This window comes from Salmo trutta, chromosome 29, assembly GCF_901001165.1.
Source record: "Salmo trutta chromosome 29, fSalTru1.1, whole genome shotgun sequence".
Lineage (NCBI taxonomy): Eukaryota > Metazoa > Chordata > Actinopteri > Salmoniformes > Salmonidae > Salmo > Salmo trutta.
In genome coordinates, this window is record NC_042985.1 from 39,193,633 (window position 1) to 39,264,190 (window position 70,558).

Sequence of the window (70,558 nt, forward strand, 5' to 3'; positions counted from 1 at the left end):
GTGGTACCAAAACATTTTATTTTCAGAGGATTCCTTTAGGGGACAATTGAGGAACCCTTTATGGTTCTAGGTAGCACCTTCTTTTCTAATAGTGTACATGTATCTAATTTATTGTGGCTACTGAGTTACACAGTCCTGTTGGCTGTATATAAATGTAGTCTACACAGAACCCAGACTTGCTCTTTTGAAGGCTTGGGCCCTGAAGTTTTTGTCAAACAGATTGTGACAAATTATTTTGTACAAAGTGCTATGAAGTCCAAATAAAGGTGATGTATTGATTTGAGGAAAAACATTGTTTTATCAGAGCATGGTTGAACCAGTGAGAGATCACAGGCGGTGAGGAACACTGTTAGCTGAGACTAATTGCTGCAGACAGCAAAGAGCATGCTTGTTTTTTCTCTAGCTGTTAAATGTTCTCATTCTCTCTCTCTCTCTCTCTCTCTCTCTCTCTCTCTCTCTCTCTCTCCACCTCTCCCCTCCCTCCTACATCTCTCCACCCATTAATTTCTCCTTCTCTCTCCCACCACCCATTCTCTCCTCTCCCTCGCTTTCTCCCTACATCTTTCTTCCTCTGCTCCCCTCCACCCCTCCATCTCTCTACATCCCTCTGTCTTGACCTCTCCCCTCCACCCCTCCATCTCTCTACATCCCTCTGTCTTGACCTCTCCCCTCCAGCCCTTCATCTCTCTTTCTCCATCCCTTCATCTTTCTACATCCCTCCGTCCCATTACCTCTCCCCTCCATCTCTGTCTCTCCATCCCTTCATCTCTGACCCTCAACCCCTTCCTCCCATTCTCTCCCTCCCTCCCTCCTTCATTCTCTCTCCCTTCATTTCTCTCCCTCCATCAATTTCTCGTTCCCCTCCCCTCCATCTCTTCCTCCGCTCCCTTCCCTCCATCTCTTTCCTTCCACCCCACGTCACCCACACTTAATGATTAGTGTATGAACAAGCCATTAGCACCAGAGACAATTAAGTGACTGTTCCAGCCGTCACGCCAGAGACAAACACACACAGGCCACAGCACCTGCAGACATCTTTTAGGACTGGAGTTGCCCACCCCTGTTCTATGGGGAGGAACCCAATTAGAGGAACCCAATTAGGTTCTAGATAGCACCTTTATTTCTAAGAGTGTATACGAGCAACGGCATTTGACTGTTTTACTGAGCAAGAGCTAATGAATTATCAACTGCAGTCAAAAATAGAATAATGTTTTAGAAACCACTTTGACTGCCTCTGACAGAATGACTGTCTGATAAATTGCAGATTGTACACGACACTTTGAGTTTGGGTGATAGTTCTATGTTTACTCTAGAAAGTTCTGTGGCCATTCCCTCTGTAAATAGAATGTGGGCAAAAATCTTGTGACTGACATGGAACAGAGACATAAACACATGAATGACAGTTTAGAGAAGCAGTATGCACATACAGTATTAGATACAGCAAAAACATAAGTTCCAGTCTCTGACATTTAGAGGCATCTAGTGCTAGTGGAGGCTTAGCCTGCAGTCTATTTCTGCATTAGTCAGCTCTATTGTGGCTGTCTGGCCAACATAAGCTCCAGTGACATATTTCAAGACTAATGGCGAAAATATCTCCCCGCAATGTTACACAACAAATAATAAAACACAGTACAACACAGTACACTACAACAACACATCACATCACAGAACAGCACAGCACAACACAGGACTTCACAACACAACAAAGCACAACACAGCACTGCACCACACAACAAAGCACATCATAGCATAGCAAAGCACAGCACAACACAGTACAGCACAACACAGCACAGCAAAACGTAACATAACTCAACACGACACAGATAAAGACAGGGGTTAAGTGAAACCAGGCTCCCCAATGAGAGCATTTCCCCACTAAAACACCTGCTAACATTGCAGATATTAGGACAAGGACAGAACATGGTATCAGCAATAACCTCTCTGATCGGAATACCACACTACCACCTGTTTGGCTGACCTATTTATTCTTATCAGGACCCATATTCATAAAGCATCTCAGTGCTGATCCAGGATCAGGTCCCTGCTGTTTATGTAATCTCACTCATTATGATCTAAAAAGCAAAACTGTTCCTACATCAGCACTCCTACTCTGTGACGCTTTATGATTATGAATATGGGCCGGGGTCAGTTTGCACTGTTCGGTAAAACACAGACATACCGCGTCTTTACTCACTTTAACCGACATAGTTCACTCAGCAACAGTCGTCACTGTTTTCCTGGAAGTCCCGGGAAACATCAAAACATTTCAAACGAACACACACACACATAATCCAACTACAAGATATAATATTGTCACAATGTTGTTATGCATCCCATGTGTCCATCCCTAAGAGGGACCCGTCTATTACGGTTTTCCCCAATTGTTAACACACGTTTGCTGAAACTACATATCAGGTACTCAAAACTCTGAACACAAAACATTAAATTAATCTAATTTAGCGACAACCGAGATCACACTAATGTGACATATTCAAAACACTACTATCAGAACCTATTTCAGTGTAAAGACTAAGATGGTGTTATCCTGTATATTGTTTAGGTGTACTCAAACAAGAAAGGAACACAAATGCAAAACTATTTTGTTTTACATTTCAATATGACTCAATACATGTCAAACAGCATACTGTAAGCACACATTCAGTAAAAATGCAAACATACAGTAAATATATTTTGCATATGCAAAGGTAGAAAAATAGGCTTATTTGTCAGTCAGGCGCAGGAGACACAAGTCCGTGTACACACGTAATTTTAATAATATCCACACGTAGCTCAGAAAACAGGGAAGGCAGGGCAAGGCGAAACAAATGCCCCCAAAAAAACAGCCAGCACGCAGCTTAGGGACGCAGCCCAAAACACGCTGCACCAAAACCCACAGGCAGAGGGAAAAACACCTGAACAAAACACCTGACAACAAATAATCACGCACACAGCACAACCTACACAGAACGACTAAATACCCTCCCACACTAATGAACTAATACTAAACAGGTGCCAACTAAACTAGACCTGACCAACAGAAAATAAAAGAGGATGGGTGGCAGCTAGTAGGCCGGCGACGACGACCGCCGAGCGCCGCCCGGGCGAGGAGGGGCGCCACCTTCCGTCGATGTTGTGACAGTACTACATGTTAGATCATTTGTACAGAATAGATAAAGAAACAAACAAAACACAGTAAAATCAAAAATATTATGTCAAGAAACAAATACTCCATTGCGAAAACGAAATGTCACAAGCGTCGTTGTAGGTAGACCAAAATGCAGCGGGTATATTAATCATCTTCTTATTTATTGAAGAAAAAACCACTTGCCCAAAACAAACGACGAGTAAGGTGCACAGACTATACTAGGAACAACCACCCACAAACACAAGAGAAAATTAACCCACTTAAATATGGCCTCCAATTAGAGGCAACGACAACCAGCTGCTTCTAATTGGAGGTCGTTCCAAAACCCCAACATAGAAATAGAAAAACTAGATAAACACATAGAAATAGAAAATATAGAACATAAACCAAAACCCCCGAAACACACAAAACAAACACCCCCTGCCAGGCCTTGACCAAACTACAATAACAAATAACTCCTTTTACTGGTCAGGACGTGACACGAAATCTGTTATGGCTTGTGTTTTGGTCCAGCTACAGATTTTCATCAACATCACAGGCAGTATTCTCCTGGCCAGAAAGCGGGTGAAATATATTCTGGCAGGATGCATCCACCAATGACAGGACTCTGCTGGAATGTCACCATATTCCTCCTCCATTGCCTGGAGAAGGGCCGTATGTTTATGGGGTTTGCGATCATACACCTTCCACCGCGATGCTGAAAACAACTCTATGGGGTTGAGAAATGGGGAATATGGTGGGAGATAGAGAATTGTAAACCTGGGATGGTCATGGAACCAGTTACGGACTTGATCAGTCCGATGGAAACTCACGTTGTCTCAAATTAGAACATCCATTTGCTGCTCAGGATCACCTCGGCCTCTCTGCTCTGTCTGAAAAAGATTGTCATGTAAGGTGTTAAGGAGATGAGCAGTGTTGTTTGGTCCAAGGGTGGCATGGCGGTGGGGGACCCCATTGTGGCTCATAGCTGCGCATATGGTGACATTTCCCCCAATGTGGCCAGGTACCTCAATGATGACGCCTTGACCAATGATGTTCCTTCCAGCCTTATCTATGAATATGAGTTCCTGGGGGATGGGACTTGCATCCAACTCCATGAATGTCTGAAATGACAGTAAATACTGCAATTGCTGAATAGTAAAGTTCACTGGCAACATCAATGAGTCTCTAATGTTTTTAGAGTGTAATACTATTACATGACTTACTTGCACATAATATTCGTATCGTTTATCCTTCACTCTTTGGGAATTCCTTTCAAATGGGACTCTGTAGATTTGCTTCATCCGGAAATGGTGTTTCTTAAGTATGCGGGCTATGATTGATAAGCTCACTACGATGTTATGGAAGATGGCAGGGTTTTCAGTAATCTGTTGTTGGATTTCCCGCAGTCTTATTGCATTATTTTCAACGACCGTTTGCACAATGGCAGCCTCCTTTTTGTCGATAATTACAGTTTTTCCCCATTGTTTACACACTAAAATTGGGACTTGAAACGCAATCACCGAAACCTGAAACTCATGTACCAAATCCCTAGACCAAGTCCTCAAAATTGCAAGCACAATTCCTGCTTCACACTCAATTTTCAATTCTATATCACACTTTTTTGCAAAACACTTCACACAGTTCTCTACATTAGGCACAACATTCAACATTAAAATCTCTTTAGTCACTTTGGACAGCAACGCCAATCACAATGCCAAGCTCTAAACACTAATTAATCACAGGTGTAAACACTAGTTGCTGAATTGTTCACTTAGAAATCAGAGATTTAGCACTATAAAAGGCCACAGGTGAGCTCTCCTGTTTTGGAGGAAAATGGAAATCAATGGTGAAGCAGGAAGAGGAGGAAGAGGAAGAGGAGGAGGAGGAGATCAGGGACACATTGGTTGACCATGTGCTCAACCATGGATTTACTATGAGGGAGGCTGGGAAGAGTTCAGCCCAACTTGAGCCGCTACACGGTTACATCTATCATCCGTACATTCAGAAACAAGAACCGGTAAGTTACCTACCATCTACACTATGCTCTTTATGTATGTATACTGCAGTCCAACATATCAGTAGGCCTATGTTACTCAGTGATTGTTGGCCAATGTTCCAGTAAAGTCATTTCATATTGAAAGAAAATAGATTATTTTATCTTACTGTAACCAATCATATCATATTTGTGGATCTTCTGCAGAACTGAGAGATGGCCAGGCCATGGTGGAAGACACCGGCTGTTCACACCAGAACAGAAGACCACTATTGTGAACACGGTGGTGGCAGACAATACCATTAGACTTTGAGAAATCCAGAACCACATAATTGCAGACAACACAATATTCAATAACATTCACTAGGTGGGCTTGTCTACATTGGACTGTATTACAACGCAACTGAATCTGGATGAAACGGGTCTACAGGGTGCCATTTGAGCAAAATTCAGAGGGTTAAAGAACGGCGCTATGAATATGTACAAGTACTATACTGTGAATTTACTATCATATCAGCACTGTATAGACACATTACAGTACTGTATTCCAGTGTATTGTGCCTCACCATATTGACTGCTCTAGGTCTATGTCACATATTGTCTGGTTGTCTGTTTCAGAGTCTTGGAGCTGGATGCTGCTGCAATTCAGCTTGTTTATATTTACATTTATGAGGCTGGCTTCAACCTAGCCAAAAGAAGCGGAAGGAACATTATTGGCCACCGTGCCATTGGGAATGTCCCTGGACAGCATGGAGGGAATATCACCATGTGCCATTAGCCAGCAAGGCATCCTCCATCACCATGCCAACCTTGGTCCCTACAACACCGCCCTTCTCATCACATTCCTGGACACACGACATGGCATTGTAATTTCAGCCGAGTAGAGGGGTGGACCAGAGCAGCCCAGGTAGGTTGTCATCTGGGACAACAACTGGTTTGTCTACCACCCACAATTTATTGTTCTATACCTCCCACCATATTCCCCATTCCTAAACTCAATTGAAGAGTTTTTTTTCAGCATGGCGATGGAAGGTGTATGGCCTCCATCCCCTCTCACGCATGCCTCTTCCCCTGGCAATGGAGGATGCATGTGATGAAGTTGATGTGGGGGCTTTCGGCAGCTGGATCCGTCACTCCAGAAGATTCTTTCCCTGCTGTTTAGCCAGGGAGAACATTGCTTGTGATGTAGATGAGGTGGTGTGGCCAGACCAAAATAGGAGGCAAGATGCAGCCTAATGTCTTTTTTTCTTACATTTTGCATGTGTTTTTGTCTTTTTGTGTTTTGAAAGAATGAGCCACTTTCATTTTATTTTTGTACAGAACCCTTTATCTACTGAATGTTTTTCCTGGTTTTCTCCTGTTGAGTATGGAATGTGTTACATACAAAGCACAAGTGTTCAAAAATACTGCATTTTGGAAATAAATGACAATTTTTTTGTTACTGTATTGGATTTGTGTGTCACGGATCTATCCGGAACTTTCATCACGCACACCTGTCCCCTATTCCCACTGATGAGTATTTGTATATACGCATGTGCCGTTTGGTTTCCATGGTCTGGTCGATTATTGTTACTATGTTCGTGTGAGTACCTGTGCTGTGTTTTGGGCTTTCGTGCCCTTGTGGATGGCGCAGTTGATTACGGGTCTCGTCCTGTGTGATAATCATTGTGCGCGTGTATTTATTCAAGGTACTCCTCGCTCTTTTGTTTGGGTTTCAACCCTGTGTTTTGTGTACGTGTTTGTTTGATCTTCGTCCCCATGCCTTTACACTGCACGCCGTAATTTTGGCTGAATAAAAAACCCTATTACGCATTCATGCGCCTGTCTCCCGACTCTCCATGCCAACGTGACAGTGTGTTTGAGTAGGTATACATTACTGTAACAATCTTTTACAATCGGCTACAGTGTAACATTGAACATGCAAAAGGCATAAACCTAATGGGGTATTCATGGTAGTGATTTGTGTTGAGCCCATCAGTGGGTTGGTAGACAGATCTATTCATATGATGGGAGTGTGTGTCATTTTGATGCAAAAAAAAACATTTTGGAAAGAACAGTTTTGAATGCAGTGTTTGCTTTTGCTAGAGTTTTGTGTTTTGGGGAAAATGGCACAAAAATTCATCAAATGTGTGTCGACAATTGTGAAAAACTTTAGACGTGGAGATGGATGAAGACCAAGGAGATCTAAAGTCTTTACTGTGCTTTGTTGTACTACTTTCACGTAGTAAAAGTAGTACATAGGTCCCATGTCTGCAGTACATGCCTATTCTCATTTTGGAACGTCCGGATAATGGATGAAGCGGCTCAGATTGGGCTGCACTTTCTGCCCAGCCTCTCTCAAGGTCAAACCATGGTTGACCACATGGTCCACCACAGACGCCCAAATTTCATCGGCGATTACTCTCCTTGTTCTTGGTCTTCTTCCATCTCCACCTCTACCTCTCTCTGCTAAGTTTCCTTCCATTGTTCTCTAAACACAGGAGTACTCACCTGTGGTCTTTTTATCCATACCAAAAGTCTTATTTCAAGGTGAACATTTACGCAATTACTGTTTGTACATGTGAAGAGTGAAAGTGATCAATTGGTAATTGAGCTTAGCTTCTTGAACAGTGTTGCTATTCATTTGCACACAAGAGATTTCAGTTGTGAAGGTTGTGCCAAAGGTAGAGAATTGTCTGTGTTTTGCCAAATGTTTGTTATAGAACTGCAATCTGAGTATAGAGCAAAACATGTGCCAGTAGTATTGCAGATTTGGTGTATGATTCTGCGAAATGAGTTACAGGTTTGAGTCATTGTGCATCATGGGCCAGTTTTAGTGTGTAAACAATTGGGAAAACCGTAAGGTAATACAACTGTTATATCTAGCCTAGCTGTAGAAGAATGCACATCTGCACAGTTTCACATTGTACATCACTCTGTCGTTTAATGACATGTGCCACTCATCCTGACAACCCATTCATCTGTAAAGCAGCACACTGTCGTAAACCATAACGTACAGTATGACGTACAGCACGTCGTACCATACATAACAACAACGAAATAAAAAAATGGAAAACCCTCTCTGCTCTTAAAGTTTCCCTCTGCGTCTTCTGTTAAACTGTACACAAGACTGCCGAGCTGTCTCTCTCTCCCTCTATCTCTCTCGTCTGACTCTAACTGCCTTCCTCGCCTCTCATTCTCTCATTGACCAACTGTCTTTCTTAACTCTCTTTCTTTCACTCTATTTCTGTCTGTCTCCCTCCTTTCATCCCCTTCAATCTATTTCCCTGAGGCAGGTGGTTACATATCACTTACAAAACCAAAAAATTGACAAAGTGACATTGAGTTACCTAAGTGTGTTGGGAAACTCAAAGCACTCATAGGCCCCTATTCAATCAAACACAATAACCAGACATTTTCAAGACAAGGTAGACCAATAATCTCCTTGCACTGCAAGGAACCGTGTTTGAATTGATATCCAGTCGGGTTTCTCTTTGCTCTCTGACAGAGTAAGTATTGCTTTATTGTTCTGTCTTAACCTAAAAAGGGCCAGCTCAATATAATCTGCTTTTATTGACAGTGAATGGGGAAGACACATCTGTTACATGGTGAAGAGAAAACAGACTCACCGAACCATTCATTTGAATCACAGACAGACCCTCAAAGGGCGTTATGATAACAGCACGTGCTAAGCAGTGCAAATCAGGTATTTATTCAGTGGTACTGCTGGTCCAGTAGTTGGTTATATAGGCTTACTTATATGTACAGTCTACAGGGTTCAGTGGGTGTCTTTGTTTAGCTGGTGGTCTCAGGGGAATAGATTAGTATCCTAACAAGGGGTGTGTGTGTGTGTGTGTGTGTGTGTGTGTGTGTGTGTGTGTGTGTGTGTGTGTGTGTGTGTGTGTGTGTGTGTGTGTGTGTGTGTGTGTGTGTGTGTGTGTGTGTGTGTGTGTGTGTGTGTGTGTGTGTGTGTGTGCGTGTGTGTGCGTGTCCCTACAAGAGGAGAATAGGGGAGATATAAGAGCTACTTAAGCACAACAACAGAGGAGAAGTCATACACTCTTAGAAAACAGGGTTCCAAAAGTTGTTTTGGGCTGTTTCCGTAGGAGAACCCGTTTTGGTTTCAGGTAGAACTCTTTTGGCACATGGAACCAAAAATAGTTTTCCTGTGGGGACAGCAGAAGAACCCTTTTAGGTTCTAGATAGCACCTTTTTGTTAAGAGTGTAGGTAATCCCTGTGTGTTTCACCAATATCACTCAACACTACAAAGCCCTGCTCCAACACGATAACAGCTGCCATGTCACACATCACACCTCCACGTGGACACATCACAGATCACATCTGTGTGTGTGTGCGTGTCTGTGTCTATGTGTGTGTGCGTGCGTGTGCGTGAGCATGCACGTGAGTGTCTGTGTTTTCACACATACTGTATGTGGATGTGGGTACATGTGTCTGTGCTCTCACATGTACATGTCTGCTAGTGTGTACAGTATGTCTGTGTGCACATATTTGTGTGTGTGTTCAGTACAGTAACATATGGCTATGCTGCTGCCTAGGGGATACACTCAGTAGTATGCCGCTGCTGAGTCTTGTCTAGTTAACAGTCTAACACATATGTAGAGGTTCTGTCTGTTTGGGGAAAACTAACAATACCCAGTCTGGTGTCTTAGGTCCGCCTGATTCTGCTTTTCTACTCTCCACAGCACTTCATTGATGAGTTGGAAGTTATCGATCCACTAGAAGATGCACTACTCACCTGGCTAACCAAGTCTAATCATTTACTGCTGAGAAGGTAGACCGTTAGAGAGAACTGTCAGAGACTACAATAACATCTACAAGGAGCGGACTGGAGTTACTCACTTCTGCTTAGATCAAGTATACTTATACAGCACCCAGGTCAGTCTTACAAAAGAGAGTTTATCTCAATGAGACTAACCTGAGTAAAGGAGTGCTGATCTAGGATCAGTTTTGCCATTTAGATTATAATGAATGAAATGGGGGGACCTGATTGTAAATCAGCACTCCTACTCACAGATTCTTCATTAATACGGGTCAAAAGAGACTAAACAAGGGAACACAAACCGCAATCAAGCAGAGAATATAGTCATACGTCTTTCTGCAGTGCATTGGTAAATACACAATGCTAATGGGGAATGCTGCATTGCAAATCTATTCAGACCAGAGGAGTGAAATTACATTTACAACACACAATAATTACTAATCATGTATAACAACATTGGACTGAATTCTCCTCGCCTCTCTCTATTATTTTCCCCTTCTTTGTCTGCGTCTGTCCCTGGGTTGTTTGCAACCTCCCTTCCCCCTTCTGTCTACGTGCATTAGAGTTCAGATAATTCACATGATTGTTTTGAAAAGAGACTGGTGGTTGGTTACCTGTGTCCTATGGGGTATGTTGGAGTCATTACTGTGTGTGTGTGCCACTGGGATTTTTGCCCATTCTTCAAGGCAAAACTGCTCCAGCTCCTTCAAGTTGGATGGTTTCCGCTGGTGTACAGCAATCTTTTAGTCATACCACAGATTCTCAATTGGATTGAGGTCTTGGCTTTGAATAGGCCATTCCAAGACATTTAAATGTTTCCTCTTAAACCACCCGAGTGTTGCTTTAGCAGTATGCTGAGGGCCATTGTCCTGCTGGTAGGTGAACCTCCGTCCCAGTCTCAAATCTCTGGAAGACTGAAACAGGTTTCCCTCAAGAATTTCCCTGTATTTAGCGCCATCCATCATTCCTTCAATTCTGACCAGATTCCCAGTCCCTGCCGATGAAAAACATCCTCACAGCATGATGCTGCCACCACCATGCTTCACTATGGGGATGGTGATCTCGGGGTGTTGAGAGGTGTTGGGTTTGCGTCAGACAAAGTGTTTTCCTTAATTGCCAAAAACCTCAATTTTAGTCTGACCAGAGTACCTTCTTCCATTTGTTTGGGGAGTCTCCCACCTACCTTTTGGCAAACACCAAATGTGTTTGCTTATTTTTTTCTTTAAGCAATGGCTTTTTTCTGGCCACTCTTCCATAAAGTCCAGCTTTGTGGAGTGTATGACTTAAAGTTGTCCTATGGACAGATACTCCAATCTCCGCTGTGGAGCTTTGCAGCTCCTTCAGGGTTATCTTTGGTCACTTTGTTGCATCTCTGATTAATGCCTTCCTTGCCTGGTCTGTGAGTTTTGGTGGGCGGCCCTCTCTTGGCAGGTTTGTTGTGGTGCCATATTCTTTCCATTTTTTTTATAATGGATTTAATGGTGCTCCGTGGGATGTTCAAAGATTCTGATATTTTTTCTAATTATGTGACTTCTGAAGTTAATTGGTTGCACCAGATCTTATTTAGGGGCTTCATATCAAAGGGGGTGAATACATATGCAAGCAGAACTTTTCTTTTTTTTCCCACTTCACCAATTTGGACTATTTTGTGTATGTTCATTACATGAAATCCAAATAAAAATCCATTTAAATTACAGGTTGTAATGCAACAAAATAGGAAAAACACCAAGGGGGATGAATACTTTTGCAAGGCACTGTATGTACCGTAAATGTATGTACTGTAAATGTTTTTTCTATATATAAATTTGCAAAAATTTCTAAAAACCTGTTTTTGGTTTGTCATTATGGGGTATTGTGTGTAGATTGACAATTTAATCACTTTTAGAATAAAGCTGTAGTAACAAAATCTGGAAAAAGTCAAGGTGTCTGAATATTTTCCGAAGGCATTGTATATGGATGTCGTTTTTCAGTGGTTACTTGTATCTGTACAGGGTGAACTCTGAATTACTCTATGCAAAGGGGTTTTATTGCCTTCTCATGAATGTGTGTGGGAGATTATTTCACTTATAATTCACTGTATCAAAATTCCAGTGGGTCAGAAGTTCACATACACTAAGTTGACTGTGCCTTTAAACAGCTTGGAAAATTCCAGAAAATTATGCCATGGCTTTAGAAGCTTCTGATAGGCTAATTGACATAATTTGAGTCAATTTGAGTTGTACCTGTGGATGTATTTCAAGGCCTACCTTCAAACTCAGTGCCTCTTTGCTTGACATCGCGGGGGGAAAAAAAAGAATTCTCATGAATTCTGTCTTATTGGTGTCACCCCTCACACAAGATGCTGTGACACCCTGTGATACTTTTATTTAAACAGGGAGACATATTGACGCCTAGGTCTCATTCACAAACATGCCCTGGGAACAACAGTCACATCAGCACACACACAATTATATACAAAATACACAAAATATACCCAATATACATACACTGTACACATTAGCCATTATAATCAAATAAAACAAACACATTCACCTCTATAAAAATCAGAAATCAATTTCCTAAATTGACCCAGGGACAACTGGAGACTATTCTACACATAAGGTGCCTCATATGAAAAAGCAGATATCCTGAACTCTGTGGTTACCAAGGGAGACATCATCGTTAACCAACCCTGTGACCTTGTATTATAACCTGAAATTCTACAGTTCAACAAAGATGTTAAAGTATGTTGGAAGCTTGTGGAGTAGGGCTTTATAAGTCAAAAGAGAGTAATGAAGTGATCGACGTGTCTTTAAAGAGGTCCAGCCAACTTTTGGTAAAAGAAGTATTAAAACTGTCAGATGGAATTAACAAAGGGCGTTATGATAAACAGAATCAAGGGATTTTAGAGTAGAGTCAGTTGCACTTCGATAGATTGTATCACCATAGTCAAGAACAGGTAGAAAGATTATTCTACAATTCACTTCCTGCTAGCCAAAGAAAAACACGCTTTACTTCTATATAAAGAAACCCACTTTACATTTAAGCTTCTTAACAAGCTCATGTGAATGTTTCTTAAATGATAGATCATTGTCCATCCAAATACCAAGGTATTTGTATGCAGGGACTTGTTTAATTACAGAACCGTTCAAGGAGTGAAGATATTGCCCAACTGAGATACTTCTACGAGACTTTGAAAACATCATGTATTTCGTTTTGCCTGTATTAAGTACAACCTTCAAATCCGTAAGGGCTTCCTGAACAGCTGCAAAATCAGACTGTAGCCTCGACACAGCTAGATCAACAGCCGGAGAAATTGCACACATAACATTGTCATCCGCATATAAGTGAAGGTCAATATTTTGGTGGCCGGGTTACACTGTAAACTTGGTATCGTTTGATTGATCAAAGGGGATCGGTTTTGGGTTGAGAAGGTTACACCTTCAGATGTTATGAATGGAATTTAAGGCCTTTGTTCTCTCTCTTGTCCTGTATCCAGTCCAGGGAGGAAAGTTGTCTGATCAATTCTCATTTCCTAGGCTTCTAGGCCTCTGGCTTAGTAAGCATCGCTTTGTTCATGCTTTGTGTTCTAAGTTAACCTAAGGATCTATATGCTAGGAATAATGCCTTGTAATGCTTGTTAATGCGTTGCCACTTAAGCTTTATACCTTGTATGCGAATCCATTCATTTTACAAGTAATGAAATACACTTGTATTTAGAATTCCATTCTCAGGCATTTCTTCATTGCCCATTACTGTAACTCAACTATAGTGTTCTTGCATATATTGCTATTTACTATCTTATGGACTCAGATGATTCAGTTAATGGGCTAATTGCATAGTCTTATTATGAGTCGTTTGTGAGGTATATATAAAATATACTTCATAGACACATATCAAATATTATTGCCCACTACAACACCTTCCTCACTCCCAAAGGCAAAAGGAAAAACCATCCAGCAAAGCTACTAGAAAACCCTTTGTTAGAGCTTAAACCTGGAATACAAACCTGACCCTTCAAAACAGCTTACGCCAGCCTTACAGCATCCCATAAAATCCTCTCACTTGAACCATGGCTCTTTGTTAAAAACCACTGGGGGGCTGACAAGCTGTCCTTCCAGATTGATCACTAGAAATAGACTGCAATATTGGACGTTTGAAAAGGTCCACAGAACGTCGATATACAGTACCAGTCAAAAGTTTGGACACACCTACTTTATTTTTCTTTTTTTACTATTTTCCATATTGTAGAAAAATTGTGAAGACATCAAAACTATGAAATAACACATATTGAATCATGTAGTAACCAAAAAAGTGTTAAACACATGATAATTATATTTTATATTTGAGATTCTTCAAAGTAACCACCTTTTGCCTTGATGACAGCTTTGCCCACTCTTGGCATTCTCTCAACCAGCTTCATGAGATAGTCACCTGGAATGCATTTTAATTAACAGGTGTGCCTTGTTAAAAAGTTAATTTGTAGAATTTCTTTCCTTCTTAATGCGTTTGAGCCAATCGGTTTTGTTGTGACAAGGTAGGGGTGGTATACAGAAGATAGAACTATTTGGTAAAAGACCAAGTCCATATTATGGCAAGAACCGCTCAAATAAGCAAAGAGAAATGACAATCCATCATTACTTTCAGACATGAAGGTCAGTCAATCTGGAAAATTTCAAGAGCTTTGAAAGTTTCTTCAAGTGCGGGCACAAAAACCATCAAGCGCTATGATGAAATTGGCTCTCATGAGGACAACCAGAGGAAAGGAAGACCCAGAGTTACCTCTGCTGCAGAGGATAAGTTTATTAGTTACCAGCCTCAGAAATGGCAGCCCAAATAAATGCTTCACAAAGTTTAAGTAACAGACACATCTCAACATCAACTGTTCAGAGGAGACTGTGTGAATCAGGCTTTCATGGTCGAATTGCTGTAAAGAAACCACTACTAAAGGACACCAATAATAAGAAGAGACTTGCTTGGGCCAATAGACACAAGCAATGTACATTAGACCGTGGAAATCTGTCCTTTGGTCTGATGAGTCCTAATTTGAGATTTTTGGTTCCAACTGTGTCTTTGTGAGACTCAGAGTAGGTGAACAGATGATCTCTGCATGTGTGGTTCCCACTGTGAAACATGGAGGAGGAGGTGTGATGATGTGGGGGGTGCTTTGCTGGTGACATGGTCTATGATTTATTTAGAATTCAAGGCACACTTAACCAGCATGGCTACCACAGCATTCTGCAGTGATACGCCATCCCATCTGGTTTGCGCTTAGTGGGACTATCAATTGTTTTTCAACAGGACAATGACCCAACACACCTCCAGGCTGTGTAAGGGCTATTTGACCAAGAAGGAGAGTGATGGAGTGCTGCATCAGATGACCTGGCCTCCACAATCACCCAACCTCAACCCAATTGAGATGGTTTGGGATGAGTTGAAAAGCAGAGTGAAGGAAAAGCAGCCAACAAGTGCTCAGCATATGTGAGAAGTTGCCAAGAGTGTGCAGAGCTGTCAAGGCAAAGCGTGGCTGCTTTGAAGAATCTCAAATATAAAATCTATTTTGATTTGTGTCACGCTTGTCGTTGGAAATGGAGGACCAAAACGCAGCAGGGACATGTATACTCATCTTCTTTATTTATGGGAAAAGAAGGGAAAAACCAAACAAACACGTATACAAAAATAACAAAACGATGAACGACAAAATAACAGCCTTGAAGGCAACACAGCAATCCAAGGACAATCTCCCACAAATGCACAGACAAACACACCCAACTAATATAGGACTTCCAATCAAAGGCAACACCAAACAGCTGCCTTCAATTGGAAGTCCACCCCAATTAACCCAACATAGAAACACACTCACTAGACTACACATAGAAATACATAAACATAGACCACAACTCAAAACCCTGAAATAATAAATCAAACGCCCTCCGAACTAACACACCACCCCGAACCACATAAAACAAATACCCTCTGCCACGTCCTGACCAAACTACAATAACAATTAACCCTTATACTGGCCAGGACGTGACAATTTGTTCAATGCTTTTTTGGTTACTACATGATTCCATATGTGTTATTTCATAGTTTTGATGTCTTCACTATTATTCTACAATATAGAAAATAGTAAAAATAAAGAAAAACCATTGAACGAGTAGGTCAAATCAAATCAAATCAAATTTATTTATATAGCCCTTCGTATATCAGCTGAAATCTCAAAGTGCTGTACAGAAACCCAGCCTAAAACCCCAAACAGCAAGCAATGCATGTGAAAGAGGCACGGTGGCTAGGAAAAACTCCCTAGGAAAAACTCCCTAGAAAGGCCAAAAACCTAGGAAGAAACCTAGAGAGGAACCAGGCTATGAGGGGTGGCCAGTCCTCTTCTGGCTGTGCCGGGTGGATATTATAACAGAACATGGTCAAGATGTTAAAATGTTCATAAATGACCAGCATGGTCAAATAATAATAATCATTGTAGTTGTCGAGGGTGCAACAAGCACGTCCGGTGAACAGGTCAGGGTTCCGTAGCCGCAGGCAGAACAGTTGAAACTGGAGCAGCAGCATGGCCAGGTGGACTGGGGAAAGCAAGGAGTCATCATGCCAGGTAGTCCCGAGGCATGGTCCTAGGGCTCAGGTCCTCCGAGAGAAAGAAAGAAAGAGAGAAAGAGAGAATTAGAGAGAGCATATTTAAATTCACACAGGACACCGGATAAGACAAGAGAATACTCCAGATGAAACAGACTGACCCTAGCCCCCCGGCACATAAACTACTGCAGCATAAATACTGGAGGCTGAGACAGGAGGGATCAGAAGACACTGTGGCCCCATCCGATGATACCCCCGGACAGGGCCAAACAGGCAGGATATAACCCCACCCACTTTGCCAAAGCACAGCCCCCACACCACTAGAGGGATGTCTACAACCACCAACTTACCGTCCGAAGACAAGGCCGAGTATAGCCCACAAAATCTCCGCCATGGCACAACCCAAGGGGGGGGCGCCAACCCAGACAGGAAGACCACGTCAGTGACTCAACACACTCAAGTGACGCACCCCTCCCATGGACGGCATGGAAGAACACCAGTAAGTCAGTGACTCAGCCCCTGTAATAGGGTTAGAGGCAGAGAATCCCAGTGGAAAGAGGGGAACCGGCAAGGCAGAGACAGCAAGGGCGGTTCGTTGCTCCAGCCTTTCCGTTCACCTTCACACTCCTGGGCCAGACTACACTTAATCATAGGACCTACTGAAGAGATAAGTCTTCAGTAAAGACTTAAAGGTTGAGACTGAGTCTGCGTCTCTCACATGGGTAGGCAGACTATTCCATAAAAATGGAGCTCTATAGGAGAAAGCCCTACCTCCAGCCGTTTGCTTAGAAATTCTAGGGACAATTAGGAGGCCTGCGTCTTGTGACCGTAGCGTACGTGTAGGTATGTACGGCAGGACCAAATCGGAAAGATAGGTAGGAGCAAGCCCATGTAATGCTTTGTAGGTTAGCAGTAAAACCTTGAAATCAGCCCTTGCCTTAACAGGAAGCCAGTGTAGGGAGGCTAGCACTGGAGTAATATGATCAATTTTTTTGGTTCTAGTCAGGATTCTAGCAGCCGTATTTAGCACTAACTGAAGTTTGTTTAGTGCTTTATCCGGGTAGCCGGAGAGTAGAGCATTGCAGTAGTCCAGCCTAGAAGTAACAAAAGCATGGATTAATTTTTCTGCGTCATTTTTGGACAGAAAGTTTCTGATTTTTGCAATGTTACGTAGATGGAAAAAAGCTGTCCTTGAAACAGTCTTGATATGTTCTTCAAAAGAGAGATCAGGGTCCAGAGTAACACCGAGGTCCTTCACAGTTTTATTTGAGACGACTGTACAACCATCCAGATTAATTGTCAGATTGAACAGAAGATCTCTTTGTTTCTTGGGACCTAGAACAAGCATCTCTGTTAGGTGTGTCCAAACTTTTGACTGGTACTGTATGCAGTCCTCGGCACTCAGAAAAATCAACTAAAAATACTGGGATTGAAGTTGTTATACTCAGTGTCAAAGCACACTGCTTAAACCACTGCGCGTCCACAGTTCCCAATGCTTGAGCAAGCCGCAAGAATACTTGACGGTAATAGCACATCGTTTTATAAATATATATTTTTTAAGAATTACCAAACCATAGCCCTAACCTCAACCACTCAGAATTAATAACTAAACCTCACCCTTTGAGTTGTTTCTGTTTTCACCCTGTAACCACAGAGAATCAACCCTGTAACCATGCGGAATAAATGTGTACAAAAATGAGATGTTCATTCATAATAGTAGAAACCTTGAGATCTTGTTTTCCATCCCCAATCTCTTTATCCAAATCTATAAACTTTCTGACTGAGCTGAAAGCTTGGATGGAATATAACCAATGGACAACTGACTACCTGAGACACTTCCTTCTTTTTGACAAATTATGGTGATGATTTAGACTTTTCGTCCAATGGCGTGCAGGTGAAAGGCAGCGGGGAATCCCCATTGGCCACTGAGCTCATATTCTCTGTTGTGATTGGTGTTGCCTGGGGTGCCATCTCGGTGAGGGGTTGCTAGGCTGTCTGGTAGTGGAGCTGTTAGGTTCTAATTGCTCCTTTTCTCTCTCTCTCTCTCTCTCTCTCTCTCTCTCTCTCTCTCTCTCTCTGTCTCTCTCTGCAATATGTTAATAGCTCCATCTACCTTGTCCTCTAGTAAGCATGCTAAAACCAATTAGTGTAGCCACCCATTTCAGATCTACACAGGCAGTGGTGGAAAAAGTACCCAACTGTCATACTTGAGTAAAAGTAAAGATACCTTAATAGAAAAGTAAAAGTCACCCAGTAAAATTCTACTTGAGTAAAAGTCTAAAAGTATTTGGTTTAAAATATACTTATGTATCAAAAGTAAAAGTGTAAATCATTTCAAATTCCTTATATTAAGCAAACCACTTGGTACCATTTTCTTGTTTTTAATTTATTTACGGAAAGCCATGGGCACACTCAAACTCTCAGACATCATTTACCAACAAAGCCTGTGTGTTTAATTAGTCCGCCAGTTCAGAGGCTGTAGGGATGACCAGGGATGTTCGGTTGATAAGTGCGTGAATTTGACTATTTTCTTGTCCTGCTAAGCATTCAAAATGTAACAGGTACTTTTGGGTGTCAAGGAAAATGTATGGAGTAAAAAGTACAATATTTTCTTAAGGAATGTAGTGAAGTAAAAGTACAAGTAGTCAAAAATGTAAATAGTAAAGTTAAGTATAGATACCCCAAAAAACTACTTAAGTAGTACTTTAAAGTATTTTTACTTAAGTACTTAACACCACTGTACACAGGTACCTAGGGGATACAGTGTATGAGATCAGGGTGAGTGGTCGATTTGGAATTGGGTTATTAGGTGGCAGGCAATTTCTCTCTGTCACCTATGTGCTGTCGCTCTTAGCCATAGCTGCCACTATAGGCGAAGGGCAGGCTATTGAAACTGAACTGATTCCCACTAACATCCAGGGCAAATCCAAGGTTGCCTGCTGGTCTGCAGTGAAGAGAGTCAGTTTTGGCATCCATGAGTTTATAGCATTTAGATAATTAGAGTATGTAGTATGTATGTACCAGGTAATATAAAGAGTTATGGAGGTTGAAACAGGAGCAAGTAGTGTCAATTAGGAAGTGGATATCTATTGGCTTGGGATCTACACTTGTAATTCTAAACATGTATGCAGCCTAAATCATGCATTTGAATCAATTGGATATTTCTGTGAGCCATTCATGTCTATCCCAAGTTAGGATAAGGCGTGGTTTAAACTACCAGCTGTTGATTTAGACACCACTCCCTCCTTTACACTAACACACACACACATGTGCACACATTGCTGCATTACAGCAGTGTCTGCAGAGTCTCTGCGGGCACACACGCACACACACACACACACACACACACACACACACACACACACACACACACACACACACACACACACACACACACACACACACACACACACACACGCGCCAGCTGGACAGTGCCTGCAGATACACTCACAGGATATTTTGCTACATGTTAGAGCTGAGTGAGTTGTAGGCTACAGATTATACAATAACAGTAAGTGCATGTTTAGAAAGATTTTTTAAAAAGGTTGATAAATGATGACTTTGGAATCCAATTTTATTTGTCACATACACGTGTTTAGCAGACGTTATTGCGGGTGTAGCGAAATGCTTATGTTTCTAGCTCCAAAAGTGCAGTAATATCTAACAAATAATATCTAACAATACACACAATCTAAAGTAAAAGAATGGAATTAAGAAATATATATAAATATTTGGATGAGCAATGTCAGAGCTGCATGGACTAAGATATAGTAGAATATGACAGAATACAGTATACACATATGAGATGAGTAATGCAAAATATGTAAACATTATTCAAGTGGCAAATGTTCCAATTATTAAAGTGGGAAGTGATTTCAAGTCTATTTATAGGGCAGCAGCCTCTAATGTACTAGTGATGGCTATTTAACAGTCTGATGGCCTTGAGATAGAAGCTGTTTTTCAGTCTCTCTGTCCCAGCTTTGATGTACCTGTACTGACCTTGCGTTCTGGATGATAACGAGGTGAACAGGCAGTGGCTCGGGTGGTTGTTTTCCTTGATGATATTTTTGGCCTTCCTGTGACATTTGGTGCAGGTGTCCTGGAGGGCAGGTAGTTTGCCCCCGATGATGCGTTGTGCAGACCGCACTACCCTCTGGAGTGCTCTGCGGTTGAGGGCAGTGCAGTTGCCATACCAGGCGGTGATACAGCCCGACTGGGTGGTCTCAATTTTGCATCTGTAAAGGTTTGTGAGGGTTTTAGGTACCAAACCAAATTTCTTCAGTCTCCTGAGGTTGAAGAGGCGCTGTTGCGCCTTCTTCACCACACTGTCTGTGTGGGTGAACCATTTCAGTTTGTCAGTGATGTGTACGTCGAGGAACTTTCCACGTCGAGGAAGCTTTCCACCTTCTCCACTGCAGTCCTGTCGATGTGGATAGGGGGGTGCTCCCTCTGCATTTTCCTAAAGCACAATCAGCTCCTTTGTTTTGTTGACATTGGGTGAGAGGTTATTTTCCTGGCACCACACTACCAGGGCCCTCAACTCCTCCCTGTCGTCATTGTTGGTAATCAGGCCTACTACTGTTGTGTCGTCTGCAAACTTGATGATTGAGTTGAGCACGCATCCTTGTGGGGCCCCTGTGTTGAGGATCAGCGAAGTGGAGGTGTTGTTTTCCTACCGGCCCGTCGGGTAGTCCAGGACACAGTTGCACAGGGCGGGGCTCAGACCCAGGGCCTTGAGCTTAATGATAGGCTTGGAGGATACTATGGTGTTGAATGTTGAGCTATAGTCAATGAACAGCATTCTTACATAGGTATTCCTCTTGTCCAGATGGGATAGGGTAGTGTGCAGTGCCATGGCGATTGCATCGTCTGTGGATCTGTTGGGGCGGTAAGCAAATTGAAGTGGGTCTAGGGTGTCAGGTAAGATAGAGGTGATATGATCCTTGACTAGTCTCTCAAAGCACTTCATGATGACAGCAGTGAGTGCTACGGGGCGATAGTCATTTAGTAGAGTTACCTTTGCTTTTTTGTGTACAGGAACAATGGTGGACATCCTGAAGCATGTGGGGACAACAGACTGGGATAGGGAGAGATTGAATATGTCTGTAAACACTCCAGCCAGCTGGTCTGCACATGCTCTGAGGATGCGGCTAGGGATGCCGTCTAGGCTGGCAGTCTTGCAAGGGTTAACACACTTAGAGAAGGAGAGCCCACAGTCCTTTGTAGTGGGCCTCAAAGAGGGCGAAGAAAGTGTTTAGCTTGTTCTGCAGCAAGACGTCGGTGTTCGCGACGTGGCTGGTTTTCCCTTTGTAGTCCGTGATCGTCTGTAGACCCTGCTACAAAGGTCTCGTGTCTGAGCTGTTTTGCCTGTTTGATTGCATTACGGAGGGAATAACTACACTGTTTGTATTCAGCCATATTCCCAGTCACCTTGCCATGGTTAAACACACGTTCAGTTTTGCGCAAATGCTGCCATCTATCCACGGGTTATGGTTAGGGTAGGTTTTAATAGTCACAGTGGGTACAACATCTCCTATACACTTCCTGATAAACTCAGTCACCGTATCAGTATATTTGTCTATGTTGTTCTCGGTGGCATATATTTGTCTATGTTGTTCTCGGTGGCAACACAAAACATATCCCAGTCCGCATGATCAAAACAATGGATTCTGATTGGTCAGACCAGCGTTGAATAGTCCTTAGCATGGGTACTTCCTGTTTTGAGGTCTGCCTATAGGAAGGGAGGAGCAAAATGGAGTCATGATCAGATTTGCCGAAGGGAGGGCCTTGTAGGCATCCCAGAAGTTGGAGTAGCAGTGGTCAAGTGTTTCAGCAGCGCAAGTAATGCAGTCAATGTGTTGATAAAACTTTATTAACGGTTTCCTCAAATTTGCTTTGTTAAAATCTCCAGCTACAATAAATGCGGCCTCAGGATACGTGGTTCCACTTGAAGTCCAGTGAAGTTCTTTAAGGGCCGTCATGATATCGGCTTGAGGGGGAATATACACAGCTGTGACTATAACCGAAGATAATCATTTATTACATTCCATAATATGTTAACTGTAGCAGGGCTGTTAGGCTAAAGTGTTTGATATAAACTTGCATTCTTCCTACAATGACTTTCACATAGAGATCCTATTAAACGAGTATTCTAATTCCTATTTCTATGGACTCATTTGATTCCTGGTTTGTCATCAATGTTCCTCAGTCTATAAGAGGCTGCCCTCTAGTGGTCAAATAAAGGTACTAACAGCCAATATCACGTTAGTATCTGCAGTTGTTTTTATTTTTTAATGCTGCCCTGTCACCTTTAAAAGACATCTCTTTGTTTGTTTGTCTTACGGTATCTTCCAGTGAAAAGAGGACCCCTTGGGACCCAACCCTGAAAGGGGTCCCACTAATCGAAAACACCAATAGGTTGGAGCAAAGTCCCTCTGAATTCTATAACAAAGTCAAAACAAGACATAGAAGAGATTAGGGTTAATGTTAAGGTCAAATGTGAGGGGCTATAGAGTCCTACAGCAACTGTCACTGTGTATTCTACCATATCTACTATCTTGTCTCTCTTTCCTTCTCTTCCATCTCTATGATTCTCTGCCTCAGACAGTAAATGACATCCATGGCACCCCATTCCTGCAACATTCTCTCCTGCCACCCTCCTCATCTTCTCCATCTCCATATCCATATTTTAATTTATATCTTCATTATATCATCTCTCTCCCTCCTAACTTCGCCGTTCTCTCTGTCAATGTTCTTGCTGTTCTTGCTGCCATTCCTCTGTAATCTCCTCCTCTCTTGCCAACCACCTCCTCCCTCTTCTCCACCTCCCCCTTCCTCTTCTCCATCTCATCCTCTCTGCTCCTAACCACCTCCCTCTTCTCCTCTCCCAACTTCCACTTCCCTCTTCTCCATCTCCACCTCCCTCTTCTACGTCTCCCCTGCCATCTTCTCCAACATGACCTTCCTCCGTTTAGCCGTCTTCTCCCTCTTCTGCACTGTCTTTCTACAAAGTACCAGTGTTTTCTAAATTATGTCTTACAGTTTTTTACCATCGCTAGGACCCATTTCTCAATACTTAGGTAACTTTTTCAAAACTCTTCACAGTTCTCCTAACCAACTTTCAGCTTGGCACAGCAGTTAATGTCACGTTCAAAATGCCCTAAAACTATCAAAACACTTCATACATGTCTCAAATCAACTCGTTCTTCCATAACACTAGCAAAGGTTGTCACCCAACAAGCACACGTTGTCACTCATAAAACAACGACCTAAACAACACTAACAACATGTAGCATGACACAATGTTTTCTTTACAAAACAAGAATGACGCCTCTCTACTGTTTAGAATTCACTGCAGTATATGTTACAGGAATGTATCAGACATGATGCAATATGCTTCAATATGTTTTATGGCATTTTATGGCATTGCGTGATTACAAAATACAACCATTTGTATTTTCACCATCTACCGATACAAATACAGTAGCAATACTAGTCAACCCTGTCTTATGCATTTGGCCACAGGTTCTCATCCACGTCACATCTTATGTAATCTTGTGCAATACACCTAGGAAAGAATATTTTGGCATGCCTGGTCCATCCCTGGCAATCTTCTGCAGATATGTCCAGGCATTCAGCATTCATTGCATCCAGGAGAGACATTTGATCATGTGGATGGTGGTCATAAACCTTCCACCTCCATGAGGAAAATAATTCCTCTATGGGGTTGAGGAATAGAGAGTAAGGAAGGAGGAAAAGTGACATCATCCTGGGATGGGCTGCAAACCACTCTGTGACTGCCACATTGTCCCATACAATTACAAACGTTGGCCGATTTCGCCTCACTGCAACCCTTTCCTCACCTGGCACAACCCTTCCGTAGAGGTCATCCAGGAATGAAATGAGACGCTCGGTGTTGTATGGTCCAATTAGCGGTTTGTGTAACAGCAATCCATCAGAAGATATTGCCAGGGACATCTACTGTGGCTCTTTTCCCAATCACATTCCTTCCTCGCTGCCGTGTTTGGGCCAAGTGGAAACCAGCCTCATCCACAAATATGAATATGTGGGGTGTTTGCCTTGCTTCAATCTCCATGACTCTCTAAAATAAATCCACAAGGCAACATAAGAGTTAAGCTATTACTGTAGTTTACATTACACCTTAAAACATGCCATTGTGTGCCTCTGCCCTGTTTGGTTTTGTTCAAAACCAGTTCTGTATTTTATAGTCATCTTACCTGGACTTATTGGTTCCTGAGTTGCTTGACTCGTTCAGAGTTCCTCTCAAAGGGGACAGTGTACAACTGCTTCATCCTGACTTGATGTTGTTTCAGGACTCTAGAAATATTTGTTATGCTTACATTGTCTGCCAACACTCGTCCCCAATCTCTGTGAGTTTTATGCCATTGTTTCTGATGACCATATCAACAATTGCAGTTTCCTGCACAGCAGTTAAAATCCTACCTCTCCCGCCTGTGGGTGGCAATCGTTGGGTCCTAAGCAGAAGTACAAAAACATTTACAATTACACACAAGTAGGATTTGGAGGCTTTGTTCAATTTACTTCTGTAATGTGCAGTTCAGTCAGATGCCCTTGCAGAATGCACATCTTACCTGTTGTTTTGCCGGAAATTTCTCAGAATAGATGCCACTGTTGAGCGTTGCAGATTTGGCTGCACTCTCAGACCAGCCTCTCTCATTGATAGATCATTATTTATTACATGATCAATTATAGTAGCCCTAATCTCATCTGAGACTACAGCTCTTGATCTTCCTCTCAGTCTTCTTCCACCACGCATACGTACTCCTCTCCCTCTCCCAGCCACTCTTCTTCCTCTGTCGGCCACTTCTCTATCTCTGGCTGGGTCCATGTTTACATTACAGTACAGCATTATTCCTAGATGTCCCATTTTGTATAGATGGTAATGTAATTGAAAGACTAACACCTGGGTAGGTGTTCAGCTACAATGGGAATCAGCTGTGGTTGGTCTAATTGTTTTGATAGTATTTCATTTTTTAGATTTGGAATATATTTCAATACGGTATTACTGTAGAAATGTAGCAAATGTATGTCTTGTTCAATTTTGTGTTATTTTAGGTTTTGAACTTAAGTTTAACAGTTTTGAAAAGAGTATGCAAACATGTGCAAATTGGCCTGTAGGTACATAGAGTTTTGGTGGTGGTTGTGTCTGAGTGAGAAAAGAGTTCATGAAAATTGAAAGATGTAGTCATTGAATGCATTTTGTGCCAAAGCAATGAAAAATGATCCATAGTTTAGCCCACATAGACTGCTGTTGTGCTCACTGTGTGAAGAGTTTTGAAAAAGTGACCTAAGTATTGAGAAATGGGTCCTAGCTATTGTAAAAAAAAAACCTGTAATGCAAGTTGATTGGTATTGATTGATTCTGGTTCAGAGCCATTTCAATGACTGCCCCATAGAAGGAGTGACACGGTTGTCCTTTCTTGAGTTTCAAATGTGCTCATTCCAGAACTTAAACCATTGAAGTCCTACTGCATTTAATATAATTCCATTCCATATTAATATTTAACTTGCGATGACGGTCCATTCTATTTTGAGTGTGTGATCATTTTTGTTTGTGTGTGTGTGTGCATGTGCGTGCGTGTGCGTGTGTGTGTGTGTGTGTGTGTGTGTGTGTGTGTGTGTGTGTGTGTGTGTGTGTGTGTGTGTGTGTGTGTGTGTGTGTGTTTGTGTGAGTGAGAGAGTCTATGTGTGCATGTGTGCGTGTGTGTGCGTGTGTGTTTGTGTGTGTGTGTTTGTGTGAGTGAGAGAGTCTGTGTGTGCATGTGTGCGTGTGTGTGCGTGTGTGTTTGTGTGTCTTTGCCTCTATTTGTCTGTTGTGAGTGCTGGAGTTGTTTAGGATCAGTTGGCTGGGGACACCTGGAGAGTTGCTAATCACCATCAGGGTTTCTGGAGGATGGTATTGTGCACGACGACGAAGCCTGGAATGTGTGTGTGTTAGTCAGAACGAAAACATTCCCCTTTGTTACTACCTTCAATGAAGGAGGAGCAAGGCTAGATCACAGAGTGAGTTCATTGTGTGTGTGTGTGTGTGTGAGAGAGAGAGAGAGAGAGAGAGAGAGAGAGAGAATCTAAACCAGTCTAGCTCCAGTTTCAGTCTGACAGTGTGCCTGGGAGGGCTGCATTCCAAAGCACCATTTCACTGCGCTCTCTGCGATCTGGGCTACAACTACTCCTGACATATTTCAACGTACAGCTTTTGGACTTGTTGTACGCTCGGATTTCCTTTCCACTCGGACTTATCGAAGTGAAGAGTCGGGCAACCAACTAAAAGGAAGCCGAAACCAACAGGTAAAATAAGAGTAAACCTCAAACTCTGTTGTAATAGCAGGTTTGTCTTCCTTCTGTCTGATGTAAATCAGAATGTAGTGGCTTTTACTGCTGGCTTATACTGCATGGAGACAGGTAAGACATTCACAAGAGCAATTTTGACTTCTCGACAAGGGTTGGAGTCAACTCTATTAAACCCAGTCCTTGGAATACATTTGAATACTTTCTTGAAAATAATATAAATAATGAGAACCTTTCGTAAATTACAGTTGTGCTAGTTTCCTTATTTGACTGATTTGAAATTGACCACAAATCCTGCTTTCAATTGGTGACTGCCGTACCAAAACATTGTCAATCTCAAGAGTTGGGGCTATGTTGGAGAAGGTTTTTAATTCACAGAAAGTGGCATTTCGAAACATAGAACCTACACACGTTAGCTGCTGTATCACATGGGTGCAATGAAATGAATAAGCTAAAGTTGACTGTACAATATGCTTCCTGATGTTAAGGTAGAGGCAAGTTTTCTTATTTTTATGATGGCAAATCACTGTTCTTGTGTTTGTGTTAAAGGGGTTGTGTGATTCTGCCTCGGGGTGTTGTCAGTCTATGGTTAAAACTCAGTGCCCACTTATACAGTACTCTTCTTTGTCTGATAAGATAAGCTGTGATGCATAGAAATAATATTGGTCTATATTGGTCTATGTTAAAACTTTGAATATTCATCTGTTTGCAGACGATACTGTTATGAATGCCATTGCCCCACCTGTAGACCAGGTGTTGTCAGAGCTGCAATCTGACTTTGTTGCCTTACAAAATGCCCTGGTTGGTTTAAAACTTGTACTTATTGTGGGCAAGACTAAACATATGTTGTTTTCTAATTCTCGCAAAAATGTTTCAGATGGACTACATATGTATTAATTGACTGGTTCTCCCATCGATCGGGTTCCCGCCTATAAATATCTGGGCTTTTGGATTGACAAGGATTTAACGTTTAAAAAACATACTGATTTAAAGTGGGCGTATTATTATTTTTTTAAATAGATCTTGCCTCTACCTTAACATCAGGAAGCATATTGTACAGTCAACTTTCCTGACAGTTCTTGACTATGGTGACATAATTTACCAGAATGCAGCAGCGATTTCTCTTAAACCTTTGGATGCCGTCTACCATACCACCCCTTGCTTTATCACAGGTGACGGTTTTAATAATCATCACTGCATCCTGTATCAAAAGGTTGGCTGGTCCTCATTAAAGAACCGTAGATCACTTCACTATTCACTTTTTGTTTACAGAGCTTTACTACACAAGTGTCCAACTTTGTTGTTGAAGTATAAAAAACATGAGTTAGCAAATTTGTTGACGGGGTTAGTTTAACTCTTGAGATTACTCTGAGGATTTCTTTTACATTGTATTGGTTGTTGTATTGTTGTGACCATGGCACCCTTGTGAATAAGACCATGGTCTCAATGGGGTTTCCCTGAATGAATAAAGAATAATAATAAAACATAACCTACTACAACTACCTCTGCAATATCACTCAATTAGCAGGAGAGAACTAGTCTTCTGCCATATTTCATTTTAGAGTCACATCTATTTCATTTGGTGTGCAGGTATACAACTTTGATTATGTTTACATTTTTTGGGCATCTGACAACGTTCGCACTCTCAAATTTAAACTTGACATCTTTACATGACATATAGTCAAACAAACATTAATATGTCTTGTAACAATCACCCTGAACTTTATCTTGGGTAATAGTCAAACCAAACCACCTCTGTTTAAACTAGAGAGCACTGCATATACTCTCCTCTCTGAGATGTGTTTGTAAACAGACAGTGTGGTGTAGAGGTATGTGTAGGAGGGGAGGTGCCCTAAGGAATGTCAGTCTATCATTATTACATTCCATTCCTCCACTTAGCTAACCTACCAGCAGGTCTGCAGTTCCGCCTCGGAAATGGATAACTCAATATAAGGGGTTATTTCTACTAAAGCTGGTTGTGGTAGATTGGGCTGGAATAACCTGAAACTCTGCATACCTGCATCTCTCATGTTCTCTCTCTCTCTCTCTCTCTCTCTCTCTCTCTCTCTCTCTCTCTCGCTCTCTCTCTCACGTGCTCTCGATCTCTCTCTCACGTGCTCTCTCTCTCAGGTGCTCTCTCTCTCAGGTGCTCTCTCTCTCAGGTGCTCTCTCTCTCGTTCTCTCTCTCACGTGCTCACTCTCTCTCTCTCTCCCTCACGTGCTCACTCTCTTTCTCTCTCTCTCCCTCATGTTCTATCTCTCTCTCTCTCTCATGTTCTCTCTCTCATGTTCTCTCTCTCTCTCTCTCTCTCTCTTTCTCAAGAGGGACTCTGAGGAGAGAGCTATCCTCCCTGGTCAAACAATGTGTGTGTAGAATATAGAAAAAACAAAACAATGTATGTGTGCATGTGTGTGTGTTTCTGCAGCAGTGTAACCTTGCGCCTGTGAGAGAGAGGCAAATCCTACCTACATCCTGCATTTACCCTGTACTCTGTCACTATCACTGTCTGTTAGAGATCTGGGCTTACAAGTACTGGCTCTCCTCTGCTGACTGTATTTTGTCGTAATGTTAAATTATAACCTAACTTAAACAACCTCATAGGCAGAGCATGTACAACAATTTTGAATATGTTTAAATGTCCCAGAGACATTTTGGTTACAAGCACATTTAAAAATGACTACTTGGTTCTAAATAAATGGTTCTAAATAGTACCAGATAGGGTTTCCTTGGCTTGTAACCATAGCGGAACCGTTTTTGGTGCTATATAGAACCCTTTTTTGAAAGGCATCTGTATTGTGCTATAAAAAAAACATTTCCCAAGGTGCTACAAAAAAAAACATTTTCTAAGGTGCTATAAAGAACCATTCAAAAAGGTTCTATATAGCACCAAAAAAGGGTTCCGCTATGGTTCCAAACCTTTCTGGAGCTACAGTTGAAGTCGGAAGTTTATATACACTTAGTTTGGAGTCATTAAAACTCGTTTTTCAACCTCTCCACAAAATGTATTTTTAAGAAACTATAGTTTTGGCAAGTCGGTTAGGACATCTACTTTGTGCATGACACAAGTCATTTTTCCAACAATTGTTTACAGACAGATATTTCACTTATAATTTACTGTATCACAATTCCAGTAGGTCAGAAGTTTACATACACTAAGTTGACTGTGCCTTTAAACAGCTTGGAAAATTCCAGAAAATGAAAACATGGCTTTAGAAGCTTCTAATACGCTAATTGACATCATTTCAGTCAATTGGAGGTGTACCTGTGGATGTATTCCAAGGCCTACCTTCAAACTCAGTGCCTCTTTGCTTGACATCATGGGAAAATCAAAAGAAATCAGCCAAGACCTCAGAAAAAAATGGTAGACCTCCACAAGTCTGGTTCATCCTTGGGAGCAATTTCCAAACATCTGAAGGTACCACGTTCATCTGTACAAACATTAGTATGCAAGTATAAACACCATGGGACCACGCAGCCGTCATACCGCTCAGGAAGGAAACGTGTTCTGTCTCCTACAAATGAACGTACGTTGGTGCGAAAAGTGCAAATCAATCCCAGAACAACAGCAAAGGACCTTGTGAAGATGCTGGAGGAAACAGGTACAAAAGTATCTATATCCACAGTAAAACAAGTCCTATATCGACATAACCTGAAAGGCCACTCAGCAAGGAAGAAGCCACTGCTCCAAAACCGCCATAAAAAAGCCAGACTACGGTTTGCAACTGCACAAGGGGGACAAAGATCATACTTTTTGGAGAAATGTCCTCTGGTCTGATGAAACAAAAATAGAACTGTTTGGCCATAATGACCATTATTATGCTTGGAGGAACAAAGGCGAGGCTTGCAAGCCTAAGAACACCATCCCAACCGTGAAGCACGGGTGTGGCAGCATCATGTTGTAGGGGTGCATTGCTGCAGGAGGGACTGGTGCACTGCACAAAATAGATGGCATCATAAGGCAGGAAAATTATGGGGATACATTGAAGCAACATCTCAAGACATCAGTCAGGAAGTTCAAGTTTGGTCGCAAATTGGTCTTCCAAAAGGACAATGACCCCAAGCATACTTCCAAAGTTGTGGAAAAATGGCTTAAGGACAACAAAGTCAAGGTGTTGGAGTGGCCATCACAAAGCCTTGACCTCAATCCCATAGAAAATTTGTGGGCAGAACTGAAAATGCGTGTCCGAGCAAGGAGGCCTACAAACCTGATTCAGTTACACCAGCTCTGTCAGGAGGAATGGGCCAACATTCACCCAACTTATTGTGGGAAGCTTGTGGTAGACTACCCGAAACGTTTGACCCAAGTTAAACAATTTAAAGGAAATGCAACCAAATACTAATTGAGTGTATGTAAACTTCTGACCCACTAGGAATGTGATGAAAGAAATAAAAGCTGAAATAAATCATTCTCTCTACTATTATTCTGACTTTTCACATTCTTAAAATAAAGTTGTGATCCTAACTGACCTAAAACAGGTCATTTTTACTTGGATTAAATGTCAGGAATTGTGAAAAACTGAGTTTAAATGTATTTGGCTAAGGTGTATGTAAACTTCCGACTTCAACTGTATATTGAACCCATGTTCATGATTCTATATGGAAGCTTTATGGAGAATGGTTCTATAAAGAACCTTCCTCAATCTTAAATGTTCTTTGTTGATCCGTTTAAAAGCCTAGTATTTTATTCTTGTGCCTGATTTATTCAACTGTTCTCAAGGCCATACGTGAATCTTTCACAAGACACCATCACTGGCCATATTCCTGGATTTCCCATACTCGGTCCTGGGGACCATATGTTTTGGTTTTTGCCCTAGCACTACACAGCTGATTAAAATAGTGAACTCTCATCAAGCTCTGAATCAGCTGTGGAAACCGGGCAAAAACCAAAATGTACATTCCTCGGGGTTCCCAGGACAGAGTTTGCAAAACTCTGCCATAGTCATATATAATCTGTAAAGGCATAACAGAACACATTAGATCAACTGGAATGACATTCTCACTCACGGATGCACAAAAATAACTGTGCGCAAACCACGCCCCAAAATATTCTAATGAGCAGCTCCCCTACATTTTTTGCACTAAAAGAGCAAAGAACCCTTTTGTGAACTGTTAAGAACCATTGGAGAGCTCAAAGGGTTCTTTGGGTCATTATGGTTCCACATAGAACCATCACTCTTCCCCCCCCAAAAAACATTGAGGATCCCTAATGTTTTTGTGTGTACCCTGAAATGAAAACTCTTGGTCATTTTAGTTTTTCCCACAATTATAATTGTATTATGCTGTACTACTCTGTGCCAATGTGTATAAAACCAGCACTTTAGGCCACAGACATGTTAGGAATGTCTTTAATAGGGAAGGGAGATGTCCAAAACCCGTTTCCCCTGTTTCGGTTTCTTTCTTTCTCTCTCCTCAAAAATGTAAATCTTCAACAAATGTCTCCCCCTCAGTGCTTCGGAGAGAGATAGAATGTCAAGCAAAAGAGTTCAAGGGAATGAAAAGCAGGGCATGTTGTGGAGGGAAGGGGAGTATGAGGGCTGTATTTCATTCAAGACAGTTGTTCCCTCCCTCAACAGTTCTAGTTCACTCCCTTACACATATCTTAAATGACTGTGCAGGTGAAGGCTAAGCAATAGCATCATATTGTTTTCACTACTATTGAAAGCATCTTTGGGTCCGATAAAAGTACTATATAAATCCAACGTATTTATATAATTTGTAGTACTAATCCAGTCATGGTTAGATTTGTGAAAGGGGTTTCGGAAATGAAAGTTTCTGAAATGAAATACACCCAGAGTGTTATTTACATTGAATTTTTTGTTGTTTAGCAGACACTCTTATCCAGAGAGACTTAGAGTTAGTGCGTTCATCTTAAGATAGCTAGGTGGGACAACCACATATCTCAGTCATTGTAAGTACATTTTTCCTCAATAAAGCAGCTATCAGCAAAGTCAGAGCTAGCAAAGTGGTGGGGGTGAGGGGTCAGGAAGGGGTGCTGTGGGACTATTTAAGATACTCTTTGAAGAGGTAGGGTTTCAGGTGTTTTCAGAAGATGGGCAGGGACTCTAGGGGAAGGGTTCCACCATTCCACCATTGGGTGCCAGGACAGAGAAGAGCTTTGACTGGACAGAGCGGGAGCTGCCCTCCCGTAGGGGTGGGAGGGCCAAGAGACCAGAGGTGGCAGAACGGAGTACTCGGGTTAGGATGTAGGGTTTGAGCATAGCCTGAAGGTAGGGAGGGACAGTTCCTCTTGCTGTTCCGTAGGCAAGTACCATGATCTTGTAGTGGATGCGAGCTTCGAAAGGAAGCCAGTGGAGTGTGGGGAGGAGCGGGGCAACATGAGAGAACTTGGGAAGGTTGAACACCAATCAGGCTGCAGCGTTCTGGATAAATTGCAGGGGTTTGATGGCACAAGCGGGGAGCCCAGCCAACAGCAAGTTGCAGAAGTCCAGATGGGATATGACAAGTGCCTGGATAAGGACCTGTGCCGCTTCCTGTGTGAGGTAGGGTCGTACTCTACGGTAGTTGTAGAGCATGAACCTGCAGGAGCGAGTCACTGATTTGATGTTTGCAGAGAACAACAGGGTGTTGTCCAGGGTCACGCCAAGGTTCTTTGCACTCTGGGAAGGTGGACACCTTGGAGTTGTCAACTGTGATGGAGAGGTCTTGGCCTTTTGAGGAGCAACATTCTTAGGCTGCCTTGGTGTCTGTGTCCTCCTCTCCCTCTTCTTCCTATCTCATCCTCCTCTTCCACAGAGGTATTATGTTCTGTCTCTAGGTTTACAGCATAGGAAGCCATATTTTCCTATCAAATTCTTAGGTGCAGAGCCGCATTGAATTGTTTTTTGCTCATACCAGGATATTGACACCAATGTAACACAATACACCTCCTCCTCCCCTCACCTCCCCTTACTCTCTGGTCGGTTCTGCCTTCTCTGGTCAGGCATCAACACAGATGACAGGTACAGGACTGTAGGTGTAGGATTTCAGAGTTAGGCGGTCACATTTTTCCCACAAAAGAAGAGTGTGAGTTTTCCTGTTGAAGTCTTCAGCTCCAGTTATGGGAATATGGACCAAACTAATTTCCTCCATTGAAATACCTGATATTTGCACCTAGGAGTTATAGGTTGATTTGGTCCTGTGAAATAGTTTCTTATTTGAACTCAGTATATTGACATTTCCCCTCCTCTCTCACAGGTGGATGCTGTGGTGGCCATGTTCCTCTGAGTTTGATTGACAGGCCAAGATGGAGCTGAAGGTGTGGGTGGAGGGCGTGGTCAGAGTGGTGTGCGGCCTATCATTGGAGACTTCCTGTCAGGATGTGGTCATCGCCCTCGCACAGGCTATTGGTCAGTCTTTGTCTGATGTAATTTATTTTGTTGTTCATTCGTTTCAAAGCTTTTAGAGCACAGTTTATCAGTTTATTCCTTCCAATCTCACTCCTGTCTTGGTGTGTCTTTTCCACAGGTCAGACAGGTCGCTATGTTCTCATCCAGAAGCTACGAGGCACAGAGAGGCTGCTTGTGGCAGATGACTGTCCCTTAGAGTCTCTGTCTTATCTAGGTCAGCTGGCCATCGAGGTCCAGTTCATCTTGCGTCGCACAGGCCCCTCCAGCACTGAAGGACCTAACAGACCCACCCAGGATTGGGTCCACCCTTTTCCCAGGCACCCTACACCCGTGCCCTCCAGATGCCGAGAGCCGAAGAAGGCCCTCACTTTCAACCTTGGTCCTTCTACAATCCCCAGAAGGACTAAAGCTAACAAGGCCTGGTCACCTAGTCCAAGAGCCTCACCAGAGCCCAGGGCCTCGCCTGTTCCATCCCTGGTCTCCCCCACCGCCTCCCCTCCCCCACTCTCCCCGTCCGACCCGTCCAAGGAGGAGGTCTTCAGGCAGGTGCTGCAGCAGCAGGAGATGCTACAGGACCTGGAGTCCCATCTGATGGCTTTGGAAAGGGAGGCAGAGGTGTGGGAGATGGGGAGGCCTGTAACTCCTGTCCCAGGCCTGAATCCAGGTCTAGTAGAGGAGATGGATGTCCTGGAGACAAGGCTGAGACAGAACGAGGCAGAGCTGCATGGGGATTACTGGGAGAAGCAGATGCAGCGAGAGAAGGACAAGGAGCAGGGTACGTAGTCCATTAAATTCCAGTCACTTCAATACACCTATCAATCCCCTCAGAGGCAATTTCGAAAACATATCCTAGGATATCAGTATATGTTACACATCTCCTACGCACACGTAATTTATGCAGCAATAATGTATGTAACCTAGGAATATGTAGGCCTACACTCATATACAGTAGGACCATCCAGGCACTAACACAGATTTGTATTGGCGGTACAGATATCCAGGGACATCTGCACCAACTCTACGCCTCTATAGATGAATACAGCTTCCGGCTCAAGGACCTCCAGACCCATTCATCCAGGCTGGGGCAGGACTTTCGTGTTGAGGCCCACAGACGGAGCTCTCGTCCGGGCACCCCGCAACCAGAGGAGGCCCTGGGACCGCTGAGGGAGGAGCTACACAATCGGTTTCAGAAGGGGGCAGAGCTGGACATGTCATTGACAGAGACGAAGAAAGCATTGCAGACTGCAGAATTGCGATTACAGGTACAGTTTAATACATAACCACTGACGGAGTTTTTCATGAGATCTGACGACTTTCTAGTTCCTATTATGGATGCCGTATGTTACGGCATCCATTTTGCTTCATGAAGATACCAATGGGAATTGAACCATTTCCCTTGTCTCGCCAATAAATCCCTCTTATATGGAAACTCTAACCTGTCCAATTGTGTTAGATTACTAGCCTACACTCTTAGAAAAAGGGTTCCAAACCCTCTGGAGAAAGGGTTCTATATGGAAACCAATAGGGTTCTATCTGGAACCAAAAGGATTCTACCTGGAACCAAAAAGGGTTCTTCAAAGGTTTCCCCTATTGCCGAAGAACCCTTTTAGGTTCTAGATAGCACCTTTTTCTGTGTATGTAGTGTATGTAGCAATCAGACTATAATCCCTTCATTGTGTTCAATGACACAGAATAACTGACAAAGCCACTCACCGCTAAACGTCTCACAAGAGCTAAACCCAGCGAAAGCAACCTAGGATATTCAGTATAAAAGAGCTTTGTTCAAAGATGGTTGCGTCACATTCCATATAACTTGTTTGGGGATTGTTCTGTATATCTGACACTGTAAACCCAGAGGCAGTACATTGTATAACTCGGCAGTCTGGGGGTTAACTGTATCCTGTAATAGCAGGTGAGCAATTAAGAGGAGCTATTGAGCTTGAGAGGACACCTGTAGAATACACCTGTGTTGTCTACCCAGAGACGAAAACTTGCCTTTGGCTTCCTGTGTTAATAATAGAACGACTGCCTTTCCCTACGCTTCATTATGGGCCGGTTACCCAGACGGATTAAGCCTAGCCCTGAACTAAAACGTTATTTCAATGCACATTTTCCATTGAGCATGCCTTTTAGTGCAGGACTAGGCTTAATTTGTGTCTGGGAAACCAGCCCTATGACTTTTTTGGATGCTCATCCTCCCCCGAATCTTTTATTCCGCCCCCATATGGCTACAAACCTCATTACTAGAGTAGTATCAGATGAGATCCTACTACATTATCAGAATTTTCAGAAGTGTTATTTTGACCTCATAGTGTGGAAATATCATAAAACCACAGGAAAATAATGTTTTTAACTGTACTGCCCGATTAACAATCAAGTTTACATGAAATTGTCTATGTTTGACACTGAAATAACATGACATCTTGTCTCTGCCCTCCAGGAGAGGTGTGAGGCGCTGGAGGAGCTGAACAAGGAGCTGAGGCAGTGTAACCTGCAGCAATTCATCCTGCAGACGGGTGTTCCCCCTAGCCCCTCTTACTCAGACCACCCCCTCCCCGACCAGACACACCCCCGCCTCCAGCCCATCGCCACGCCTTACCTCTGCATAGCAGGACTACTGGAGGATGACCAGACTGACACTGTGACTGTATGCTAGAAGGTATGCTAATATGCTAAAATGTTTCATTGGTGTCATGCCAAACTGTTCGACACATTTATTCCTATCTAACCTATTCCTAAATGGCTTTAGCCAGAAGATGCCCCGGGACTCTGAGGGAGGAGCTACACAGCTGGCTGCAGCACAAAGTGGAGCCGGACTTGTCACTTGCTGACTCAGTAAAAAGCTCATGGGAGCATCTGGATGACTCTCCAATTGCACTGTGTGTGTGTGTGTGTGTGTGTGTGTGTGTGTGTGTGTGTGTGTGTGTGTGTGTGTGTGTGTGTGTGTGTGTGTGTGTGTGTGTGTGTGTGTGTGTGTGTGTGTGTGTGTGTGCGTGCGTGCGTGTGTGTGTGCCCCTTGCATTAGAGAACAAACATGTTGGTTGATAATTTACTATTAGTCAATTCTAATTATCTCATGTATGGAATGTACATTCCAAAATTGTGTGTGTGTGTGTGTGTGTGTGTGTGTGTGTGTGTGTGTGTGTCTGTCTGTCTGTTTATGTGTTTGGATGTGTTTAACTATTCTTGTGAGGACCAGAAGTCCCAACAATAATAGTAAACAAACAACATGTTGACCAACTGGGGACATTTTGTTAGTCCTCACGAGGTCAAATGTTATTTCTAGGGGGTTTAGGGTTAGAATTATGTTGAGGGTTAGGTTTAGATTCTAGGGTTAGTTTTAGGGTTAGGAGCTGGTTAAGGTTAGGTTTTTGGGTTAAGATTGGGGTTAGGGTTAAGGCTAGGGTAAAGGTAAGAGTACGGGTTAGGTTAGTGTTATGTTTAGGGTTAGGAGTTATGGAAAATAGGATTTTGAATGGGACTGAATTGTATCCCCACAAGGTTAGCTGTACAAGACGGTGTGTGTGTGTGTGCTTGTGCGTATGTGTGTGTGTGTGTGTGTGTGTGTGTGTGATCTATAGCCAGTGGATTGGTTGACTTTTAATACGCTATATGCAACATTCTAGTATTAATGTATCTATTAACTTTAAAATATTTTATGAAATATTAATGTTCTAAAGATGTACTCCCTATGCAATAAAGATTACTTAATGTATCTCAGTTTCATTTTTTTGTACATTTTATTTAACCAGACATTAATTGATTGACAGTGCAATATTTCATGAAGGCCTAAACTGTTAGAAAACAGTGTGCTCCAATGGGGACAGCAGTAGAACCCTTTAGTAACCCTTTTTTCTAAGAGTGTAAAACCATCCCTGACCAGCACAGGGCATTAGGGATGTGACTATCCTAAAAAGTCCACAGCTGTTTACTGATCATGTTTTACATTTATATAGTAAAGTCATGTGGGCAACTTGTTCCTTTCAACAGCAAAGCGCTATGGTGAAGTTAGCTTGGTGTTCAATATTGACTTTGGCGTATAATAATGTTCATAACTAACGGACACTCGGGGGGGGGAAAAAATAACTAAATTGTTATGCTTGAGTAAAAGTAAAGATACCTTAATAGAAAAAAGTCAAAGTCACCTAGTAAAATATTACTTGAGTAAAAGTCTAAACGTATCTGGTTTTAAATGTACTTAAGTACTGTGGTGGAAAAAGTACAACATTGTTATACTTGAGTAAAAATAAAAAGTTAAAGTAAATGCTATACATCAAATTCCTTATATTAAACAAACCAGACGGTACAATTTTCTTGTTTTCTTTTATTTACCGACAGACATTGGCACACTCCATTCCTCAGACATCATTTCCAAACGCAGTATTTGTTCATAGTGAGTCTGTGACGCACCCAAAATGTATGTTTTCTCCTGTTTAACACAAACTATGATCTGTTTACGTGGTTCTATGCCTGGGACTTGTAACAGATTTTTGGGGGCTCGTCCAGGATCGGCGCCACCTGTTGGTTGGGAGCTGATCTAGTGATCTATGACAACCGGGACCAAAGAGAAGCTGAGCCTGTGTTCCAGGACATCAGAGCGAGAGCGGTGGCTATGAATCAGAAATCTGGGACTGCGTACCTGCGTGAGGGATAGAGGTTGCCATGTCGACAACAGGAGTAGAGCCTGGTGTGGGACATCAGGAAGTTCCTGCTTGTTCTCTCAGCTGAGGAACTCTTTAAGGTCAAGTTCAAGACAAAGATCCATCAAAGATGTGTAATGAGGAGGGCTGTTTTGATTTTAGCAATGCTTTTATGTATAGTAAGTCTTTGCTTGAGTCTGAGGATATGGGGATGGTTAAATTGTTCATTTTGAAAGATTCCATTGATCCTCTTATCCAGGCCCATAGTGTAACTGTTACACCACCTGCTAGCACTGAGGTTGATGTCGAGTCACACAACACACTCTCCATCCACTGATGCAGTGAATGTAACCACAGCTAATGCAGCCCCTGACATACTACAAACAGAGTACCAGAAGTTACTCTTAGGCCATGAGGAGCTAGGTAAGAAAATCCTCCAATGTAAACTCATTCCTACACTACAGCCTGTTGAGACCCGGCACACAGCACCACATAGTTATCCACCACACAGTAGCTGTCATTCTGAATCTGTACCACACCAGACACATGAGAAAGCGGTTTCCCTAAGAGAGCTCTCCTGACACCGCAGAGAATAAAAAATACAGGGGGATCAGATAAGCGACCATGTGTCAGACATAAGCTACAACAATGTTTGCAGATGGAAGAAGGTACCAAAGATAACTTCAGTGATCCAAAGATAATCAGAAGTGTACTGAGGATAAGAAAGCCAGCGAACTTCAAGGACATGCTCATAAATAAGGATGACATCACAGTAGCTGAGCTCAAGGGGTTTCTCTAGTCTCATCTGGGGGAAAAATATTGCACATACATGTAACTGTTCCAAGAGCTACTGTGCACCAAACAGAATGAGCATGAGATGCCACAACAGTTCCTTTACCAAGTTAAAGGGCTAAAACTGAGAATTTGTTCGTGTCTAAACAAGCCAATGCTGACAAAGTACAGCTCAGAGACAGTCCAAGGTGTATTCCAACACACAGTGTAGCAAGGACGAGGGCACAGGCATGGTGATGTCCGCAGGGAGCTGAAACCTCTCCTCTCAGACAACCAAGTAAGTGATGAAGAAATACTGAGGCATGTAATGAAAATGACTAATGATGAAAGCGAGAGAAAATGTGGGCTAGGATCAACACCCGGCCATGAACCTACAAATGTTTTCACTGTGCAGCTTGAGGAAGAGCCTGGTAAAGGTCCTAATGCTAAGGAAAAGGTCCCATAAATGCAAAAATACCACCACACAACAACTGCACAGGATGAAGCACTAACAAACATAATAGATTCCTTGAAACAGCCAGTTCAGACAGAGCACACATCCCAGTGTTCCGCAAATAGGCCTCCTAGGACTACAGTAGAATGCGAAAGTATTCACCCCCCTTGGCATTTTTCCTATTTTGATGCCTTACAACCTTGAATTAAAATGAATTTTGGGGGGTTTGTATCATTTGATTTACACAACATGCCACTTTCCACTTTGAGTATGAAAAATATTTTTTATTGTGAAACAAACAAGATATAAGACAAAAAAAACTAAACTTGAGCATGCATAACTATTCACACAACCTGAAAGGCCGCTCAGCAAGGAAGAAGCCACCGCTCCAAAACCGCCATAAAAAAGCCAGACTACGGTATGCAACTGCACATGGGGACAAAGATTGTACTTTTTGGAGAAATGTCCTCTGGTCTAATGAAACAAAAATAGAACTGTTTAGCCATACTGACTATCGTTATGTTTGGAGGAAAAAAGGGGAGACTTGCAAGCCGAAGAACACCATCCCAACCGTGAAGTATGGGGGTGGCAGCATCATGTTGTGGGGGTGCTTTGCTGCACGAGGGACTGATGCACGTCACAAAATAGATGGCATCATGAGGAGGAAAATTAAGTGGATATATTGAAGCAACATCTTAAGACAGCAGTCAGGAAGTAAAAGCTTGGTTGCAAATGGGTCTTCCAAATGGACAATGACCCCAAGCATACTTCCAAAGTCGTGGCAAAATGGCTTAAGGACAACAAGTCAAGGTATTGGAGTGGCCATCACAAAGCCCTGACCTCAATCCTATAGACAATTTGTGGGCAGAACTGAAAAAGTGTGTGCGAGCAAGGAGGCCTACAATCCTGACTCAGTTACACCAGCTCTGTCAGGAGGAATGGGCCAAAATTCACCCAACTTATTGTGGGAAGCTTGTGGAAGGCTACCCGAAACGTTTGACCCAAGTTAAACAATTTAAATGCAATGCTACCAAATACTAATTGAGTGTATGTAAACGTCTGACCCACTGGGAATGTGATGAAAGAAATAAAAGGTTAAATAAATCATTCTCTCTACTATTACTTTGACATTTCCCATTCTTAAAATGAAGTGGGGATCCTAACTGAGCTAAGACAGGGAATGTTTACTAGGATTGAATGTCAGGAATTGTGAAACTGAGTTTAAATGTATTTGGCTAAGGTGTATGTAAACTTCCAACTTCAACTGTATATAACATACTAATCAGGGGGAATGGGAACCAGGTGTATGTAATGAGACAAGACAGTCCGGGGTTGGTGGTAAGGAATCCAGCTCAGTGACGCCTAGAAAGCCAGTGATGTAGACCTCCAGAGCTGGTGAATGGAATGAGCAGCAGTACCGGGGGATCCGTGACAAGGACATATAAGAAAGCTTAAGAAATATATTTTTTTAGCTTTAGACTAGTCCCGGGACACTTGTAAAGCAAAACGGAGAACACAATCATGTTCGTGAAAGTCTCCCCTTTCTACAGTGGGGTCACATTACTGTCGTTTTAACTCAAACTGTTCAGATGCTACAGACAAATGATGGCACACCAGCGTTACCGAATTCAGATGAGTCCCGTGGGGTTTGTGTAGGTCGTAAAGCAAAACGGAGAACACCATCGTGTTCGTGAGAGTCTCCTCTTTCTATAGAGTGTTCATAATAGTTTGTAACCATTTTTAACCGTTAGAATGCTACAAACACATGCTTTTTCATGAGAAGGCCAATTTTCAGGATGTCTCCAGGTCTGACAAACAGAGCTGTAGCTCTGTCACTTTCCACCGCAGATGCGGAAGGGTGACTTAGGCAGATTGAGACGCAGCCCATGCAAAAAAAAAACACATCTCTAGCTTAAACTGACAGATTTTGACGGGGATTTATGTTACTTAAATTGACGCACCGGAGTGTCAATAGATTAGGGGGTTTAAGGACCGGTTTCCCTGACACAGATTAAGCCTCTTCAATTGCCAGTGTAGAAATCCCCTACAATAACCCATGTGTAGCCTACAACATATTCAATTTTATTCACACTTAATAAACAATCAACAAACGTGAATTTGTTTGGTGACAGCAATACTACAGGCAAGACAAATTGTAGGCTATAACATGGGACACAACATTACAGTAACATCTAGATAAATACATTTGCTATATTGCTGACATGTAGGCCTATGTAATTAGATTGTAAGGATGTAAGGATAAATATGTTTTTAAGTTCTAAATAGTCATCCACCCAAAACAGTAAACATGCATTGATAATAACCAACGATAGACGGCTATATTTATGAGCATGTAGTGCCTTTCACTTCCAGAAAAACAGGTCTCACACAATGCTGTGGTTCCGACTTCAAGTTGCAGTTGCTGGTGAGGAGCAACTGGAGAAATTTACAGTCGACTGCAGTCGAAAGTTCATGACCTGTGATCATTTGGCTGTTGTAAAGGTCATGCAGTCGACATGTAGTTGCAAGTTGGACAATTGTATACCCATAATGCACCACACTTTGAAAGGCGGTGACCAACGTTGGTCAACGTCTTGACTGAAACTGATCCACTCGAACGCGCCCAATGTGTTCCATTGAGACCATTTCAACCAGTACCGGAGTGTGTTCGACAGGTCATTACAAACATTTCCGGAGTCTTAATGTTAACAGGAAAAAATGACAGGCACAAGCAAGAGTATGAAAGGGTCACAGGAGTAACATGAAAGCAATCAAGTGACAAGTGGATTTTGCACCACTCAAACGCAGAAAATAGATGGCTGAAAAAGACAGATCTTCAGGTGGGCTGGGCATGCGCGTTGCTACTGAAACTAATAGAGATAAAAAGTAATGACGTCTTTTTCTAGGCACTAACTCCGTCATGGTTCGTCGGACAAAGCCTATAGGGAAATTAATTCCGTTTTAGTATGGTTTTTGGATAAATGCCGAAAATAAGATATGTGGTAAACACAGGCTTAGGAGATCTTATACATTTTGTTCTATGAGATAATCTTCATCAGCTAACGTCTCTTTTTGTGTATTTCGAAGTGTTCACATAAAGCACATAAAGGCTTCATAATTTATAAAGGTAATGTTAACTAACTGATATTATCCCATAGAACAAAACGTATAAGATCTCCTAAACCTGTGTTCACTTCAGACCTTATTTTTGGCGTTTACCCCAAAATCCTATTCTTTCCCCATTCATTTTTCCCATAATGGCTGAATAAATCAGACGTTTTTAGGACTACAAGCTGGCGAGCTCTAAACTGAGGGGACCTTTACAGTAAACGAAAGTAAAGTATGACACAGGATATCGAAACCAAAGCTTTCTAGGTTATTGAATGTTCATTAGATATATTGTCTATACTTTATTTTAAATGCATAGTGGCACTTTTTTTCCTTGCCATTGATTGTCACAGAACCGCACTTGATTATTTATGGGTGCAAAACATCTGTACAATCTTACTATTTAGATGATCAGAATACTTGTATGTGTTTTGAAAATGTTTACACAGTTAAAACGTGTATCTTGTAAGCCCTTATATTCTTTTTTTAATACCTATTCTGTTTTGTACATCAGAGTCTATACTTTTCTTTTATTAAAAGGAGCAGTAATCTTGTATGAATGGGATGAGAAGTGAATTGTTTGAACCCGCCTATTAGAGACAACCAGGAAGTAAGAAGAGTGGTGAAGAGTGTGTGTAGAGCTCCTGGCATACCGGTTGTGGAAGTGGGTGAGACAACACACCACAAATACTGTCTGGCAACATGTCTCGACCTAATGGCAAGTACCATGAAGCTCTTCATAATAAACTAGCATTAGATAATAGATAATAATTATATCACTGCCTATGTAACTCATTGATGAGTGAGAGTATTGCGGATTTTAAATGGAAATGTGAAAGACAGACTACTCTCTTTGCTTTCGTCTCGTTACTTTCTCTTTTGCCATTGTGAATTTCAGTTTATTGTATAACTGACAACTGTTATCAAATGAAGGATTGCGTAATACAAAGGTAAATAGATTAAATAATACATATGAGAGTCACATTCAGGAATATAAGGCTGACTTTAACCCAGTCATAAATGATTGTAAAGGAAACAATCGTAGTTACTGGTAATGACAACAGTGAACTGGAGTGAACTGATGAGTCATACACTGAGTGTACAAAACATTAGGAACACCTGCTCTTTCCACGATATTAACTGACCAGGTGAATCCATGTGAAACCTTCAATCAGTGTAGGTGAAACCTTCAGTCAGTGTAGATGAAGCGGAGGAGACAGGTTAAAGAAAGGTTTTTTAAACCTTAAGGCAATTGAAACATGGATTGTGCATGTATGCCATTCAGAGGGTGATTTGGCAAAACAAATGATTTAAGTGCCTTTTAACTTTTATGGTAGAAGGTGCCAGACCCACCGGTTTGAGTGTGTCAGTAACTACAATGCTGCTGGGTTTTCATGCTCAACAGTTTCCTGTGTGTATAAAGAATTGTCCACCACCCAAAGGACGTCCATCCAACTTGAAACAACTGTGGAAGCATTGGAGTCAACATGGGCCAGCATCCCTGTGGAACGTTTTCAACACCTTGTAGAGTCCATGCCCCAACGAATTGAGGCTGTTCTGAGGGCAAAATGGGGTGCAACTCAATATTAGGAAGGTGTTCCTAATGTTTTGTAAATCAATGAGTCATACATTTACGCCTTATTTGTTTGTGTGGAAACCTCACACGTTAATTCAGTCTTGTAACTACTGTTGATAGGAGACTTCATAGATGTTGATGCTGTTGTGGATAGATTACAGATTAGAAAAGTGTATTAAGTGCCACTCCTCGGTATAACAACATTTCATTGTTTGTCCTGAATATATACTGCTTTAGCAGTGTGAAAGAGATGCTTTCTTGGCAAGGTCTCCCTAACATGTATGTCATTTTAGGTACTGGGCAGAGTAAGAAAGATTGGGACCTGTCTGGTAGAAAACTGAAGTCCGTCCCTCAGATTCTCCTGGAGCAGGCTTCCGAGGTCAGAAGGTTGGACCTCCAGAGGAACAAACTGAGACAGCTCAATTGGCTCTCGAACCTGGTAAACCTGAGAGAGCTCAACATCTCCAAGAACGAGCTGGTGGACTTTCCCCTAGAGATCAGATCTTTGAAACTTCTGGAGCGGCTCTACATGAACCAGAACAACATCAAGGTCATCCCTGAAGATGTCTTCCCTCATCTGGGGAAGCTACAGTTCCTCAAGCTCAGCACCAACCGTCTGGCCAAACTCCCGGTGGACCTGAGTCAATGCCACAGCCTCAGCTACCTCAACCTGTCCAATAACTGCCTGAAGAACCTCCGGGCACTGGTGGGGCTACCTAAACTCAAGGAGCTGTTCGTAGAACGGAATAGCCTGACTGAACTTCCTGCCCAGCTGTTCCAGAAGGGGAACTCGGAGCTGACCCTGTTCAAGGCCACAGGGAACCCGCTGAGTACCCCCCCAGAGGAGGTGTGTGACGGAGGAGTGAGGGACATTCAGAGCTACTTCGCCATGATGGAGGAGGAAGGCCCTGACACGCACACCACAGCCTGGACAGTCAAGACCATGTTCCTGGGTTCCTCCATGGCTGGAAAGTCCACGCTGTGTCGTAGCCTGAAGCGGGGGATGGCTGTGAGTGTAGATGAGGAGGACAGAACGGAGGGGATAGAGATCAGTGAGATGGATATGGAGGGGATCCGGTTCCTATTCTGGGACTTCGCAGGGCAGGAAGAATACTACCTGACGCATCACGTCTTCATCACCCCCAGAGCCCTCGTTATCCTCGCTGTTGATTTGGCCAGGTAAACATGTCAGTTGATGGAGATCACTGTGCACAACGTGTTCATTTGTGGGAAACTGACATTTGTCATTTAACAGAGTCTTTTAGTCTTCTAATATTTTCATCAACAGATAGTTTCGAAGATCATTTGATAATGTTTTATTGATAGTACAGTATATTGATGAATATAGTTTGTTGGTTTTACTGACTTGGGCATGACCTTGCCTTACATGTCAAAATGTGTCTTTGTAATGTCTCAGCTACAACATGGAAGACCCCCAGTCTTACAAAGAGAAGGTGTGTTTCTGGATCAATAACATCCAGCTTCGCGTCCCTGCCTCTGTGGTCTTACTGGTGGGAACTCATTGTGACCAGTGTCAAGACCAAGATGAGGTGATGGAGAAGAAGAGACACATCGAGGAGAATGTTCGAGTCATGCTCAAAGAAAGGAAGGAGGTTTTACAACTACAGCAGAAGAACCTGAAGGGCAATACAGACCCCTCTCTGTTTTCTCAACAGATGTGCGAACTTGACCGGCTTATGGAGTATCATTTACAGGTATTGTGTCCTAATTTGAGTTTTGTAAAGAGTGTTTGCTCTTTGAAATGGCCTAACATTTGATCTGCAAGTATATTAATTGGTTTCTACTGTGTTTGCAGGTCCTGGAACTTGTACCTATTGACTGCACTATGCATGAGGACATTGTCAAGCTCAAGGAGCAAATTGTGAGGCATATCTTAACAAAGGATACATTCCCATGTGCTGAAAGGACCCTGCCCAAAAGCTACAAAGACGTTGAGTTAGCCATTTATGACCTAGTGGAACACAACCAAATACCTCAACACGGTAAGTTATTTCAAGTATAAAAAAAAATCCACAGCTTTTGAATTGTAATTTTATAATTAACTTTCTCAAATTACTGAATTGAAATGAAATCAACTTCAACCCTGTTAATTGCATTTTTAATAATTATATTATCAATACTGACATATGTCCATGTTAGGACAGTCAAACTGTGCTTGTCCTAATATCGACACAATGAGGTATGTACCGAATTATAACTCGGTCACATTACTCTAATCAGACGTCTCTTTTCCTCAACACCAGGAATAGTTTGTTTTGATGACCTTCTGAGTGGCCTCAGTCTGCACCTTGAGTTGGGCGAGGAGAACATCCACTCCATCCTACGCTACCTTCATCGTATCGGCATCATCGTGTGGTACGAGGAGATCCCTGCTCTGAAGGATAGGGTGTTCGTTCAGCCATCTTTTCTCATCTCACTCTTCAAGGTGAGACCTGAGGGCGACGGAAGTAAAACCTCTGAATTAGTGATCAATGATACCTGGTCCAGGAGAGCTACAGGGGTATGGAGGCTTTTTGCCCAGTATTTGAAAAATGTATACTCTCAATTAGTTGAATCAGGTACCTTTGTGCTGGGCTAGAGCAAGACCTGGTATTTCCTGTCCCTGTAGCTCTCCAGGAACAGGTTAAGTGTGCTTTGAGTACAGCAGTATGCGCAAGTATTCACCCCCCTTGGCATTTGTCTGATTTTGTTGTATTACAACCTGAAATTAAAATAGATTTTTGGGGGGTTTGTATCATTTGATTTACACAACATGCCTACCACTTTGAAGAGGAAAGATATTTTTTATTGTGAAACAAACAAGAAATAAGCATGCATAACTATTCACCCCCCCAAAGTCAATACTTTGTAGAACCACTTTTTGCAGCAATTACAACTGCAAGTCTCTTGGGGTGTCTCTATAAGCTTGGCACATCTAGCCACTGGGATTTTTGCCCATTCTCCAAGACAAAACTGCTCCAGCTCCTTCAAGTTGGATGGGTTCCGCTGGTGTACAGAAATCTTTGTCATACCACAGATTCTCAATTGGATTGAGGTCTGGGCTTTGAATAGGCCATTCCAAGACATTTAAATGTTTCCCCTTAAACCACTCGAGTGTTGCTTTAGCAGTATGCTTAGGTTCATTGTCCTGCTGTAAGGTGAACCTCCATCCCAGTCTCAAATCTCTGGAAGACTGAAACAAGTTTCCCTCAAGAATTTCCCTGTATTTAGAGCCATCCATCATTCCAGACATAGCGTTTTCCTTGATGGCCAAAAAGCTACATTTTAGTCTCATCTGACCAGAGTACCTCTTCCATATGTTTGGAAGTCTCATGCTTATTATTTTTTAGCCACTCTTTCGTAAAGCCCAGCTCTGTGGAGTGTACGGCTTAAAGTGGTCCTATGGACTAATAAGTCAAATCTCCGCTGTGGAGCTTTGCAGCTCCTTTAGGGTTGTCTTTGGTCTCTTTGTTGCCTCTCTGATTAATACCCTCCTTGCCTGGTCCATGAGTTTTGGTGGGCGGCCCTCTTTTGGCAGGTTTGTTGTGGTGCCATGTTCTTTCCATTTTTTAATAATGGATTTAATGGTGCTCCATTTAAATGACAGGTTGTAATGCAACAAAATAGGAAAAATGCCAAGAGGGGTGAATACTTTTGCAAGGCACTGTAGGTGGCACAATTAAGTAGCAAAGAGAACATGCTGTAATCTATTTGAATTACGGTGTTGTATTTAAAGTCTTCTCCAGTACGGTGTCCATATCAGGACAACATCATATGTCCATGAAAGTTGCGTCAGAGTCACTCTGACTGCTGTCCTAATATGGACACCGTACTCCTATTACCAACGTCTCTCCTTTCCCCTAACCCAGACCATCGTGAGACACGACCTGGTCAAGCAGATGGAGGCCATCCCCAGAGACGAGCTGCGGCAAGAGGGCAACCTGTTGGTCCACCGGAGCATGTGGGTGGATGACTTCAAGGAGAAGGGTACCCTGCACAACGCGGCCACACGGATCCTGGTACGCAGAGAACTGAGGCGGCTGCGGCTGGACGAGGAAGATCTGGTGGAGGAGGTGGTGGGGAGTAAGACTAAGGAGGGGACGCTACTTAGCCTCCTGCAGCACTTTGAGGTCTGTCTCCCAGCTAAGGTGGGTAGTCCCCTGAACCCGGCGGCCCCGGAGTTCAAACCCGGGGAGAAGCAGTGGAAGTCATCCAACTTGGCCAGGGGTGATCTGGACGGAGCATGTCTCTTCCCCAGCTACCTGCAGGACAATCAAATGGTGGTGAAGATGTGGGGAGAAGACAAGCTGGACGATATAAATGTCTGTGTTTACTTTCTACCTGAGATCCCTCATGGCTTTTTCCACAGGTAGCATTGGAATCTAGTCTACCATTTCATTGTCCTGATGTTTCACTTTAATTGTCACAAATGATCCTAAATAAATATTTATGTGCAGTTTATATGGTTTTATAGATAAAATATGTGGTTATTTACGACATTTATTTGTATTTCAGGCTGGTCATCAAGACGTGCTCCCTGTACCCGACTCACTGGATAGGGAAGGACCACTGCCTGCTCAGCTCTGGAGACAAACTGGTGCTGATGAGAGAGAACAATAAAGATGGAGACAATGAAGATGGAGATCAACACATACAGATTCGCTGCAAGAGACCTGAGACCAGCGGTACAGTATGCTATTCCTCTATTTCATCTGGAGAGGCAAATTAATGAGAATATGGGGTAAATTCAATCAGTCTGCATAGTAAGAAAAGTGCTCGTAAGGACCAGCTGATCACTTTTAGTTTAAATAATGTCCCATACTTGGTGTTCAGAAATAGTTCCCAAACCGTCTTATGCAACACTTTGAAGACGTCTTCAAACATTCAAAACATGAAACAGAATTTTTTTTTATTTGAAGGGCGACTGCGCTTCCTGATTTGGCCTTGTTTTTAATCCATGCATATTAAGAAATGGCTGAAGGCAAATAAGACTTGTCTTAGGGCGTGGTTTGATGTGAGTGTGCTTTGGGTGTGTTTGCCATTCAATCACAATAAACAAGTGCAGTAGTGAGTACAGCGAGGTAAGCTAAGCTAGCTTTGTTATGGAGCGAACAAAGTTTTGAAGTTGAGGACTTCTCCCCTCCCGACTGACTCGCCATCTCAAGATAGTCAGCTAATTCAGTTCTATGTGTAGGCTAAAGCCTGCGCTGACCTTGTGTTTACCCAAGCTGGTCTGGGCTCCAGAGTGACACAGCGGTCTGAGGCACTGCATTTCAGTGCAAGAGGTCCAGTCCAGTCCCTGGTTCAAATCCAGGCTGTATCACATCTGGACGTGATTGGGAGTCCCATAGAGCAGAGCATAATTGGCCCAGCGTCGTCCGGGTTTGGCCGGGGTAGGCTGTCATTGTAAATAATAATTTGTTCTGACTTGCCAAGTTAAATAAAGGTAAAATAAAAAAAGCTGAGGGCAGCTACCTAGCATTGCTTGGTGATAGCTGCAGCTGGCTATCCGATCTAGCTGATATTTCTCTGTCAAATCGGTTATGGCAAGTGCCAGTGTCTGGTATGTGTTTCATGAGACACCTGCTCTACAACGCCTTGCTACGAAAGAAGCTTGCAACTTAATTTCAACGTTTCATCACATCATGTAAATACATGTTACAATGGAAACGATATCAACCACTGCAAGTTGAATGCCCGCGGTCTTCAGTCAGATCAGCTGTCCTACAACACAATATTCTATAACTGCCTCATCTCTTATGTCCACTGTTAGATATTTCCCGTGAGACAAATCCCAGAACTAATATCCCTACAGGTGTTGTCTACATGTGGACATTGCACAAACATCACCCAGCTTGAGTGTACATGCAGTACATCAACAACAACAACAAATCGATGGATGTGTTTGTGTTAAAGACCAAATATTTTCTATGTAAAAATCATATGGATGTTCTTATAAATACAGTTTGCCTACACTTTACCTAACAAATCAAAATCCGTTGTGTTTAGAGTACAACTTCATCAGTGTAACCAGAACTAGAATGGCATTTCTATGGTCTATTCCCAAAATGTAATGATTTGGCAGTCTAACACACTAACATGCACAACTCTCTGGGTGAGGTTCTGTCTTCAAGTCTCCAGGGAGTGATGAAGACCCTTCCATTTATGTCATGTATTACAGGTTATGGACATGTGCAGTCGGCAGGGTTGGGCAGTAACGGATTACATGTAATCCGTTACATGTAAAGGATTAAAAATAATAATAACGGTAACTGTAATCTGTTACGTTACTAGCAAAAATATTGTAATCAGATTACAGATACTTTTGAAAAACTAGGTGATTACTTCGAGGATTACTTTTAAATTCAGAAAGGATGTTTGCGAAACAAAATCTTTGACACTTCTCTGTTTTCTCAATGACATTCAAATCAGCATTGAAAAAAGGAGCAAGTTTAAGTTTGTTCCACCTGAGCGAGTCTGACCACAAGTCAGAGACCATTATGATGACGCCAAATGTGTTTGATGGGTCGCGGGAAAAGAGCAGGAATAGGCTTTTGTAGGCTACAGTCCAAGCTATGTCTTCCAATGGTGCGACTGCTGTCGGCATACAAAGATTATCCAACTTGAATAAATGCTTGGAGGTAAGGATGACATCAGTGGCGTAGTCTATGGCGATACGGATATCACTTATTATTGATATCTACCTAGCGCTTTGATGTGAATCACACTGCTGCTCTCTCATTTAGGTATTTGCGCCTTACGGACTGTGGTTGTTGTGGATGGCTGTTCACAAATCTAAATGTATATTTGAACCCAATAATGGTTGAATTCAAGAGGTTTAAGCTGCCTATCAATCTTTGTTTTTGAAACCAGTGGACAGCCAGTGAAAAATACGCTCTTGCAACAGCTGAATACTATTGTGTCGATCCCAGCCTATGGAATAAAAGTGGGGCTTTTATTGCTCAATCTAATTCATGCTGATAAAATAAATTAATTCATAGGCCTAATGGACACATGCTCAAACGAGCACATTTTTGATAGACTGAAAGGGGCAATCTGTCGTTGCTACATCCATTTTTGGGACTTATAAATTAATTATGTATATAATAATTTGATTCCTTAACTTATGAGCTAAGTTCAACTGTCACACTCCATGAGAACCCAAAATATAAGCTTGTTTTTCTCCAATGTTTGTAAACATTGTAAATGTGAACAAACACTGTATAGCCCCAACATGGTTAAAATATAAATGTTGATATCATTTCATCCACAGTCTATTAATCTGTGAGTGGTTACATTTCTCCAGGCCCATCACTCAGCTTTTTACCAAAACAGAGGCGGGGCACCATTTTGTTATTGTTTCATCTGTGGACTTGCCCTTTAAACAGCTGCATATTATCAAGATATAAAAGTGTCACCAACAAAAAGGTAAACCAAACAATAGGCCTATAGCAAATGCGGCATATGGCATTCATTTTTCACATGTACTTGTAAATGCCACTTTTCAGTAGTGCTCAAAGCATGCCATTCCATGAGCGCAGCATTTATTTTTCAACTCGAATCAATGAGCCCAATCAGTCCTCCATGACAACAAAATCATAAACAACAGAGTAGGGCTGGCTAATACGTCTGTAGTTGTTGGGTTAGGCTCAGGTAAAACAATGGCTAATCTATACTTCCATATTTCAAAGTCCTATTCTTGAAGATCAAGGGGTATAAGATTTATTGAAATGACTGGAATTCGGATTTATCTTTACATTAAAAACCTAATTCTAACTTATAACTTTATCGTATTATTATATGTAGTAGAAGGCGATGGGTTAGACGAAGCCTACATAACCAACCCATAAAGTAAAATGTAACGTCCATATTTGGCCAGCTATGTAAACTTTAACATTGATTTATCCTGCAATACAGTAGATGTCGTTCAATTGGTAACACACATTTTTGTCTTCTTCTAATGCCTCTTAATATGAAAGTAATCTAAAAGTAACTGAATGTAATCCGATTTGGGTAATCCAAAAGTTACGTTGCTGATTACAATTTTGGACAGGTAACTAGTAAGTAACGGATTACATTTAGAAAGTAACCTACCCAACCCTGCTAGTCAGGTGGCAGGAGGGGAGGAGTGCATGACACTCCATTCTGGATATGTCAGAGTTTGCCTCATGGGTCCAACAGGCAGAGTTAAATAACTACAAGCAGATGTGAGATTTACATTTACATTTAAGTCATTTAGCAGACGCTCTTATCCAGAGCGACTTACAAATTGGTGCATTCACCTTATGATATCCAGTGGAACAACCACTTTACAATAGTGCATCTAAATCTGAGATGCGGAAGGATAGCACTCTTCGGATACTGAGTAGCCTACAGAGTAATATGAGAAGAATGCAATTGCTGAACTTATGTAGATATTCTAAAGAAAGTGTTTGATAATGTTAAAGTGTAACAGTACCATGTACAGTGGGGGAAAAAAGTATTTGATCCCCTGCTGATTTTGTACGTTTGCCCACTTACAAAGAAATGATCAGTCTATAATTTTAATGGTAGGTTTATATGAACAGTGAGAGACAGAATAACAACACAAAAATCTAGAAAAACGCATGTCAAAAATGTTATAAATTGATTTGCATTTTAATGAGGGAAATAAGTATTTGACCCCCTCTGCAAAACATGACTTAGTACTTGGTGGCAAAACCCTTGTTGGCAATCACAGAGGTCAGACGTTTCTTGTAGTTGGCCACCAGGTTTGCACACATCTCAGGAGGGATTTTGTCCCACTCCTCTTTGCAGATCTTCTCCAAGTCATTAAGGTTTCAAGGCTGACGTTTGGCAACTTGAACCTTCAGCTCCCTCCACAGATTTTCTTTGTGATTAAGGTCTGGAGACTGGCTAGGCCACTCCAGGACCTTAATGTTCTTCTTCTTGAGCCACTCCTTTGTTGCCTTGGCCATGTGTTTTGGGTCATTGTCATGCTGGAATACCCATCCACGACCCATTTTCAATGCCCTGGCTGAGGGAAGGAGGTTCTCACCCAAGATTTGACAGTACATGGCCCTGTCAAATGATGCGGTGAAGTTGTCCTGTCCCCTTAGCAGAAAAACACCCCCAAAGCATAATGTTTCCACCTCCATGTTTGACGGTGGAGATGGTGTTCTTGGAGTCATAGGCAGCATTCCTCCTCCTCCAAACATGCCAAAGAGCTCCATTTTGGTCTCATCTGACCACAACAATTTCATCAGTTGTCCTCTGACTCATTCAGATGTTCATTGGTAAACTTCAGACGGGCATGTATATGTGTTCTTGAGCAGGGGGACCTTGCGGGCGCTGCAGGATTTCAGTCCTTCACGGCGTAGTGTGTTACCAATTGTTTTTTTGGTGACTATGGTCCCAGCTGCCTTGAGATCATTGACAAGATCCTCCCGTGTAGTTCTGGGCTGATTCCTCACCGTTCTCATGATCATTGCAACTCCACGAGGTGAGATCTTGCATGGAGCCCCAGGCCGAGGGATATTGACAGTTCTTTTGTGTTTCTTCCATTTGCGAATAATCGCACCAAATGTTGTCACCTTCTCACCAAGCTGCTTGGCGATGGTCTTGTAGCCCATTCCAGCCTTGTGTAGGTCTACAATCTTGTCCCTGACATCCTTGGAGAGCTCTTTGGTCTTGGCCATGGTGGAGAGTATGGAATCTGATTGATTGATTGCTTCTGTGGACAGGTGTCTTTTATACAGGTAACAAGCTGCGGTTAGGAGCACTCCCTTTAAGAGTGTGCTCCTGATCTCAGCTCATTATCTGTATAAAAGACACCTGGAAGCCAGAAATCTTTCTGATTGAGAGGGGGTCAAATACTTATTTCCCTCATTAAAATGCAAATCAATTTATAACATTTTTAACATGCGTTTTTCTGGATTTTTTTGGTGTTATTCTGTCTCTCACTGTTCAAATAAACCTAAGATTAAAGTTATAGACTGATCATTTCTTTGTCAGTGGGCAAACATACAAAATCAGCAGGGGATCAAATACTTTTTCCCCCCACTGTAGCATATACCATCGTTCACATAATACTGTGGAAGCAGTGCTCTGCTAATATAACAATGTGTAAATATTACACTTGTCTTCCATCTTTTATTGTCATTCACAGCCGATACAGATACTGTACCTATCAACATTTTGTTTGGTGGAGCTGGAGCTACCTTGCCAAACATGTCAGCTGTCATACACTGCATGACCAAAAGTATGTGGACACTAATGCCATAAGAGCATTAGTGAGGTCGGGCACTGATGTTGAGCAATTAAGCCTGGCTCGCAGTCGGCGTTCCAATTCATCTCAAAGGTGTTCGATGGGGTTCACGTCAGGGGTCTGTGCAGGCCAATCAAGTTCTTCCACACCGATCTCGACAAACCATTTCTGTATGGACCTGAACCCCATCGGGGGTATTGTTATGCTGAAACATGAAAGGGCCTTCCCCAAACTGTTGCCACGAAGTTGGAAGCACAGAATCGTCTAAAATACCATTGTATGCTGTAGCGTTAAGATTTCCCTTCACTGGAACTAAGGGGCCTAGTCCGAACCATGAAAAACAGACCCAGACTATTATTCCTCCTCCACCAAACTTTACAGTTGGCACTATGCATTGAGGCAGGTAGCGTTCTCCTGGTATCTGCCAAACCCAGATTAATCTGTCAGACTGCCAGATGGTGAAACGTGATTCATCGCTCCAGAGAACGCGCTTACACTGCTCCAGAGTCCAATGGCGGCAGGCTTTACACCACTCCAGCTGACGCTTGGCGTTGCGCATGGGGATCTTAGGCTTGTGTGTGGCTCCTCGGCCATGTATACCCATTTCATGAAGCTCCCGATGAACAGTTCTTGTGCTGACGTTGCTTCTAGAGGCAGTTTGGAACTCGGTAGTGAGTGTTGCAACCAAGGACAGATGATTTTTACGCGCTACGCCCTTCAGCACTCAGCAGTCCCGTTCTGTGAGTTTGTGTGGCCTACCACTTCGCAACTTCGTTGTTGCTCTTAGACGTTTCCACTTCATAATAACAGCACTTACAGTTGACCGGGGCAGCTCTTGCAGGACAGATATTTGACGAACTGACTTGTTGGAAAGGTGGCATCCTATGACAGTGCCACATTGAAAGTCAATGAACTCTTCAGTAAGGCCATTCAGTAAGGCCAATGTTTGTCTATGGAGATTGCATGGCTGTGTGCTCGATTTTATACACCTGTGTGACTGAAATAGTGTGACTGAAATAGCCAATCCCACTAATTTGAAGGGGTGTCCACATACTCTTGTGTGTATATATAGTGTGTCTTCCTGTATGGTGTTAACAGTGCCAGTAGATCAGCTCCAGGCCCCTCTCGTCACAGATACTGGTCATGAAGGAGCCTGACTTACAGATCTGACCCAGCTCCTAATACAGAGAAAGAGAGGGAGAGAGTGAAAGACTGTCACCATATGATCATGGAAGCCAACAGTAAACACACGGTTGAACACAGCCAATCAGAGATTATGATTCACAGCTAATTCACAAGGGACATGTCCCAGCATGGCACTAACTGGTTGACATTACTAACCCAGGCCCAGGAGTAGTCCATTGGATAAGGGGAACCTTACAACATACAAGACACAAACACACACACAGTACTAATTACATTATCAATCAATTTCCTCCATTATTCTGAAACAGGACTGGTGTCTGATCATTGCCTCCTTATCTGTTGTGCTTTTATCATTATTTTGTCCCTAGAAAATACACATGTAGAAAACACGCCCTCAAATGATAGCTAGTTTGATTATTTAGCAGGGATCTTACAGTAGCTAGTCAGTTTTAATAGTTGAATGGTGAAGTCAATGTGCTTGGTGTACATGTCCTGGAAAAGTTGACAGATCTTGTAACTATTAACTTTGATAGAAAGCTTAGCTAAATAAATAGAATCTTGAAACCGTGGAGAGCGAAACACCTATCCATTTACAGGTAGATTACCCTGATTCATTATTTAGTGATTTCGCAGTTTACATATTTATTCATGGCTCTACCAACTCCAGGAGAATCCTTTTTCAAATCATGCAAGAAAAAATATTTTACTTTATTTGGAATGGCAAACCAGATAAAGTTAAACAAGATTATTTATATAACAAACATGAGTTTGGAGGGTTAAAACTATTCAATATTAAGGCAATTAAACCTCTCACTTTAAGCCTCCATTGTACTGAAATTGTACCTAAATCCAAACTGGTCTTCCAACAAGCTACTAAGAGATGCCCATCCTATGTTTAAGAGTGGGCTCTGCCTTTTTGCAGATTAAAACCCTCACATTTTGGATTGACAATGGATCCTCCTTTTTAAATGAAGTCATTGGCTACAATTTAAATGTCATCCTCCAGAAAAAATCGATCTAATATTAAAGGCAATTAATATGGCTAATCTCCAATGTACTGATAGAGAAAAAAACAAGTGTTTCTTAGGAAAATTGTACAAGAGTATAATATTTATGAAGTACGGTAAAATTGTCATACAAGCAACTAAGAACAGTGTATGGAGTTGTATGTGCAATACAAAATTATAACCAACTCATAAGTATAAAGTTCTGCCATAAAATTGTAGGAGACAATGACTAAGAAGAAATTAATCAATTAGTCTGTCTGCCACTCATTAAAATCAAATAATGGCTTAAAATTATTAGTATGAATTGAAAAATGGATTAGTCTCACTTAGTCAAAAGGTTTGACAGATTGACGTATAAAATTCAAGTCAGTTGGGAACATGTCTTTGATGTCTCAATACCTTGGCATTGGGATTATAAACTGATATATAAAACAACAATTGACACATCAATCCATTAGTTTCAATTTAAATGATTATGGTATATAAAATACTTGCCATAAACAGAATCAATACAGCATCTTTTTCTGGTACTGTCCATCGGTGGCTCGCTTTTGGAGTCAGGTCCAGGAATGGTTGTTATGTCATAATATCAAAGTTCAGATGGACCTGCAATCTGTATTGCCAGGAGATCTGAAAAAACACAACCAATCAATGGGAAATATCATTATACTCTTGGGTAAAGTATTTATTTTTAGGGCAACATTGGTAGAAGTGTTACAAATAGGGAGGTTCAGGACCCTCATAAGACATCACAGTAAAATGGAGGGATGTATTGCAAAAATAAAAATGGCATTATACTGGGAAAGATGGGTTAATCTGTGGACATCAGCAGGTTGGAGTTAAGCTCAGAATGAATGGTGGATTGGCCGCTGTGGGTGAAAATCCAACACTTGTAGAAAGAGGAAATTAGGTATTAGGAATGCCTTCCTAATATTGAGTTGCACCCCATTTTGCCCTCAGAACAGCCTCAATTCGTCGGGGCATGGACTCTACAAGGTGTCGAAAGCGTTCCACAGGGACGCTGGCCCATGTTGACTCCAATGCTTCCCACAGTTGTGCCAAATTGGATGGGTGTCCTTTGGGTGGTGGACAATTCCTGATACACACGGGAAACTGTTGAGTGTGAAAAACCCAGCAGCATTGCAGTTCTTGACAAACTCAAACCAATATGCCTGGCATCTATTACCATACCCCGTTCAAAGACACTTAAATCTTTTGTCTTGCCCATTCACCCTATGAACGACACACACACACACACACACACACACACACACACACAAATACATGTCTCAATTGTCTCAAGGTTTAAAAATAATTTTTTAGCCTGTCTCCTCTCCTTCATCTACACTGATTGAAGTGGATTTAACAAGTGACATCAATAAGGGATCATAGCTTTCACCTTGTCAGTCTATGTCATGGAAAGAGCAGGTGTTCCTAATGATGTGTACACTCAATGTACAGTACGTATAATTTAAATACATGTACCGTATTTGTGAGCGGGAATAGCTGTAAGTAGCAGTAGAAGTATTGTTGTCCATTCGTTTACTCCAATCAGAGGAGGGATGGTAGGGTTAGAGAAAGTAAATAATGAAGAAAACATTTAATAAAATAAGGGGGATTAGAAATAATACAAACAGTTACATTGATAGAACCCCTGGAATACTACAGTTGATCTACGAGTTTAATTATTATTGTAAGTAAGCTGGCAACATGTATCACACATGTCGTTAGGTTTGCTTGATTATGAGCTAACGTTACCTAGCAGGAATCAAACCTGTCTTCATGTGTACCGCAAATCTGCCTCGCATTACACATTAGGGAGAGGCTATGTATTTAGCTAGTTACATCAAAGTATCATAGCGGCATAGCCAATAAAATAATGACATCTAGCTAGCTATAAACAAAACGTAGCAATTTACCAACAAGATTCCAGTCTCAGGTTTGATGGTAAACAGCCCAAGTAGAAGCTAGTTGGATGTAATCCATATTCTGAACTGCTCAAAATTGTTGAACAACTTTATAGAAACCCATTTTTACTAGAATAGCTTTTTCCCAAGTTCGTTTCACGTGACCCGGTGCCCCAGGTGCACAGAGTTTTCTCTATTTTTACCATTCCATTGGTCCTCCTAAGTAGAGGTCTTCACCCGCCTGGGGCACCGAGCCATAGAAAACGAACTCGCCCAGTCTTCTCACAGAAAACATTGCACCACAATGTGTTAATAGGCAAAATAGGACATGAATTGTTCACATAATTGTAATACAAACAAAACCCTCAAGTACAGTAAGTCATGTCGCAGTCACTAACCAAATTCCATTTTGGATGAGACTTCATAACCAAAATGATCCTATTTACACTTTGTAGTCAATTTGGAAACTAGAATAAATGTTTGACTCATATCGATGCCATAGACCGTTTTCAAAAAGAGAAATTGGTTTTCAAGGGCAGATGACATTTGAGCTCAAACTATATAGTAATGCTATGAAAACAAAATATTTAGTCCTAATGAGGAAAAACATTTAAAAGTAGTCACTAATGTGTTGTAAACAATTTCATCTCATTGACATCAGCATATTTATCTTTTTCCTGAAGAGTTCCGTCGTTCTTGGGATCTCTTCCTATCGGTGATGACAAAGCTAGTGTTGCTGTCTAGACAGTGGCCTGGCCTATCCCAACATGTCCACACCCCCTGTAAGGAGAAAGGTTGCACAGCCTACTTCGTCTGGAGAGACTGGCAGGACCTCTCAAACTCAGACATATATGACCTGTAAGCCAAATGTATCTAACGTAATTGTTATTTGTCTATTTGTCTATGCACAACTGTATTGTTATTATATTATTGCACTTATTTCAAATGATAATTATGTTGTTTCTCTATCAATACACTATTAAAATACTATTACAACTGAAGTGTGTGTGTGTGTGTGTGTGTGTGTGTGTGTGTGTGTGTGTGTGTTGAACAGTGTGCAGGAGGAAAAACAACTCTGCCGAAATGGACACACGCGACGGACCGAAATGCTTTTCCCAAAAGGTACCGTATGTTTTTAATCTTAAAGTAAGAGGGATTACCTACCGAATACAATTAATACTTCCCATTCAAATTCTGTGTTTTTTAGATCCTGTTGTCAACAAATCAAAAGGACAATGACCAGAACCTAGAAAGCAGAACTTCATTAGAGGGAGATGGTTTCTCTTTCAGTGATGTCTCCAAGTTGACTATCTTACAATCAAAACATTTTCCTTATATGCAACATCAAAATATTCACTCCTTACAGTTTGGGTTTAGGCTTGAGGTCTCATTTATATTCATATTCATGTTTCTCTCTCAATATTATGAAAGTATATATTTTTATATCCTACCACAGGGCAGCGCTCTTGATCCATTCTGATAAAAAGAATACTGATGTACAGCTACACAAAACTTCATTGCAGTCCAGATATCCACTTTTTGATGCCTTATCCTGATACCAAATAAATAATTTTAAGCCTCTGACATGACATAATCCATTTTTATTTGTAATATATTTTATTTATTTATTCAATACTTAATTCCAGATGTAGAATGTAATGGGTTACTTGATATCCAATTCATAAATTCAGAGTGCTGAACGTTTTCTATGAGGATTGTACAATTCAACAGTTTGTCTTCCATTAATTTCAGAACTGAATTGAAATGGAGTTAACCCAAGCCCTGATGTTTTTACACTGAAGGAATTCTCTGTATGTTCTATCCTGGGGGAGTGGTGCGCCTAACTGAATTACTGTGACTTCAGAAGGTATTCACGCCCCTTGACCTTTTCCACATTTTGTGGTATTACAACCTGAATTTAAAATGGATTACATTAAGATTTTGTGTCACTGGTTTACACACAATATCCCATAATGTCAAAGTGGAATTATGTTTTTGAAATGTTTACAAATGTATTAAAAATTAAAAGCCAAAATGTCTTAAGTCAATAAGTATTCAACCCCTTTTGTTATGGCAAGACTAAATTAGTTCAGGAGTAAAAATGTGCTTCACATGTTACATAAGTTGCATGGACTCTGTGTGCATTAATAGTTTTTAACACGATTTTTGAATGACTACCTCATCTCTGTACCCCACACATACAATTATCTGTAAGGTCCCTCAGTCGAGCAGTGATTTTCAAACACTGAGACCGGGGATGTTTTCCAATGCTTCGCAAATAAGGGCAAATAAGGGCATTTATTCAAAAACATGCATCCTGTTTGCAATAAGTAAAGCTATGTACAGGCAAATCCTAGAGGAAATCCTGATTCAGTCTAAAAGACACTGGGAGATAAATTCACCTTTTAGCAGTGGAGGAAAAAGTACCTGATTGTCATACTTGAGTAAAAGTAAAGATTACTCAAGTGAAAGTCACCCAGTAAGATACTACATGAGTAAAAGTATTTGGTTTTAAATCATATACTTAAGTATTAAAAGTAAATGTAAAAGTATAAATAATTTCACAATCATTATATTACGCATAGCCAGGGGCACACTCCAACATCATTTACAAACAAAGCATTTCTGTTTAGTGAATCTGCTAGATAAGAGGCAGTCGGGATGACCAGGGATGTTCTCTTGATAAGTGTGTGAATTTGACAATTTTCCTGTCCTGCTTAAGCTTTGGAAATGTAACGAGTACTTTTGGGTGTCATGGAAAATGTATGGAGTAAAAAGTTGTAAAAAATCTTTAGGAATGTAGTGAAGTAAAAGTTGTCAAAAATCTAAATAGTAAAGAAAAGTACAGATAACCAAAAAACGACAGTACAGATAACCATAATACTTTAAAATATTTTTACTTAAGTACTTTGCACCATTGTCTTTTAGCAGGACAATAACCTAAAAGACAAGGCCAAATATACAGTTGAAGTCGGAAGTTTACATACACCTTAGCCAAATACATTTAAACTCAGTTTTTCACAATTCCTGACATTTTAATCCTAGTCAAAATTCCCTGTCTTAGGTCAGTTACGATCACCACTTTATTTTAAGAATGTGTTATGTCAGAATGATAGTGGAGAGAATGATTTATTTCAGCTTTTATTTCTTTCATCTTATTCCCAGTGGGTCAGAAGTTTACATACAGTCAATTAGTATTTGGTAGCATTGCCATTAAATTGTTTAACTTAGGTCAAACGTTTCGGGTAGCCTTCCACAAGCTTCCCACAATAAGTTCAATGAATTTTGGCTCATTCCTCCTGACAGAGCTGGTGTAACTGAGTCAGTTTGTAGGCCTCCTTGCTCGCACATGCTTTTTCAGTTCTGCCCACAAATTTTCTATAGGATTGAGGTCAGGGCTTTGTGATGGCCACTTCAATACCTTGACTTTGTTGTCCTTAAGCCATTTTGCCACGACTTTGGAAGTATGCTTGGGGTCATTGTCCATTTGGAAGACCCATTTGTGACCAAGCTTTAACTTCCTGACTGATGTCTTGAGATGTTGCTTCAATATATCCACATCATTTTCCTTCCTCGTGATGCCATCTATTTTGTGAAGTGTACAAGACCCTCCTGCAGCAAAGCACCCCCACAACATGATGCTGCCACCCCCGTGTTTCACGGCTTGCAAGCCTCCCCCTTTTTCCTCCAAACATAATGATGGTCATTATGGCCAAATAGTTATATTTTTGTTTCATCAGACCAGAGGACATTTCTCCAAAAGGTATGATCTTTGTCCCCATGTGCAGTTGCAAACCGTAGTCTGGCTTTTTATGGTGGTTTTGGAGCAGTGGCTTCTTCCTTGCTGAGCGGCCTTTCAGGTTATGACAATATAGGACTCGTTTTACTGTGGATATAGATACCTTTGTACCTGTTTCCTCCAGCATCTTCACAAGGTCCTTTGCTGTTGTTCTGGGAATGATTTGCACTTTTCGCACCAAAGTACGTTCATCTCTAGGAGACAGAACACGTATTATTCCTGAGCGGTATGACGGCTGCGTGGTCCCATGGTGTTTATACTTGCATACTATTGTTTGTACAGATGAACGTGGTACCTTCAGGCATTTGGAAATTGCTCCCAAGGATGAATCTGACTTGTGAAGGTCTACAATTTTTTTTTATAGGTCTTGGCTGATTTCTTTTGATATTCCTATGATATCAAGCAAAGAGGCACTGAGTTTGAATGTAGGTCTTGAAATACATCCACAGGTACACCTCCAATTGACTCAAATTATGTTGATTAGCTTGTTATGGCTCTAGAAGCTTCTGATATCATTTTCTGGAATTTTCCAAGCTGTTTAAAGGCACAGTCAACTTAGTGTATGTAAACTTCTGACCTACTGGAATTGTGATACAGTGAATTATAAGTGAAATAATCTATGTAAACAATTGTTGGAAAAATTACTTGTGTCATGCACAAAGTAGATGTCCTAACTGACTTGCCAAAACTATAGTTCGTTAACAATACATTTGTGGAGTGGTTGAAAAGCGAGTTTTAATGACTCCAATATCAGTGTATGTAAACTTCCGACTTCAACTGTTTGTCTCGGCTCGGTGCATGCATGCTCAGGCTGCCCTCGCTCTAATCAGTTTGTGTGCGGGAATAGGGGACGGCTGGCGCTGTTTCCCTAATAGTCCGTGGCACAGGTTCTCTTGACAATCATGTAGCATTTTTTTAGGGGGCTTGGAGATTCATATAATTACTTCCTCTCCCGGGGGCGCCGTACCTTGTCTGAGTTGTGGGACGTGGAGATGGATTGGGTTGTTGGTTGGGTTAAATGTCTCACGGCTCCTGTGCACTCTGTCACTAGTTACTGGAGGCTACTTGAAGAGAGAGGGTGACTAGGTTCTGTGGGCATCCCTTCGCCACCGATGTCTGCCTTGGTTAAGCAAAGCTTGCCTCTCTTCCCAGACTTATCGATACAGACGTATCGATGATTTGGTCCTACATAGACTTTCGAGACCAGGCTAGCTAACAAGCGCTGCATAGCGTGCTAGCCAGGTTAGCTAACTTGGTTCACGGAGATCGTTCGCCTGTTGTCGGGGTCCCGGTCCCGTTCTGTTGTTCCAGGTACACGGGCAGGTTTGGCACCCTCGGCCCCTGAGAGGTCCAATCTGATGGCTAGAGGTTTATTGCGGAACGTCATTGCTGCTATTCAGTTCGCAATAATTTTGGATGGTCTGTGTGAGGCCCCCTTTGGAACCACTGGAGGCTGTGGATCTGAAGATCCTCTCCTACATGACAACCCTGCTTGTGGCTTTGGCTTTGGCTAAAAGCTTTGGGTACTCCATCCGTTATCCATACACCCTTCTTGTACCCAGTTCGCCCCTGGCGACTCTTAAGGTGACGTTGCTTTTTGTCCGTGTTGCTAATCCAGCTATCTAGGTAGTGGTTCTCTCACTGGATTGTGGAGGCTATCTCCCTGATGTATGGCAGCAGGGTGCAAGGGATACCCAGCGTTGTACACGCCCACTCCACCATTTACATTTTAGTCATTTAGCAGAAGCTCCTATCCAAAGCGACTTACAGGAGCAATTAGGGTTAAGTGCCTTGCTCAAGAGCACATTGACAGATCTTTCACCTAGTCAGCGAGGAGATTTGAACCAGAAACCTTTCGGTTATTGGTCCAACACTCTTAACCGCTAGGCTACCTGCCGCCAGAGGTCTGGCACCGTCTTGGGTTGACTGTAGGGGATTTTTGTGCTGCGGTGAGTTGGGCATTACCACACACTTTTGTGAGGTTTTATCGCTTGGATGTCACTGCTCCCAGTGTAGCCCACAGTGTGCTACAGCTGGGAAAAGTGAAGGTCACTAGGCACCGCGCTATGTGCGCAATACCCAGACTGCTGCATCTTGCGGGGTCATGTCTAGGTGGTCTACCATGGGCCGTTTCATTTAGTATTCTTTGGGGTTGGCTTGGGGCGGGATTCCATTTCTCCATAGTATATTGTACCAAAGTTGACTGACTGAAAGGGAACGTAAATGTTATGACTATAACTACTGTTCCCTGAAGGAAGGAAACAAGGGACAACACCTTTTCGGCCCCGCACTGCCCGATCCTTGGCTCAGTGAAGTGCGGTATTATATTGAAGGAATTAATCACGAGAATTAGACTTCCCCATAGTATATTTGACCTCCTTCAGGGAACAGTAGTTATAGTCATAACATTACGTTTTCCTAATGGCTATGCTGATTGAGAATATTGCTTGTCCCTTGTGACTGTGTGTGTGTGTGTGTGAGCCAGCACTTCATCTTGCATTCCTAGTTTTAATTGTTTATTTACGTGGCTGTTAGCTGCCCAGTCAAACTCATTTCATCAGCAGTTTAAAAAGGAGGTTGGCTAGAGAATAACAATGCTGGGTGGGGATCCTAAAGCTTACTAAAAGCTCTATGGAGACGCAAGATTCGGAGCGTAGCGCAGTGTTGCAATGTCGTTTTTCGTCACTAAGAGGGTGGCTCCTTATAATACACTCTGGCATTCAACATACTTTTTTACTACCTGAAAAGACATGCCGTATCATTCCTTCCACAGCCGTGGGGGCAATGTTGTCGCTTGGTTCCTTGATATGATCTATATAATTTGCTTTGATAACTAAATATAATCTCAGGAATGTTCAAACAGTAAACAAAGAACCCACTGAAAAAGCTATTTGGTTTAGAAGTAAAAACTAGTGATTACAACCTATTGTGAAATGGTAGAACCTGCCAACTAGCTAGCCATGTGCTTTTTCCTCCATGACTAAAACATGATGATGTTCTATTTTTAGCTGATATGGGAATGAATACACAAGCAGCAATCCAACTGGGATAGTGTTTTAGGTTACACCGGCAACTGTAAAAATATTAGGTAGGGCATATTTTTTATTATTAATCTAATTATGTCACATGGATATGTGGGAAGCTAAAAAGGCTAGCTAGCGTGCTATGTTTTTAGCCAGGCTAAAACCAGATAGCCAGGCTGCCAGCTAGATACTGCCATAGACTTTAAAACCAGTATATATTGATAGCGCTGATGTCATCCACGTATTGATATGAAAAACTCCCGATGCCACATGAAGCCAGAATTTTAAGCGTGCCATATAGCTGAATAAGGGTGAATGGCACAAAAACATTGCCAAGGATCATGGTGAATGTAGCTGTAACTAGCAAAGGATCATGGTCGATGTAGTCCTTTTCATCCTGCCTGAGAGCCTCCTCGTAGCCTGCCGGTCCGTTATTGGGCTGTGTCAGCATGTGGTCCTGTGTGACGAAAAATGTAGTAGTCAGAATGGATCACTACTGAATTAAATAGATGTGTAACAAACCGTGGGGATGGAACTTGATCATAATAAACGAAAGCTAGAGCCCAAAACAGCCGCCTAAACATTTTTTGTTTGGCCGTTCTGGCGATCGTAATTTACAGTTCATATAAGGAAATCAGTCAATTGAAAAAAATGTATTATCAAATGAATGGGAACAGATATGCATCTTTTGGTCACAGATACCTTTTTTTTTTTAAACGTAGGGGCGTGGATCAGAAAACCAGTCAGTATCTGGTGGGACCACCATTTTCCTGATGAAGCGCGACACATCTCCTTCGCATAGAGTTGATCAGGCTATTGAATGTGACCTGAGGAATGTTGTCCCACTCCTCTTCAATGGCTGTGCGAAGTTGCTGGATATTGTCACGCACTGAAATACGCTTTCGGTTGTGAGGCCGGTTGGACGTACTGCCAAATTCTCTGAAACGACTTTGGAGGTGGCTTATGGTAGAGAAATTAACATTAAATTCTCTTGCAATAGCTCTGGTGGACATTCCTGCAGTCAGCATGCCAATCGCATGCTCCTTCAAAACTTGAGACATCTGTGGCATTGTGTTGTGTGACACAACTGCACATTTTATAGTGGCCTTTTATTGTCCCCAGCACAAGATGCACCTGTGTAATGATCATGCTATTTAATCAGGTTCTTGATATGCCACACCTGTCAGATGGATGGATTATCTTGGCAAAGGAGAAATGCTCACTAACAGGGATATAAACAAATTTGTGCTCAACATTTGAGAGAAATACATTTTTGTGCGTATGGAACAACTCGGGGATCTTTTATTTCAGGTCATGAAACATGAGACCAACACTTTACATGTTGTGTTTATATTTCTGTTCAGTTATCTAGGGCAGATCAGGGCTTTTGGCACTGTTAGGTTGCTACGCAGTAGCCGACCAGCAGAGCTCATGACTTCAAGCCCCAGACCAGACACTGGGGGCTGGTTACTACTAGCAAGTGAAAGCGACTCTTCTATGTTTTTACCAAATGTGGGAAAAGAAAAAAAAAACGTGGCTGTCGCCCCCTTGCGAATGGAAGTAGTACTGGCGAGGATATCATGTTACCAAAAGGTGTATCCTGCTCCAAAATTCCCACTCCACCCAGACGCGTAGATCAATGAAGTGAAGATTGTTGTAACCCATAGGCTACTCTAATTGTTATATCTTTACTGGAACAGCATTTTCATATAAAAATGACATTCTATCCACATGTATCAAAGTTGCAACTTACGTTATTTACAGTAACTGGTGTTTTAACTCCTCTTCTCACACCTTTGGATAGAACTTTGAATAATAGTAGAATGTTGATTTGTGAAACAGTGCTCTGTATATTATGAGTGCAAGGGAGGATCTTAGTGGTTGATCCGAGCAATGTTTGCACTCAGATTCCCCCTCCTGGTTGTCATGGTGAGAAAGACTCCCCTGCACCCTCGCTGTAGTCAGGAGTCTCCCTTTTTCTCTTTTCTATCTTTCTACCTCTTCCTCTCTCCTTCCCCACTCTTAATAGTGCTCAATATCTCTTCCCAACTGTGATGTAACTAAACCACCTCATATAAAATGTGACATTTTGTCCATTGATCAGACCTATTTTGATACAGCCAAGCCATGATAATATTGGTGAGGAAATGGTGCCGCAACAGAGTGGTGGCACAACAAACCAGGCATGATGATTCCACATCAATGCCAGTTAGTGAACTCAACAAAGCATTACCTAGAGCAGTCAATTATTCAAGGGCTTCCCACTGAAAACACAACAGAATAGAAAACACCTAACAGGTCCCAGTTTGTTCTAGGGTAGACAAACCGTGGTGTTGGGGTTTTTACAGTGCTCTCTGTATCCCAGGACCCAATCACCTGAACTGGGATGTATGATGGGTGACATCCCCTGGTTTGCTGGATAAGTGGAGTAAGTGCAAAGGGTGGTGGTGGGGGTTTGGCTGGATTTCACTTTTTCACTGCCATGTTTTACATCCAATTTCAGTGTATAGGCTGCTGGTTTCCATGGTGATGATGGCCATTCATTTTGCAGAAGTCGGTCCAAACTGTTTATGGAATGGGTGACTGGGGGTGGGGAGGTCACATCTTTGAAAGGAAGAAAAACACATACGTCTTGTCGTCCACACGTTAACTGTGACCGCTGGACAAGATGAGAGCAAAGGGACTGTTTCTCAGTTGTATTTATACGAGTGTGAAAATGCACCTTCCAGACAAGTGTGTGTGTGTGTGTGTGTGTGTGTGGAGAGAAATACTTTCTAGAATGGTCCTTCTGCCTGAGGAGAGTTAACAGATGGGAATGGTGGGAGCGTCACTCCAGAAAACACTTTGACACGCTGCCCTCAATGGGAGAGAGGTATCCCACAGTCTATGTCCAATAACATATATTTACATATCGAATGACATATCATCATTTCATAGGACCTCTGTGTCCAATAACATCAACTGCATGTTGAAAATGGTTATTGTAGACATTTAGCCTACAATATACATTTTCATCTACTACATGTTGAAAATTTAGCATTTAGACATATACATTCACATTTACATGTTGGTTACTGTACATGTCAGTCATACAGTGCAAGTATTGAATATGGACGTAATGCATACCCTATGACATCACTTAGACATCAGTTAGGCACATATGAATAGGTAGTCTCACCGATAGTCCCAATGTAATGTAACAACGTTATCTAGTCCACTCTACATCACTATATAAGAGCCAATTTATGCTTGATCCGATAAATGTGATCGGAGGCGTCGTATGGAGGGTGTGACGCAATTGCCAACACAATTGCAGAGCCTCAGGAGGCACGCAGAGGCCACCTTGAGCTCTATACCACATCACTGTGCGCCTCTCAAATGTTGGAACAATTCGGAGGGCTCAGTATAGCTCTGCATTGACATGATTGGCTGATGGTAGGTGGGGGCATGATGGTAGCTGTGTTCGTATACTGATACTAACCGCACTAACCATACTATTTGTGACATCAATTGAGAATATAAAATGCTTATTGGTCATAGTATGTTAGTATGCCAAAAGCTCCAGGATGTCATACTACATTCGGCAAAATACGAAATATACAAACAGTGGACACTATTTATGTGCTTTTAGGGCCTATAATGCAATTCTTCTGAAAATTGGCATGGCTTCACATCGTCTTCAGATTTTAAGAATATGGGGGAAAATATGCAGTCGAACGAGAGCGGATACAAATTCGTTGTTTTAACTAATTATGACAAATGTTAAGAAAATTTTGATGACTTTTCAAATAAGTTACCGTATACTTTATGTTGGCTGACAATTTGTTAGCTACGCTATCCTTACAAACCACATACCAGTACATACTGCTGTAATGATATGCTATGTTAGCTAGCTACCTAACGTTAGTTGGCAACTAATACATCAAACTTGCCAGTATATTAACTATATGCTATCTAACTAACAACCCAACTTGATTATTCCAGTCATGCTTAGCTAAATGGTATAGTCGTTGTGCGTTCTCAATGGACATTCGGGTGCTTTCGTAAATTCACTCTATCTACTCCGATTTCAGCGCACTCTCATCTGAGTGTACCAGAGTGCAGAATAACTGATGAATTTACGAATGCTCAACACCCGTTGAATATGGCCAGTGTCAGTAAACGTTTATTGATTTTTTTTATTTCACATTTATTTAACTAGGTAGGCCAGTTGAGAACAAGTTCTCATTTACAACTGCGACCTGGCCAAGATAAAGCAAAGCAGTTCGACACATACAACAACACAGAGTTACACATGGAATAAACAAACATACAATCAATAATACAGTAGGAAAAGTCTATATACAGTGTGTGCAAATGAGGTAAGATAAGGGAGGTAAGGCAATAAATATATTATCCACATATTCAAAGTCAGAACCATCCAGAGTAGTGATGCTGGATGGGTGGGCAGGTGCGAGCAGCGATGGTTGAAGAGCATGCATTTAGTTTTACTTGCATTTAAGATCAGTTGGAGGCCACGGAAGGAGAGTTGTATGGCATTGAAGCTCGTCTGGAGGTTAGTTAACACAGTTGGCAAAAAAAGTGCAATTAAATTGTTGCCAGCAGCACAGTTACATTTAACAACGCTCTGGATAACATGAATTCTGCCTACGGCGAGTAAAATGGTCAGAGTGAGGTGTTCTCTCATTTGTGTCTGGAAGTAGCTAGCAAGTTAGCTTGAGTGCTTGACTGCTGTTGTAAGGTCAGAAAGCTCGAATC

At 41.9% G+C, this 70,558-nt stretch overlaps 2 protein-coding genes across 8 annotated transcripts; both read left to right on the plus strand.

Moving 5' to 3' along the window:
* Nucleotides 1–26,597: 26,597 nt before the first annotated feature.
* On the plus strand, nt 26,598–37,223 carry LOC115167597 (ras association domain-containing protein 7). Of its 2 annotated transcripts, none has more exons than XM_029722177.1 (6): nt 26,598–26,776; nt 33,972–34,123; nt 34,242–34,898; nt 35,117–35,385; nt 36,564–36,782; nt 36,873–37,223. In XM_029722177.1, exons 2-5 carry the CDS (start codon nt 34,021–34,023, stop codon nt 36,777–36,779), a joined length of 1,245 nt encoding a protein of 414 aa, XP_029578037.1. In that variant the 5' UTR covers nt 26,598–26,776; nt 33,972–34,020; the 3' UTR covers nt 36,780–36,782; nt 36,873–37,223. The 2 variants fall into 2 exon arrangements, with proteins under 2 accessions (XP_029578037.1, XP_029578039.1); XM_029722179.1 differs by having other exon boundaries at nt 36,877–37,223.
* Nucleotides 37,224–42,610: 5,387 nt separating this feature from the next.
* Nucleotides 42,611–60,562, plus strand: si:ch211-210p4.6 (malignant fibrous histiocytoma-amplified sequence 1). Of its 6 annotated transcripts, XM_029722182.1 has the most exons (12): nt 42,612–42,828; nt 43,263–43,323; nt 43,637–43,814; nt 44,966–45,851; nt 46,090–46,387; nt 46,489–46,675; nt 46,937–47,118; nt 48,542–49,041; nt 49,188–49,357; nt 59,662–59,836; nt 60,033–60,100; nt 60,186–60,562. In XM_029722182.1, exons 3-12 carry the CDS (start codon nt 43,799–43,801, stop codon nt 60,215–60,217), a joined length of 2,514 nt encoding a protein of 837 aa, XP_029578042.1. In that variant the 5' UTR covers nt 42,612–42,828; nt 43,263–43,323; nt 43,637–43,798; the 3' UTR covers nt 60,218–60,562. The 6 variants fall into 6 exon arrangements, with proteins under 6 accessions (XP_029578040.1, XP_029578042.1, XP_029578041.1 ...); XM_029722181.1 differs by lacking the exon at nt 43,263–43,323; XM_029722185.1 differs by lacking the exon at nt 43,263–43,323 and having other exon boundaries at nt 43,694–43,814.
* Nucleotides 60,563–70,558: the final 9,996 nt, after the last annotated feature.

What these genes read in the sequence shown, in the direction of transcription:
- si:ch211-210p4.6 (XM_029722180.1), top strand. Translation starts at nt 42,804, where the DNA reads ATGGCTGAAAAAGACAGATCTTCAG. An exon ending in TGAAAAAGACAGATCTTCAG is followed by an intron (nt 42,829 to 44,965) that starts GTGGGCTGGGCA and finishes ATGTCATTTTAG; the next exon opens with GTACTGGGCAGAGTAAGAAA. An exon ending in CGAAATGCTTTTCCCAAAAG is followed by an intron (nt 60,101 to 60,185) that starts GTACCGTATGTT and finishes TGTGTTTTTTAG; the next exon opens with ATCCTGTTGTCAACAAATCA.
- LOC115167597 (XM_029722177.1), top strand. Translation starts at nt 34,021, where the DNA reads ATGGAGCTGAAGGTGTGGGTGGAGGGCGTGGTCAGAGTGGTGTGCGGC. An exon ending in CGCCCTCGCACAGGCTATTG is followed by an intron (nt 34,124 to 34,241) that starts GTCAGTCTTTGT and finishes TCTTTTCCACAG; the next exon opens with GTCAGACAGGTCGCTATGTT. An exon ending in CTGCAGAATTGCGATTACAG is followed by an intron (nt 35,386 to 36,563) that starts GTACAGTTTAAT and finishes TCTGCCCTCCAG; the next exon opens with GAGAGGTGTGAGGCGCTGGA.